The sequence below is a fragment of the Melanaphis sacchari genome, unplaced genomic scaffold (assembly GCF_002803265.2).
Source record: "Melanaphis sacchari strain LSU unplaced genomic scaffold, SCAv2.0 Contig91_pilon_pilon, whole genome shotgun sequence".
Lineage (NCBI taxonomy): Eukaryota > Metazoa > Arthropoda > Insecta > Hemiptera > Aphididae > Melanaphis > Melanaphis sacchari.
Genome location: NW_020271649.1, coordinates 1509869 through 1581957, shown reverse-complemented (window position 1 = coordinate 1581957; position 72089 = coordinate 1509869). Strand labels below are relative to the sequence as shown.

Here is a 72089-nt window from a genome sequence, read left to right as displayed (position 1 = left end):
AAAACGACTATGAATTGGGTTTTAAGAATGGGGGTGAACTTAGAATTTTTATTTAAGAAGGAGGGGAGCTTATAAATTTCCTACTTTCCTTAAATTACCAATAATTTTAAATATTTTTATTCGGAAAAAAAACATCATCATTCATTATTGTAATATATTTGTAATAAAATATTAAACTTTAATAATATATGATAAAATATTAAAAATATTTTTTGTGGTGGATTAAACCTTAAATCCCCCCTTTTCTCGGATGCGCCACTGATCACGGGAGATGGTGTTTTGCACTAATTTAAGTACTTTTAATTTTCACTATCTATAGGTACATTTAAAAGCGTGTTTATGTACTCTGCGCCACACTTTTAATTTTAATTGTTAATTTAAAACCTAATAAATTTACCGAGCTCACATTAATTAAATCATGCATTTATGCTATACTAAATAATACCGACACCTATCTGGTATAGTACTCGTATAGTTGTTTTTTTTAATAAAAGTAAGATAGAAAAATCTAATGTATTTTGTTATTAAATTTATACATTTAAAATATGATTTTTGATTTAAACTAAAATAATACATCTCAAAAAACAAAATTATACTATACATAAAAATCGATTTTACAATTTTTTACAAATATATGAATACTAAAGATCAAAAAAAAAAAAATGACAGAAAATACTTAATTTTTTTGTAAAGTTACATATTATATATAAAAAAAAGTGGGTCATAAATTATAGATTATTACGATTCACTAGTTTTGGTAAGGCAGGTAGGCAATTGGTTACTTATCAGTTATACCTAATCATCGGAGTTTTTGTCATTAACAAACCAGAGACATTTAAAATATACATTGATAATTATAATATAATTTAAATGTTTTCAATAGAAGTTGACTTTAAATGTTAGTATCTAAATAAATATTTTAAATATGAAAGAACTTTGTGTATACATTTTCACACTGATCCTGATATTTTTACTGAATACATTTTAATTTTTCTAGCATACATAAATGTGATAATACTGATAATAGGTATATAATTTTATACTCTTTAAACAAAATCTCTTATAATATATTATAATGCTAATTTATTGTATAATATTCTATAATAAGAACATTTTCTGTTACATTGGTCCGTTTATTTATTATGACTTATATTGCCATGGTTTCAAAATATACTAAAATTGATTGAATGTAAAAATAATTAGCTGACTTAGGTTATATCCTAGATGTATAATTATAATGTTTCCTCTGCATTTAAATATTCTACAATTATTTTGTACATTTATAATATAAATAATTGTATCACTAATTTTCATATGCTAATCGCAATATTTTCGTTAGTAACTTTTGATTATCATAAACAGTTAGCATTTAGAAATAAAAAAAAACAATAAATGGTAATTATTAGATAAAAGGTAAAATGTTTGGTTCATTTCTTCATAATCAAAATTTTAGATGTTAGTAAATAAAAATATTTAAATATCTAATATTCAATGTTTTTTTCTATTTCTGAAATTAAAAATATGCCTATTAATAAGAACAATGTTAGAATTAAATGTAGAAGTAGGTATGTAGTATATTTCAAATTTCAAAAATTTTATACTTTGAATTATTAAGAATTTTTGATGTTAAAAAAAAAAACTGTGAATAACAATATACAAGGATTACATTATTTTTATTTTCTAATTTTTTATTGAACAAAAAAGAATATGTACATAATAGTTTTTAAATATATCATTTTCGAGACACTCAGTATATTTAATAAATCACTAAATTAAAATATTTAGGTATAACACTTATAAATTGTAGTTTTTCGTTAATTAATATAAATTTTAACATACATAATTAATTTAACAGTATGTATAATAGCTTAAATATAACTATTATTCTACTGCTACTTTTAAATTATTTTTTAGTTGTATAGATAAGTTTTTTTTTAGTTAACGTAATTAATAATCTTATTTTATTCACTACACTTATACTGAGCACCATTGGGAATCAAAATTGGTTTTGAATATTACAAATTTTTGAATTTAACATGCATTATCGTAATAAAAATTAAGTAAACAAAAGAATATTAATAATTTTAATAATCGCTATTAAAAAAACTTATAGTCATCAATCATTTGTGAAATTTTAATTAAATGCATTGAACCTATAATTAATATTTAATTTAGTCATTAATCTCTTTCTGTCTCGTTAAGTTATCTTTCTCTTGCTATAATCAGTATAATCTGTATTATTCATCTTCTATTCAACACCCGTTCATCAACACATCATCTACAAAACACCTTCCTTTTATTAACAACGCTAAATTTTCACTAAAAATTTTAAATCTTTAATTTTTTTCTTTTATCTTCTGTATTGTTTTATTAAATAAATAATATATTAATAATTTAAAAATAAAAATCAAAATATATTTTAAAATTTAATGTTTACTTTCAATTGTAAAAGTCTTACCTGTGGCCTCGTGTGGCGCGGTGATTGGCCTCGGCTACTAATATGTTCTGAAGTCAAGCATCGGCCGGCGTCGCTAGCTCTTGGATGGATGACCACCTGAGTTCATGGTGACAAATCCGTAGCACACACACATACATCTACACGTGCTAACCCTACTAACCAAACTTTACACAAAATACCTACTGTTCCTATGCACATCTAATGGCCTTGATTGCCGGGCTTAGATAAGATCAATAAAAAAAAAAAGTCTTATCTTTATAAAATTAATATTAATTGGCCAGGGTTGAGCAGGAAAAGACACGAGTTCGTTAGTCTTATTTCAACATTGCATTGGTGACAATACAAAAATTATTACGATTGTGATATTGAGTAATCGCCTTAGTAGTGAATAGTTATTAATTATTATATTTATTATTATTTAATACAGTATTATTTAGTCGTTTAATTTAAATAGTCTACTGTTTATAACATATAATATAGAGTATTAATTATTAATTACAATAAATCAAATTCAGTTATAAAATTGCTTATAAAGAATTAAGAAAAAAAATGTTGAATCACATTGGATGAATAAAATAAGTTAATTAAAAAAAAAAATTCTGCAGAAAACATGCTGTCTGCATTAATTTCAAATGGTTTCTTAATAGCTTATTTATAAATTATAATAAATATTATTTTACTAGCATTTTAACTTTGTCTGTACTGTTGTGTATTTGAGTTTTAAAGTGAGTTTCCTTGGAACTTCTTGGACATTCATCACTTCTAAGGATTTCCTGGTGTTGTAAGATAACATGCAATAGTAATCTTACGCACCATCTTAATAATAAGACTTGTATTTCTCTTTATTCGACAAATTAAGTTTTTATAGTATTCTATTTATTATTAATTTTATATCTATCAAAAACAATACAAATTAAAATCACAGAAAATAAAAATATGAAAATATGTACCTATTTACTTGCAAATCATATTTTGAACACTTCTAAATTTTATATTATTTATTATTGTTAAAATTGTATTTTAATTACAACCTGATTTCCCCATCTATAATCATTAATCAGTAATGTAGAACTGATATAAAATATAAAATTTAACTGACTTTTTTTTTCTTTGTGCCAGTTTTGAAGTAAATCTATTATTAAGTGAAAACCAATATAATCTATAGTATTAAAACGTCTACTAATTAAAATGGTATAAAAAACAAAAGTATTGTTATTTATTTAACATGATATATCACAATAAACCATGTAGGTATTCAATATAGTTATTTTATTATTCTTTTTTAATTTCAAAAGTCACGTTAACGAATAACGATATACAAAAAGAAATATATTAATTCATACAAATGCATCCATGAATATTGCAATAAATTGGGACTAATTCTTTATTCTACAAGTATACATTTTTATAATTTGATTCCAAACAAAATGTATAAGTTCTATTTTTATGGTTAATAAAAACATAATTTTAAATGTAAATTGTTGTTTACGATTTGAAATAAAATTATTTATACGATTATAAATGTATAGTTTTAAAATAATTTTTATAATGCTAGCTAAATTTCTGATGACTGTATTTTTTAACAATAAAACTTAAAAGTCTGTAAAGTCTGTTAGTAGTATTTGAGAAATATCTCGTTGATGTTGAAGGTATGTATTTATTTCAAATTCTTTTAAAAAGATTATTTTTACTGAACTATTTTATGTTGAATTATATAAAACAATTTACTAACATGATTTACGTGGTTCAAACAAAATGTGTGTGAAAATGATGTATATATTTTAAATACACACGAATGAATAACATTGGCAAGAAAAATATCATATAATTCGACGCAAATTAATTATTTAAGGTTTTTATCGATATTTATAAAAAACAAATCAAAAATTTCTTATGCTTGATAATTAGATCAAAGAAAATCAAAATATTTTAAAAATTATAACATGTTTAAAATATAGTATACATTTTAGTATACAGTTCTAACTATATTAGTAGGTATTCGTAAAAGCTTTAATTTTTAAGTTTTAAAAAAATAGTATAAGAATCTTCTATGAGTTGTTTATACTTTAACCATAAAATCTAATAAAAATATAAAGGAGATTATTTTTTATAAACATTTTAAGTTCAAATTTGGACGAAATTACTAATTTAAAGATAAATAATGATGTGACCAATCCTAACTTATAAAATATGCATACCAATGAGTGGTTTTTACCTTATCTTGTGTGGGATGTTGTATTTTCCCAATAGAATATGGAATTTTTATCTATATCTATTGAATAAAAGAGATCTTTTTAATTTTATTTTTTATCTCTTTTATGACTATAGAATTTGTACTGTACTTCGTGCAAATAAAATTGTTTAACTTTAACTTATGATATAAATATTTAATATAATTTATAAGTCATACACTCATACCATACCTATACAAATATAATATGAACACACGTATGCCACGTGGTTATATTCTTATTAACAAAATAATTATTGAACAATACCCAATTATATAATTGTAGGTATGTATAATATTTAAAATAATAAAAGTATGAAATATTTAAATATTATAAATATGAATAAAATGATAATATAATAAACTTGATTTACATAATTCAATTTCATTCGTATGCTGAATAGTATAATTTGAGTTATGTACCTAATAATTAATTATGATATTTAAATACTTATGTTTAGTAAATACATATACAATTATTTTAATAATGTAAATATGTTTAGATAAATTAAACAATGAAGAAATTCAGAAAGGATTTTTAACAATAATCATGGATTCTCAAACTATTTACAGGTAATTAAATTTGAATTTGACGTAATTTAAAATATTATTCAGTTCGTTGTTGACCTGCAGCGCGGCCGCACGTTTGTACGGTTATTCGCTCTGTTATCGCATTTTATTATGTATTTGGTAAAAGATTCAATAGGAATGATAACTATACCTTTTTTAATTTTGATGGTGAGATTATTTTCATAATATTTTTATTATTATTAAGTTATAATTTATAAGGTTTATAATTTTATTAAATTGTATATCCAAAATTAATTTACTTTTAAAGTGTTAACTTTAATTTATGAATAAATACTAATAATATGTACGATTTTAGTTTTATATGCAAACCAATCAATTTTTAGTTCTAATGTTATGCTTATACGTGAATGCTGTTAGAATTGTTGCATTCCAATTATACACGTACCTACTGTATTTTATTTCAAAATGTAAACGAACGAGTAAAATATAAAAATATTATCACCATGTGGTTCGAACTGGTTGTTTTTTTTATTTGTAGAAAGAAGATATAAATTATAAATTATATAGTTGTAACTGGATATGGATGGATATTGAAATAAAAAATATAATATTGTTGACAATGCAAATGAACGATTCAAATATTTGAAAAATGAATGTAACATTTACAACATTTTTCGATCTGCTTATGTATGCAAGTGTACGTAGAAAATACAAAAAATTATGCTTTAACATAAACTTATTTTATTATTTTTCAAATTTTAAGATCATCTTATAGCGCAACATTTAGCATTTGTTTTAATCAATTCAATGAAATAAATAATTAAATAATATTATCATACGCACGGTTTAAGTATTTTTCAAACCGTAATCTTATAAATATAGACAATATTATTTGTAATACATTTTATCATTTAATATTTTAATAACTAGACAGAATATGTTTATAGTGACTTAAAAATTGAAAATATTTATTCAAGAGATGTCGCTAGTAGCCGGGTATTTCAAAGTAATTGTTATAACGTTGATATTTGTTAATATTACTATATTTTATTCTTAAAGTCTTCAATAAACGACCGAGTACATACTCATAAAGCATATCAACTATATTCATACAGTAGTTGTATTGTATTCATTCAAACTATCTACATAATATAAAAATCTAATACTAATTATTTTTGAAAGGTTTACTGTTAAAACTAGTAGTAAGTAGTAAGTACCATAATAAATCTGAAAACATATTTAAATTAATGATGAAGTTTAAATAACAAATCATCTCACTTTTTCAAATGTTAACTTTTATCTTTTACAATTAAATTTGATTTAAAATGTAATACTTGAAATATTTTTAAACAATTACTCTGTGTCTGCATATAGGTATTTGAAAACAACCTTTAACAAAAATATTATTTTTTAATGATATATTGCTGACATTTGGATACATTTTATACTGATAACTTTTTTTTTTATGTATAGACTATAGAATTATAATGTAATACGCTAAAAACGATCTTATCTCAATAATTAAAAACACACGATAAATTGTATTTAAGTATACTCATTAGGGGGTCCTTATTTTTTCAATATAATTTTTTTTAAACAGTACCCCTTAAATTTATTCAGTTACACGAGTAAATAATTTTGGCGAAATTTGGAAGGTCTCACTTAACCCCTTCTGGTGCCGGGGTTGAATATGATTAAAATTAAAAAATTAAAAGGAGGTAGTTTTCTTATGATTTCATATAATTAAGAAACTATCAAACTTAGCGAAAAAATTTAAGAACCTAAATATATTTTATATTGTCTATAAAAAACCATTTCACAAAACTATTCCACCTATACAAATAGAAACCACCCTAATACCCATAGATTAATTATTATTAGATAATCTATGAGTATATATGTGTATAAACTATAAGTAGATAACAAAAAAAAGAATAATAATAGTTATAGGTATGATAAAAAATAATGATTATTTTTTAAGTTATTGACATACTAAGAAAAAATATCTACTATACAGGGTGTCCACGGAGTTCTGACAAATGAAATAGCTTGAAATCTAATCAATATTTTTTCATTTTTTTTTTTATATATAATTAATAGACGCTTGTACTATACGTATGATATAATTTTTTTTATTCTTATTTTATAGTAGGAAAAATAATAAATTTTAAATTTGATTCAAATTTTTTTGAAAAAATTGAAAATAGCCTATTTAGAAATATATTGAAAAAATATATTTAACGTTTACAGTATTTTATTTGAGTTATCCTTTTGCGACTTATTAACATTTAAATATTTGTTCAATTTTCTGCTACTGGGCAATTTATAAAACCCAACAATAAAAACCAGAAGTCAAAATGAAATTATATCTCAATTTAAGGATACCGATAACGGCGATTATTGATAATAACTAATATGCAAAAACTACAACGGTGAATGGTCATAGGAATTGGACATTGGACCTATATAATCTGACAATCTGTGTATTATCTTAGTTACTTATCTTAGATTAATTTTGACTTTTGGTTTTTATTGTTGGGTTTTATAAATTGCCCAGTAGCAGTAAATTGAACGAATACTTAAATGTTAATGAGTCGCAAACGGATAACTCAAATAAAATACTGTAAACGTTAAATATATTTGTTTCAATATGTTTCTAAATAAGCTATTTAACATTTATTATTTTTCCTACTATAAAATAAAAATAAAAAAAAATTATATCATACGTGTAGTACAAGTGTCTGTGTCTATTAATTACATAAAAAAAAAAAAAAAAAAATGTAAAAATATTGATTAGATTTCAAGTTATTTCATTTGTCAGAACTCCGTGAGACACCCTGTAGAGTCAATATTATAAAAATAATTAGAAAATAATATATTTTAGAATTATATAAAAAGATCTCGCTTTAATTAAAGATCAGTGATTTGTAATGACACAAAGATGAATTTTCTTAACAATTAATATAACATTACCTATGTGGGTAAAAAAATTAACTGAATTAATCATGAAATTTTAGAATGAAATTGATCAGTCAACAAATTAATAAATAAATTGATTTATCATTGAATTCAAATTGAACACTTTATTTGTCAATTCTGAATACTCAATAATGAAGTGCGCTCTAATACTTAGACTAAAATATATAGCAGAGCAAATTTCCCAATTGTTTTTTATATAAAATCCATAATAATTTATAATTTAAGGTCTTTTTAGCATTACGTTTTGTTATCGTGATAACACTTCTAAAGGTATATAATTTATTTTACGGTAGATTTACAAGTTAGAACCATTTAGATTTAGAAAATCCGTAAAAAATATATCATTACATTTATATTGTTTTAATGTGTACACATATTTAAGAATAATATAAATCGTATAATCTATAGATACCCGATGTTGGGTATTGTGTTCAAAAATTAAATATTCGATTAAAAATTGTTTGAAAATGCATTAGTTTGAATGAATTTTCGTTCAAATAAATGTGTGTTTTAAAATTTATATGTATGTTGTTGTTAGACCTACAGTTAAAACATTATAACGAAATATTATATTATATTATGTTATGGAGGCATAGAGTGATAACTTTAATCTATCTATAGTACAGGGGTCGGCAACCCGCGGTCCGCAAAGCAATTTTTAATGGCCCGCACAAAGGTGGTTAATTTTTGTGTTTTACTTTTGTTCAATAACATTTTTCATATAATTTTCAATATTATATAATTCTTTTTCCTGAATAAATAAAATCTAATCTAACCGTTTCATAATAGCAATACAATTATAAGTATTATATCATAATATGTAATTTTTTTTTTTTTAATGTGGCCCTTGATGAACAATTGAAAAAAAAATGGCCCGTGTGGTTAAAAAGGTTGCCGACCCCTGCTATAGTAGGTACTTACTCGTTATTTTCGTAGGTGTTATCATAATATGGGTTTCTGTAACATACCGATTGCGATTTAATATATTTCGACTGCAGTATATTAAAAATTAATATTTACAGTACTTAAATATGTTGCTATTGAAATAAATACTAATCTTGAAATTATTATACTAATTTCAAAAATTCTGTTATGAATGCTTTAATGTTTAATATATGATATTTTTCCATATCCATATAATGCATTCAGCATGCTTTTTTTTCATTTCCCTTAAAATATTTATTATCACGTACAAAAGGAAGAATTAACAACAAATTAAATTAAAAATCAAAACTTTAACTTACTTTATCGACACACCAGTATTACCAGCATTAATTTTCCTTACAATTTCCTTAGTACGTGTACATCAAGAAAATGAATAAATACGTTGATTTTCTTGTACACACACTTACACATTTTGCATATTTTCTTGTTAAATCTACACTTGTGTTATTTATTAATTATTTAGGTTAATAAAAGTTGGAAACAGTTTAAAACTGAATTTTTGAATGTGGAAAGTGAACGAAAATTACTATATTACTTAGAAACAACGTAATAACTGGGAAATCAGCAAAACTCCGTGGAAGAAATTCATAAATAACATACCTATATATTCACCAGAATTATTATCAGCAATTAAACGGTTTAAATATGAATTATCACGCACTTCTAATATCATTGAATCTTTGCATAATTAAAATAGATAATTTTAAAAATAGTTTATACATTTAATATTTAATATTATAATATTGTAATAGGTTGCTATCAAAACTATCAAGTGCATATAAAATCATAACTCTTTTAAAAAAAAAATTCAGATTAAGAACAATACCAAATATTATTTATCGGCTAGTAATCTATCCTTTCCTTAAAACCGTTTTACAACCGTGCGTAACAACGTGTGTACATGAACGCGCTAACAATGATCCTGCACGTAAATAGAAATAAAATTGAAATCGTAAAAAGATAAATTAGATATTGCGTAACAAATAACAATATAAAAATCATAAAATTATTAAATCAATAAATTATTTTAATTTGAAATCAGAAAAGAACTAATTTGAATAAGCTAAAATGAAATTAAAATCGATAAATGTTATTTTGATTTTATATTGTGGAATGGGAAAAGAATATGATTAAATATTGTGAATCGCAAATGTAAAATTCACTAACTAACTATATGGTTATTGATTAAATAACTATAAATATAAATTATAAATCGTATATTAAACTCGTAGTAGGTACATATTATAACATTTTAATATTTTATACATATATAAATCATATATATAGTAGGTCGTAAGTATTTATTACTTAATCGTAATTCGTAAGTAAATAAAAAGATTTTTTAAATATATTTAGGTAATTCTGCAGTTATATTTGTTTTAAATAAGCGGCACTTGTGTAAATAAAATAACTTAATGAACCAAAAATATTTCATTGATTCATACCCTATATTTAAGTATAATATCTAATAACAAAATCAACTGGATAATATGCATTTTTAATCAAAAATCTATAAAAATGAAATAATTTTTAAATCAATTTTTTAAAACTTTAATTTATTTATGATTTAATGATTATATAAATGCATTATATTAATATACATGATTTATACTAAATTTGTTATAATAAAATATATGGATTCACGCCTACACAAAAGATTATTTAACATCTTAAAACTCTAAATAGTTCTTATGTTCTATTAAAAATAACTTAACTAGTGTCATTCAATTGTTTCTGAAATTTTATTATTTATTAAAATTTAGTTTGCATTAATTTTTATTTTCAATTAAGTTATCAGCTGATCAAATATCGCTAACTATTATGGATTGCTCAAATAGCTAAGTATTACACTTTAAAACGACAACGCGCACCAATAATGTATTTTGTTAACGAATGTTTTTTACTTGTTTTTATGACACGTGTCTAATGTCTATTCACGACATTACGACAACCTATTTGCAGACCGTTTATTGACACGTGGCACAGCATTGTTATCATTGAAAATAGTTTTAATTTAACATTGATGGTAGTACTATTTATTAACGTGAATATGGTTTAGCTATCACACAAGTATACAAAATAATGTATTAACTTTCACGTATGAATATATTCTAATATTACGGTTCGGTTCCAATCAATATAATAACAAATCAATACAATCCAATTAAAGGTATCAAGTAATGATTAGTTATATAGATAATTTATTGTTTGGCGTCATCGTATTTATTATATTTTTATAAATATTTTTCCAGGTTATTTAATTCGATAAATAATATAACAATGACAAAAAACATCTTGCATAGGAAAATATTATATTTATACGTATATAGGTATCTATATTTTATAAGTTTGAAAGTCGAAATAAATTTTTGAATGACATAATAAAACAACGTTACTCTTAAAACTAGAATACGTAAACAAGAATAAATTCTAATGATAAATAAGGACTAATTCACAATTTTAATAATAAAAAATAGCTATAATTATTTTTATTATTATTGTTTAAGTAAGCTCTTTGTAACAGTGGCCATTGGTTGATATTAACAAGATAAAACTATATATTATATTGATAATATTTATACGATAATATTCTCAAATAATTAGATTAAAGGCTACTTAAATATTATACACAATTGATATAGTAAGGAGAGATGAGAGTTATATCTTGTCGAATAGATTAGTTGAGTAGATACTGAAATTAATTGAGACGAAAATGTTTGGAGAGTTAGGGTCAATTGTTATTATTGTGGTATAATTACTGATTATATAATTAACTATTAAAAAAATGATTTATTTTTAATTTCCGTAAATTTCACAAGAAATAAATTGTACATTTAGATGGACAGTAGGTATTATATAGCGGTTATTTGATTTTTGTTTTTAAGGATTATATTATGCCAACATTTGGAGCAAAATATTTTTTTAAACATGACAGAAACTACTTTAATCACTTAAAATAGATCATTATATATTTTTTAATTATGATGAACAAATTGGAGCACAGAGCTAAGAATAATCAATAATAAATATCTAATCAATTAGATTAAATTTTCATTTACACACATAAAATAAATAACAATCTACTCGAAAGGGTAACTAACATTTTAAATTAAAATTATAACGAAATAATAGTTTGCAAATTGATTAGTCATTTCCGTGTATCTTCTAAACGCTTAAACCCATCATTGACGCATATTAAGTTCTTTCTATACATTTTTGTTTTTTCCTATTTTCACAGTTTTAACGTTTCATTATTTCAGAGGGTACTCGCCCTTAACCGGTAATGATCTAGCAAAAGTGAAACCACCCTTTTACTAAACCTGACTTGTTTTGCATTTTGGTGAAAGGAAGATAGTAAGTAATAAAACCTAAAGTAACAATAGTGTTTCCTGCTTTTAAAAACATTACACAGTATTAAATATTAATGAAGTGTGATTCATTAACTTCATTCATCAACGTCTTAGTTTTAAAAGACACCTAAATCAAAACAACCATAATAATACCTATTTTAGAGTTATTTTTTCATAGACACTTCTGAAGCCATCAACGCTTGATATCCTTTAAAATACAATATTACAAAGAAAAAAATAATTCAAATTACTTAAACTACATTTATAAATATAAGGAAAATCATAAAAAGGTCTCCTGACTATAATCATCAAGTCCTTTGAATAATATCTAAAATAAATAAAAATATATTTTATGATAAATTGGAATTAGCAAATTAGCATAGACACATGCTCGCTCAAAAATAAACACATTAACATATCACACATTATGTAACTCGTCAGTATTTACCCGGTGACCCAGACCACTGCTGTTTGAGGTAATAGTATATTGTATTACATCACTATGTACCTAGTTAAACTTATACAAATTAAATTCTTTAAGTGTATAATGGGGTGCATAAAATAATTTCAGGAGCATATTATCACTATATATGTTTCTGGCTCGTACATTACGAGTACATCATACGATGATAAGAGCAAATTACCAGTTTGATGATTTAAATAATTAAACTAATTTCTTCTCATATCACATAATATGGTCTATTTATTATCGTTTATCTATTCTATCAAAAATTGATTGTAAAAGATTCGAAGCTACTGATTATACGAGTATAATTTAATTTAATTTTTTTTTATTATAACTGGTTTTAATAGATAGTTTTCAACTCAGATCATATTGTTTTTTGAAATTGAGTATTTATCGTAAAACATGTCTCTTAGAGCTAAAAGCGAAACAAATGCTTTAAATTTGATTAATATATTTTGTCTTGTTTTTTTTTTTAATTTGTTCATCGTAACAATAAAAAAAACACCTTTATGCAATTTTAATTTTAAAATAATTATATTAATAATGTTCAAAATACACAATCTAACAGCTATTCTAAAATTTATAAATTAAATACATAAAAGTATTTTATTTATTATGATTTATAATATTATGTAGATACTTACAAGTTGTTAAAAAATTGTTGTTAACTATGAATATAGGTTTTGTACAACAATAAGTTATAAATTTATAATAATTATTATTGGTGCAGCTACATTCGTATTATCAAATTCCAATTTCATTGTTCTGTAAACAATAATACAACATTTAAACTCCTCTTTTCCACTTATGTTACAGTATTATTATTTATTAATACTTTTATATAATATATATTGGTACATCAAATACGATATATATTTTTATGAGTGGTTTTTTTTATTACTTCCATTATTAAAAATTCCATTCCCGGGCACCGACCAAATATGTGCAACGTACGCTACTCGAAAGTCAAGTGTCAGTATACCTGCAGAAACTATAGCAATACTAATAAACGAGACTTGGAGCATCAAACGGAAAACGTCATTTTAATGTTTCAGGAATTTTTCCAGGGACCAAGAGTGCAGGGAAGGGGCGAGATCTTTTGGCAAAAGCGCAAAGGGTAGGTGTGTGTGTGTGTGTGTGTATATATATATAGAGTCGTTAAGGCCACGTGCCAGTGGCAGGCACGTGTTTCAGGTATAGCGTGTAATTTGATTTGACGTTCCGTTAATTAATGAACACAAAGGAGTTTGTAGGGGAAATGATGGAGGATGAGTCTGGGATTTATTGATCTGCGTGGCCTGTGAAAACTATTAAAAATGAAATATTGATAACAATAAAAACATTTAAATGTTAACAATAACTAAAAAATGTATGAAATAAAACGCATTATTTAGCATGAAAACATTATAGGTGCGTAGGTACCTATTAAAATATACTCTGCTCAGGTTATGCCTAATTAGTAACTACCGGTAACAGATATAATATATACTTTCAAGTATAATAATTAATAACCTATCTGTATAAAATATTTGTGATCGTTTTATTATGTCTGGATAAATCAATATTATATATAAATATTAAAATTTAAACATAACTCGAATGCTTTAGGTAATTGGTATCTATCTGTGTAATATAGTATAAATATAGACAAACATATTAGATATATAATTAAAATGTCAGTAAAAAAAATCAAGTTTTGTAATTTTTAATTAGTACTTAATTAGTAATTACTAATTACCAGGCTATTCCAATATGATATGCACCTATTTTAAATTTATTTAAGCAATATAATTGTATTTAAATTTTAACTACACCCACGTAGGTACTTGATAAAGTATTGTTGCAGTTAATTAAAATCAATTGCATTTTATTCCAATAAAGTCTACATAATATCATGGAAATAATTATCCAGAAATTCCGCTCTAAATTTCACTCAGAAAGGATATACACTTAAATATGCATTGAAACATATAAAAACAAAATAATATAAGCTATTTATGATTTTTTCCAGGTATTTATACTTATATTATTATACACATAGGAGGATATCAATAAATCACACTGTATTGGAAAACTCATGTGAAATATAAAGTAGTTGTATGAATGTATTACAAAGTCTAAATTTTATTATACTTATAAATTTAATATTAGTGCTTCTCACTATGATTACTTTTCCATATGCATATTACAATACTATTGCGTGCTTGCATAAACTTAGGAAAACAATATAAATGATTGTTATTTTTAATATAAATAAAATTTTGTATTTAAATATCAATTTTTATTTATCAAATTTATATGTATTAATAATAATTAGTTAAATATTTATAAAAGGAAATACTACACTATTTATTTTCATAAAATATTTTGAATATTTCAATGACCGTACCTTTGTTGAACTTTTGAAAACTATACTGTTGTATAAAAGATGCTTTGTATTAAAGAACCTACCTAGTTACATTCATTTTAAAATATTGTAGGTACCAACATTTTTAAATTAATATTTAATGAATGACATACAAGCTATATTCGAAGTTATTAAGTAATGAGGTATTTATGAGAATATTAATAAATTTATGCTTAATTAAATAGTGATTACTGATATTTAATATGAACTTTAACAAAATATGAATAACACTTGAATGATTTTTTACATGATAATAATTTTCATGAAATTTGTATTCAAGCACTATTATTGAATTTCGAACGATTAGTTAATTAGTTATAAATATTTAAAGTTTAGTTGAGCAAAGTGGAGTGGCGACTGATAAATCTATTACACACATCTAAACTTTAAATACTTACTTTAAGTTATAAGTTATTACTAATTAATTAATTATTCAAAATTCAATTTTTATACATGAAAATTTAAATTTTCAAAAAAATATTCTGCTTGGAAATACGCAGATAGAAAAAATGTATTTATGATACTTTTTTATGTAAAATAATGGTTAATAGTTAATACTGTTCAAGTAAATGAATGTTTATAAACATAAATGTATTTAAAATTATTATTATTTGTACCTATATAATATATATTAGAGACTAGGTTATTTAGTATCAGGGCTTTACTTAAGGTTTATTAAAAAAAAAAATGTATTTACTTATGTTATATTTGTACAGATAAATTACTTTATAAGATATAAGTGTATATAAAGAGATTTGCGACACTTATTATTTTAAACATTTATCCGGCGACCCACCGAGAATAGAACTTTAAGATAAAGTAGAATAATTATCTGATCGGCCCCTAGAGGAATTCCTTTTTAGTGCGAATCCTTGTAACATCGTTATTCATCATCATCATCACTGTCATCATCATTTGCTGGCCGCACACCAAACAAAAATTTGTCATAGTGAAATTGTCAATAAAGTTATAAACAGTCACTACAAGGATTTAATATATTAAATCATTTGCTTACATAGATTTTAAGAGCAATAATGAATTATGTAGGTATAATACATTATTATACAATAATGTGTGGTTTTTTTGTGTACGCATACTCATATAATATACGATTTATAATAGAAAAAATGATTCGATTTTAAATTTTAATATCTTTTTTGAAAGGAAAGTGAATTTATTTGTTACTTTTATAGAAAGTTAAAATCAAAAATTCCTAATATAAAACCAAATAGTAGGTAGGTACCCATACATTTCATAAAATTTCATCATAAGAATAAAAAATAATGTTAATAAATAAAACTTATACAACAAATGTAGTAGGTACCTTTAAGGCTATAAACAGTATATTCTATACTTTAAAAATCATAAATATTCAGTAACTATCGGAGTTCTGATAAAAGATATACATATTATATATTATTGCAGTTTGGCATACATTGATATATTACTATTGCAATTATCTATATAGGAGAACAATAATGCCCATAATTTTAATAAGTAAAAAACAGAGACATTTCTCTGCTGAATAGTTAATTTCAGGTAATCCTGGCCATTGATTTGTTTACTGTAAAGATGTTTTAAATTTGAATTCAATGATAAATCATCATATATGGTCATTGGTCCATTTTAGGTATGAAAAATGATTCTAACGAAATGTCTTTCTTTATTTCTATATGGATATTTTATAACTTATTTAAATTACTACTCAATATTATGTTAATATATTTGCCTACTATTGAATTATATTTCTATAAAGACTTAAGTAGTACCTACGGGTTGAATTTTTTTTCTTAAAACCTTTGCATTTACTTTATACTAATAAATATAAAATTATATTTCATAAATAGCATTATTCTTATATAAGTCAATACCTACAGCATCTCACGTATACTTCGCGAATGTTATATTGTATAAACAGCGTAAAGTTAATCTAAATATTTTGAAAATTGTATTTCATGTATAAAACAATAATATACGTAAAAATGAAGTTTTATTTTCCTGAGATTGATATTTAAAAAAAAAGTTATTGTTTGTTCCAACAGCCAATGTTATAAAAAATAAAATTTCAAATATCTATAAAAAGACAATTATACATAATATGTATCTATTTTAATTTTAATTTTTTTTGTATAATATGAACTTATTGATTTTAATGTTTTAAATTTAAATAGTATTTAGATTTCTAGATACTGATAGGTATATGTAATCATAAAATCATAAAAATGTTAATTATTTTGCAGTTAAAAATTTAAAGATACTGTATTTTTAATATATAATGCTTGACATTTTAATACAAGATATAATTTTGACGACATAAGACATCAAAATATTTCAAACTCATAAAAATAATAATCTTTAAACAAATTTTGTTATTGTTAAAAAAAAAAATATTAAGTTCAAAAACCCGAAACTTGAAAAATTCAACTATAATAGTATTAGACAGCTTGAATAAATGTATTATAAAACTATCTTTAAAATGATAATCGTTTATATCCTTTTTGAAGTTATTTGCAATGATTTATCTTGGGTCAGGGACCAGGTTCTTGTTCTATGACGTTCAGAAAATTCCAACTTTATTTGTCTCCATTATCAAAAACCTTAATGTATTATAAATTATAATTATGATTCTTTTTTATTTAAGTGTTGTAAATAATAATATAAAATTTAGAGTAATTTCATTCCATATTTTACTATAAATTAAAAATTGAAAAAGTACAAATGCGTATATATATTTTATACCATCGTAAGTAATAATTTTTTTCGTATAATAATTTACCTTGGAACACTTTATTATATTTTTTATTCTTCATTATCAATCAGAGGCTACTAATAACGTGTATTTACAATTTTTTTCCGCTTTTTACATAATTACGATAATACGATATAATAATAATAATTAATAATGTTATATTTACTATAGTAGGATTAAATAAATATATAACATAGAATCGTTAATCCCTAATATACCAATTACCAAAATATATCTTATTAATATTTTATGACAAAGGTTTTAAATTAAAACAACATACAAGTAATGACTATATATAGTATTTTCAGTCAATACAGAAATAAATAATTATTAATTATGATAAAAAATATTTTACAATTGAAATATTAAATGCATTTAATTATTTATTACCGCACGATATACAATATACATATATAGATACTGTACAAATATACATAAAATATGTTTGTTGTATGTATATAAATCCATGTCGCAATTAGATAAATTGTTGGTAGGTACACGTTCACAGTTGGAATTTAAAAATAAATAATAACAAATAAGTTTTGCATGGACAATTTTATCCCATCGGCGAAATACGTTATTATTTTATACAAACTATGTAATATATACACTCGATATAAAATAAAAATACAATCATAGTCAATACATACCACACTTAACATGAGTTATAGATCATTACCTATGTAGTTGGAAAAAATTAGTCTAAAACATACACGATAAATTACTGTGCAGTAGTAAACGTCGGAGTGAAACACAATATACGTCGTCTTCGGGGAAAAATGGTCACATTGAAGTCGGGGCTGCAAAATCTGCAGATATGCCTGCAGTGTATACAGGTAAATAAATATATAATGTGTATATGATAATATATTAATAGATACATCATATATATATTAAAAGTAGAATTCGCAGAGGGAATGTATTTATAATATTATGTTAATATCTACAATATACAAAACCATGTCGTTTCTGATATCTACCCCGCGCGCAATAAATTCATATTGCGAATGTAGCCGCTCGTATGTGCAGCGCATACGTATACAATATACAATATACATATATTATACAAATAGGTATACGTATATGTAGTTCGTTTAATCATACGTTATATCATATATATATATAGAAATATTAGAAATTTATGCACACAACGAAAACAAGTAAACCGTACGATGTCAATAAAAATCAAACAAAATATAAAGAAAAGAAAAAATCGGGACGTATATACGACGCTGAAGATATTATAAAAGCTTGCTCCCTCGGTCGGTGTAAACGCGCGGCACTTGACGTTATATGCTACAGGATACCTACTCTAATCAATATTTCATTAGCCCGTCTGTAAGTATAATATTATATACCTGGGAATTCGGAAGAAATGAAAAAAAAAAAACACGAAAAACGGTGAGCGCTTTCCACCCCCTCGCGCCGGCCCCCGCCAAAGTTATTCACTTCACTCCACTATTCTCGCCACGACTCCGGTTATTTTTACACGTTCTCCATCCAAGTCTCGTTCGCTCGCTCGCTCTCTTTCTCTCTGTCTCTCAAGTCGCTTCTAGGATTCATTCATTTTCAATTCGCATAACTATCATCTACTCGAGTGCCGCGGGCCAGCCGGGCAAGCAACGGCGGTGGCGGCGGCGGGCGCGGCGGCACGGGACGGCGGGCGGACGACGAGTGAACGCGCGGCGTGCAGCGTCGACGGGGCTCCCGGGTCCGACGTCGACCACACCCACGCGGGCCGCCGATTGGTCCAATCGGAGCGGCGGCCGGATGCTGCTGTCGGTGATGCCGACGCCTCTCGGCACGACGCGCGTCGCCGCCGGGGGCCGCGGCCGCGACGTATATAGGTGGTGTGTGTACAGTACCGGCGCGAACCGTAAAAACCGCCGCCGCCGCCGCCGCCCCCCCACTGTGTCGCTGACGTGTTTTCCGAATGCAACACCCGCGCCGTCGTCGTGGTCGCACATCACACGCGCTAGTACTACGCATCGCGTCGCACCGCCGTCGATATATCGCTTGCAGCGCGCAATCATAACACAATATTTTATCGGGTACCCGTGTGTATAAAGTCCTTAGTCCGTTTGTTGTTTTATTGTCTCCGCGGCCCACCATTCGCGCCGGTGCTGCGTGTAAAAGACAACAGTATTGACAGTAAATATAGTTACGCGACAGCGTCCGTTCTCGCCAATTTCAGGAGTCACTATCCTCGTCGCTGTTGTTTCACATCGTTTTCCACTGCCGATCTGTCAGGAAGACCTAACCACCGCGTCTATGACGACCTCGGCCGACCGTCGGCCGTGCCCTCCTCGAGGGACGTCTGCCGCCGGTGGTTCGTTCGACTGTTGCGGGCGGTCAGACGCCGCCACCGTCGCGCGATCCGAAACCGAGAGTGTATAGCGGTTTTTCGCGCTACCATATTCGCCGACCTCATCGCGGTTCCGGATAAGAAAAATTGCCCCCACACGCCGAGAACCAAAAATCCATCACAATTCTGTCGTCGATACCGTTTAGGCCGGGGTTAAGGCCGAACATGCTAAACAACATCAGTATCATCGGCCCGAACAATGTCGGCGGTAAGCATATTACCGTACAATTATTATAGAACACGCGGGCATAACAAATGTAAATTTCTAGTTTAGAGTTCGCGCGCATATTGTTTTAAATATATTATACCTAGAAATATAATTATTATATACTGTTTAAAAAGGGTCGTTATTTAAAAAGAATTACAAACCGGGACACTATAATACTTTCCCTCCTCACTAACACATTATTCGGAATTTTCAATATGATACTTTTTTTGTTCAACGTTATATAATATTTTTAATACTAATAAATTAAAATGTCAACATGTGTACCTATTGTTTATGTATGCATCATCATTTATCATTATACACGTTAATCATTTAATACCTACCAGTTTAAATATATTTATAAAATAAAAATATATAATATATATTTAATGATCTGTAAGTACTCTTCGAAAACAATGTAGATAGGTAGTTAATGAAATTGTAACTGATTCCAAATTTATTTATTGCAATAAATAAACTTGAAATCATTGGTACATCCATAGATGTACCTATCTACTATAAAGCTAATACACAATATACACATAATAATATGTATGATAATAATAATATAATTTACATGTTGAAAAATAACATTAATCGCAATGATAATGTATAATGCCTAAAATCTAATAAGAATAAAATAAAATCTTTAAACAAATTTAAGTGCCACACCAATACATTAAACCCATCTACAAACAGTACAAACTATAAGTTATAAGTTGAATTTTGTGATATAAGTTTATAAAATGTAAAACTATGATTTTCCTTAAATACATTTTTCATGATGTTTAAAATTAATAAATTATATAATTCGCTTTCCATAGAGTGTAAATATAACGAATTATTTACAACAATGATTACTTGATATACATTGAGCATTTTTACTAATTTTAACTATCACATATGTTTATAATTTATAGTATCTATAGTTATATATCATCTATAATCACTATGGTAAATTATAAAATTAACCATTTGTTATATCCAAATATTAATACCATATGATTACTATACGTTATATCTATATTAATAAAATTATTCACATAATATTTTCACACATACAACTTAAATCTAACAAGCAACAATATAAAATAAAAATCCTATAAGTTGATTATGGATAATTAACACGTTGTTATTTTGGCCTAAAAGTTATATTTTTGGATATATAATATTTGTCTAACATTCAATTGCTATTTGGTTAAATGCCGATTTAAAAAAAGACAAAATCAGTATACAAGTGACCATACGATGAAAAAATATGCAGTGTCTTGTCAGTAGGTAGGTATATTGTATTGAATAACTTGGGCATTTCACGAACTATTTATAAAATATTTATATTCATAAATATTCACTTAAATTTTTACGACCATATAATATAACTAATAACTATATACACGTTACAACATGTTTATACTTTATATAGCTTATATACCCATTATTGTTATTTTAAATAGATATATCTCTATACATCATTTATAGTATCTATATAATGTAAAGAAAACAAAATGGTATTTTAAATTATTTAAAATCAGTAAATGTGGTGATAGTAAATATAAAGTTGAGCATGCACGTGAAATCTAACTTTAAAATTTTAAAAAATAATAAAACAAAATGATAATTTTTCACGCATACCCATACTATATATTATAGGTACTAGAACAATAAAAATAACTGACAAAATATAAATATAGATACTCGACACGTAATATAATAGGTACTTGTATAGGTACCCACTACGCATACGTAGTATAATATGTACCTATATTTTAATATATTATACAATTATATTTTGTATAAGTGTCATGTATATTAATAGATTTATTAAAGAAACCATAAACTGTGTTTCATTAGTTACGAGCAAGATCACACCTCCATTTGAAATTTAAAATTTTCACAACTATCGTAGTTTTACATATTTAAAAGGAGCTCACAATTTTTGAATTTGTATCGTACATAGTCTTCAATAAAATTTTAATAGACAAACTAACCTATACACCTAGCTATATAGACAATCAAAGGTGAAAAAATTAGAAGTTATTAAAAACTGCAAATTTAGTCAAATCTTGTAAATATATATTAAAAGAGTAATAACAAATACAAACAATACCTATACCTATTTTTTTTTTCTTAAATTTCACATGGAGCATGAACATTTTTTCTACTACAACATCTTTATACATTTAATTGTTTTTTATATTTAAATGTTGCTCATGATATAAATCCATCAAATTAATTAACACAAACTGAGAATAGATCTTATACATACATAATATACAAAATCATATAAAAAATGCATTTATCCTATAAGTTTACTCTATAAGAGTACGAAGCACTTGCCTAACTTTCCACAGTTTATGTAGGCATATAGTATTATTATAGAATATAGAGACAGACTATTATAATATGTTGTCGATATTAATTGTAAATATTATGTTAATTGAATGTACCTATCACAAACACATAAATAGATATATATGTATATAATACCTACTAGTAAATGTCAAATTATAAGTAACGCGAACCAATATTATCATATGATATAATTGTATTTCGTCTGTGGGTATAAATATAACAGTAATCGAATACCGAATGTAAGAGCTAAAGAACAGGAAGGATATAAGTATAAGCATTAGGGCGCGGGGGACGCGATGAGTTCGTACGGACAACGATGAGTGCACATGTGACATGTCTATCATATCCCGCCTTCTAACCTATACATACCTATGCGCTGTATATATATAAAGATTGTACAGAGTAATTCACCAAGCGCACTCGCTCTTATTTTTGCGTTTAATAATAAATTCGTTCAAATCGCGAAAAATGTCAAGTGTTTGAAAATATGGTCATCAGGTAGGTAAATTTAAAATTTTCAAAAATCAAACTTTGAACAGCTATCTTGTTGGAGAAAAAAAAATAGTATGAGCATGCTAAATGAATCACCCTGTGTATGTGTGTTTGTGGATGTATTATACTCATTAACCTATAACTTGACCCGAACATTATATTATTTATATTATAATAAAAGTTTGTTGTTATTATCGTGCGCGTTTGCACCTCGTCCCGTCATTCATATACGCGTTCTGCACACCGGCGTCGGTTGATTTTATTGAGAAACTCGGGTTTTGATTGGACGGTCGGTTAAATTTAATTTACGACGCCAAATTAGCCCCGTAACAATCGCACCGTTATCGTACGCGCCCTCGCTCGCGCAATACTCGTATAATCGCGTTGCCCTGCACCGGCGGCGCGTCGTCGTCGTCATTCTTTCTAACACCCGTTCAGTCTTCGGTCAAGCCACAAATAATATCGACGTCCTATACATACACGCAAACATACTTGCATATACACACACACACACATTTTCACGGGTATTTATAATAATTATAGGCTGCCGTTGTATTTACACCTACCAACTGTATCCGATTTCGATATAATATTCCTTGATCGTTATAAACTTCTGCAGTGTCGACATGATAGTAATAATAATACACCTCACAAATGTTTACATCCGTCTTCATATTATACAGCTGGTGTGCTTTGCCGAAGTTTGACAATAACTATTGCGCACGTCGAATCTTCGTCATGGAACTTTTTTACGTACATACAGCAATAATTTTTATACGGTGTGATATTATAATTTAATATATTATGTTGTATTAGTTCTAATATGCAACACATTTGTATGCTATTAATATGTGTTGTATAATATTGTAAATTTAAAATTTAATATGTTGCGCTCTCGCATCGTGTAAAATGTATTAATGTGTTTTTTTATTATTATTGATGTCGTTTGCGCACTGCAGGCCATAAGGACTTCGATGGTCTCAAACACCGATCGCTACACCAGTTACAGACCGGCGGCGGCGGGGGAAGTGTGCACGACGTCGGAGCCGGTCACGGACTCGGCACAGGCAACGGTCACCTGCAGCAAGGCAACGGCCCGTCGCCGCCGCATCAGTTGTCCACCGGTACCGGAGGCGCTGGCGGCGGCGGTGGTGGACCGTTTCGGTTGTCGTGCGGCGGTTTCGACCTGTCTACCGCGGCCGGTCACGGGCTGGCCGCTGCCGCCGCTGTGGCCGCCGCCGGTAGTGGTGGTGGGCTCAACGGCGACGACGCCGGAAAGCCGAACAAGCAAAAGAGACATCGGACCCGGTTCACGCCGGCACAACTCAACGAGCTGGAGCGATGCTTCAGCAAGACCCACTATCCGGACATTTTCATGCGCGAGGAGATCGCCATGCGGATCGGTCTCACCGAGTCCCGAGTACAGGTAATGTATAATATTTATTTTTTTTATTCGTCGTAAAGAACGTATTGTGTATGTGCGATATCCGTCGGGTGATCAGCTGCAGGTTACCTAAAGCTAGCTGCGTTTTGTACGGCGAAAGTACAAAACCCGTTTGGCGATTAAAGCCTGTTGGCACTCCAGTCTCCAAGTTCGACCGTATAATCGAAAAGATTCAAATTTCTAAATCAATTATTTAGAGAGGGGGAGGCTCGTTTAGATTAAACAATATTACTGGTGACGTTTCCCTTGTTGTACAATCGAACTTGAGCATAAATGAATTATAATTCTTCCGACCACGTTGACGGGTATAATGTCTCATTGTTATAGGACATATTAGGTAATAGGTATAACTATATTATTTGGAAATTTTTAATTCGACTGAAATATAGTTTATTATTCTAAACAATCTAAACCATAGATACATATTATTATGTAATATTTTAAATAAAATTTTGTTTTTCACGTATTACATACTTATATAATCGTACCGTATTTTGTATTTAGTTAATAAATAACTATTTATACAACATTTTATGTGTTAATCATGTTTGTATGATAACCGGCGTAAGTATATTTACAAAAATTGTACCCAGACATCTTTTGATGTTCGTTTGAATACCAATAATGTTCGAGTTAGTATTAAAATTAGACACATTTGAATGTTACATATTACATCAAAATACGAGCACATTACCAATTTTTTAAACAAACTGACCAACGATAATGCTCAATAATATAGGTATAAGTACTCGATATGCATGTGTTTCTCTAAGATTTACAATATATGATTTTTCAAAGGTTTTTCGTGAATTTTCCAAACGTATATCTATGTATAGTATAATACATAAATACAATAAATTCAAATTCCTGAATAACGATTGTGGATGCATACAAGATAACTATATATTCCTAAACAAATCCGTGATTACAAGTATAAGCGACTTTGTGTAATGTATTTGATGTACCTACCGGTCATAGATGGGCGGAACGTTTCGAGACCATCAACTCTATAGTCTATATAGTTTTGTTTTATGACTACAACATTATGTAATCGCTGTAAACAGTGTAAACGATGATGCAAAAAATGTCGACTATAGTAGAAACAATATTATACAGCACACATGGCATACGTATTACATACTGATATTGGTATATATATTGATGTGGGCGAACCATTCTTTTCATTGCCCCGCGTGATTTATTTTACTTATTAGCAGTATGACTATATTAAGTTTTCAACGTCTATATGAAAAAGTGCAGAACGTTATGCTTATCATTTGTACCCAATTTGTTTAAATAATTAGATACTTGTTTTAATCTTTTGAAAATGTGTGAAATGAAATCTTAGAAGGGGACGTTATACTACAGTCATTACTCATTATAGTTGAAATCGCACAAACATATTTTTATGTCATTGTTACTGTAAATTATGTACTATATATATTATATATATATAGTAATATATTAACATTTATTTCTTAATATTAGGTAAGCCGAAATTACGAGTTATATAAAAAATGTTGTGATTCAAATAATACAAATATAATAAAATATGAAGTACATCATAAATGTAAACAATAATAATTATCAATAACTTCATAATCATTTTATTTATGATAAAAATTGATAACAGGCAATGTACTTACTATAGAAATAATTAATAATCAAAAATGGGAATTTTCATGTGACTAAAGAGTAAATACATGCAAATCAAATCTTGGTGAAAGATCGCTGTTTTAGTACACACTATCCTATATGTTATCGTTAGTTGTATTTGGTTATAGTTTTATAGATCAATATTCACAAACGGAATTTCGTCAAACTATATAACACTTTATGTACATAATCCCGAATTCAATAAATGAAATACAAAACTTTTTTTAAACACAATAATATAATAATATCGCATACCTAGTAAAGTATATAGATAAATAAAGTCTATAATTTTATGATTCATAAGAAATGGGGTGCATGTAAATTCCACCGATATATAGGTAATCGAATCTAGGGTAAGATTTATAACTTGTAAATTTCATTTCGCGAGTATTTCGCGCTGTAAAAAAAAAAATGTCAACTCCATTGATACTAAATTAATGTAAAATTAAAATAATATTAATAAAATTAAAAACCATAGGTATACATTTACAAATTTGTATATTACGAAAAAAAATATTAAAACTATAAATTTAGTGTGTATATTTCTAACTTTGACCTAACCTAACCTAACCTTGTTAGATAAAGCATAAAATTAGTATATACGGTTAATACGCTTAACCAGACTATCACGGGAAACACATTAACTTTACAATTTGTATTACTTTATTATATCCACAACAACAATCAAACATTTAAGCAACAAAGATAATAATCTGTGACATTGAATGCAATGTGTTAATAATGTTGACTTTAAAGTAATGAAGAAAGTGTGAGTATTATACTCAATATATAAACATATTTATGTTTAACTTAAAATTTAAAAATTTAAATTAAATTAATCAAAAATAATTTCCGAAAAATGTATACGTTTATTTTTACACATCATAAATTAGTACCTGATATATTATATATACCTACATGTTTTTTTTTTAAATATATATCAGTGGAATTTACATAAAAAAGGTGCAATCAGTAGAAAGTATAATCGTTTAATAACTATTTTCAGTTTATTTTTTGAAATTCAAGGGTATAGCAATGTAAAGATGCTAAGATTCATGCCAATTGACCTGTTTTAATACAGTTAACTTTTGATTAATACTCTTTTATACAAGACAAATATATTTTTACCGTTAGATACGTACATCTAAATAATCCAGTAATATTTGTATAGTATAATAACTATAAATTTTCAACCTGCCATTTTAATTTTAATATTTTAATATATATTTTCAGTTTGAACTTTTGTATGATACCAACTTCAAAAACAATAAATTTCGTTAAATCTCTAAAACGAAAAAAAATAAATATTTTAAAAGCCAAGATATTATTTAAATCTATACCTACGCATATTATATAGTATTCCAATTTGGCCATGTGTGTACACGCGAATTCAGTTTGAAACTTTTACAGTTTTAGTGTCTAAAATTTATTATAATATATTAGATTTGCAATATTACGATTACAACATTTATTGTAATATTTTACTTATTGAACAAAAAAAAAAAAGAATTATCACAACGTACCTATAATAATACAATAGGAAGTAAAGTTTAACTTTTTTTTGACCATTGTTAGCACTATATATTATAATAAAATAAATACCAATTACAAAATTTATCACAGCTAATGGTACTTAATACTTATATAATCACTATACTTAAAATCAAAATTTTAAAACTAAAGAGACAAAATAAACTGTATTATACATATAAGTTTCTAAATTGGACATGTAGTATTCAAATCATATCTACATTTTAATAACGAACAAACTAAAACCAAAACTGCATGTTGTGAAATCCGCTATCTATCATCAAACTAAATTTTTATGAGATTTGATTTATAGGTACATAGAAAAAATCAAAAATAAATAATTAAGGATAGTACTTACTATAATGTCTAGTAAAAGTCTTATTTATTTTATTAAACGATCTAACTAGTATATTAAAAGGTACACGATATACTCTACTTATAATTAATAATTTAAGCACTAAATCATTATAAAAACTACGGTAACAGGTATTATCCTGTATAATTATATATACGTAAAAATAAATACATGTCTTCAACATCGATATTATTTTCATTCAACTATACGGCAATTCCTATAGACCATAGCGGATATTTTTCATAATGTGCTCCATTTCTAAATGGGAAAATTTATACTTATATCGTTTATAAGTCGTGAGTAAGACATTTCAAATTCCTTTTTAACTAACGATAACGTCTAATTTATTTAACACATTGTGTTTAGCATTCAAATATTTGTTAAAATTAACTTTGATAATTTATGATATTTTATTTTTTACTAAAAATGTCTAGTTTAAAAATAATATTTTTTTGAGAAACATGAGATACATTAATGATTGACTCATAAAATCTATAATACAATAATTATTTTCCCGGCTTGGTGATGATAAATATTAGATTCTCTGCGGTGTAATGAATATGTATGGATTTTACAGTGATATATGTTTTTTTATGTCTGTATACTCAACAAATAGTCGATAAAATGCTTTAATTTTCACTTAATTTCTAGTTTATTCTATAAGAAGACAAAATTAAGAATTCCCTGTACTTTAATTCACAATATCGGAAAAAACAAACAAAAATTTTAAAAAAACGGGAATTTTTACACAAATCAAATATCACTATCAAAATAATTATTTGATAACCAGGCTTACCAAAATTTAAACAGTTTTCGCTTAGAATCGTTTTTCATTATAAATAATTTTATACAAGGTTATTATCATTAAATTCAAATTTAACAAAATCCAAAAATAATTCACTCAATTATGAGTTCCACTCAACAACTAAGGTACAGCAGAGCACTACCTTGTTTTTTTAATACATTTTCCCGTTTGCTTATGACAATATTGTTTTTCTCATTTATCGCTAATTGATAATAGTTTGTCGGTTACTTTCAATTTTTAACACAAGAATAGTTTTACTTTATAAACGTAAGTATACTGTGAAGAGTGATGATAATTATTGTGTATTTGTATGTGACGCGTTACAAAAATATAAGACATGTTAAAACTTAAAATACTTTAAACTATGGTAATTGACCGAGGAGAAGTGATAATTTTTCTCATACAAATTCTACAAAAAAAAAATGTCAACTTAACCTATCACCTAACTTTATAGTGAAAAAAATAAGTGACAGCCTAATAAACAATGTAAAAAGCTGTTATGCACACAAAATTCATTTGCGGAAATAGAATTGATGATGACATTATAAATTTATAACATTTACCACATACTGTTATGTGCATAACGCGAACACTATTATTATTTGGGAAACAGATATGACAAGTGTCGCGCGGATGCAATAAGTAATAACAACAATAATAATAGCAACAATAATAATATTTATATTTTATACTATTTACGATTATCTGGCGCGTGCCGTCCGATTGCTTTTGTCGATCGCAGAAGTGTCTGTTTTTGAACGGCAGCGGCTCGAATAAAACCTAACCTAAAAGTTGTGCATGATGTCGTTTCAGAGCGACTTTGGTTGAGCGGTGCGTTGTATACGATATTAACGCAATACGCCCGCCCGACGCCGACCGAACGGGAGGCGTGTAGCGCACCAAGCCCGTCCTCCGTCGTTGTCACCTTTTCGCCACAGCCACGGCCTCCCACCGGCTCCCTCCGGCGGCGCAAATAACACCCACTGATCCCCTCGCTACAGTCTCCACTCTTCACCTATAAACCCACACACACCGCTCTCATCCGACAACCGTACAACTATCTCCTCCTCTCACCCCCTCAACCCATCCAGGACCAGGACGGCTCCGAGTTTCGCAATTTTAACGGACCCTATTTTCTCCCCCGCCCGTGCAGCAGCGCCTATACCTAATAAACAGTGATCAACCCAAATCCTCACGACTGTTTATCAAACGCGCAGATTGCTTTCCCCGCGCCGCATACGCCACTGTTTCAACGGTTCGCTTCCCCACGTGTAAACGCCACATAAAATAATACCTATATTATTATGTTAAAGCATTTTTTTTTGCCGCACCTCCCATTCACCAATGCCGCCAAACCTTCGAGACCGCGCCGTTTTACGTTTTTCAGGAAACTCGTGGAAAACGGTTTTTAATCAAATAAACTCGCGTCGTGCTCAAGTTTTTAAAACTTTTTTCGTGTGCATAGTTTATGTATAATATAAGTTATATATTACTGTATATATTATGAATGTGTATGTATTACGTACACAAAAATTGCTATGTATACATTTTATACATATACATACCCACGACCTGTACACTTTATTACAATATTATATATTTATAGCGACGAACATATTATATATATTACAATAAGTATATTATGTAGTGATGTGACTATAGGTATACTTTGTAAACCGGCCTTTGGTTTACGATTTTAATAAACAATAATATATATATATATAATGTGATACAGTTGTGGGTGTAATACGTATAGTGTATAATGTACAACCCGTATACCGTGCGACTGCTATACTATATTTCATATAGCCACATGGGTATATACTATAAAATATACTAAATACTTTCTTTTTTCCAACAACTCTATATTATATTTGTTATTTATTTTTCGAGAAGTTTTAACTATTTAAACCTGAGTACAATGTATTGTATAAATTATAATGGTAAGACGTTATAAAATATATAAGATTCTAAGCGGAACAATGAATTTATTGATTTTGATGGGTGTTTTTTTCTTTTTTTTTGTGTATACACGACAAGTAATCGAAAAAGTGCTTCAAATTTAACTTTGAAGATAGTTTTAGATAGTTTATACTTTGAAAAGATCAAAATTAAAAATTCCCCGTTCGTTTTTTACAATCAAGAAAAACAAACAAAAATTTAAGAAAAACGGGAATTTTTACGCAAATTTAATATTATTATCAAAATAATTATTTTATAACCACGGTTACCAAAACTTAGACAGTCTTCACTTAGAATCGTTTTTCATCATATACAATGATTAAATTCAAATTTAACAATAGTGATTTGTTCAATAACGAGTTCAACTGGATTTCTAATGCACAATGTAGCGACACCCATTTTTAATGTATATATATTTCATTTATTGCCTCTAATATATTATTATATTTTTTTATCGAGAATTTCGTCTAGTACACTTATAACAAATACTTATTTATTTGTTTATATGTATATAAATAATAAGAGATTATATAACAACTTTTAAACCTTGAACGAACTGTAAAGAATTTGTACTTAAAGGTATATTTATATTATTTTGTACGTATTATAATTTCTTGAAGTCATTATTAAATAGGTTTATGTTATTTTTACTGATTTTGAAAAATATTTTCAAAAGTGACCTTTTTATATCTATCTATATCAGAGATGGGCAACTCAAAGTAACTAGCGGGCCACTTTTAAATACTTTAAAATCTAGCAGGCCGCAGTGTATAGGAGAAAGCAAAAAAAAAAAGGTCCTTCAAATTTACTAACATTTATTTTTTATCTTTATTTATTTATATTTACAATTATTATTTTATGTGATACTTGAGGATGAGGTATTTCAATAGAAAATTTAGTAAAATCCACTTCTATCCACATTATCCACATTTTATCGAAAAATAATAAAATAAAATAAAATACAGATAAGCGCTAAAGTTATATAAAGTAATTTGAAAATGTAGCGCGGGCTAAATAAAAAAGGTATGCGGGCCGCAAGCCTAATATAGATTCTATATAGCAGGGATGGGCTACTCTATAGCGCCAATTTTTAGAAATTTAAAATTTGTATATAATGAAATAGGACATAGGTGTTAAAATTCTATACCTATACCTGCAATTTGAAAATTTAGTGCGGGCCAGATAAAAAAGGCTCGCGGGCCGCAAGTTGCCCACCCCTGCTATATAGTAATTACGTATATTAAGTAAAGTGCATATAATAGTACTTTACTGTTAAGAGTAAATAATAAATTGTTTTGCAACTATTGTGTGACAGAGTGTTGTTTTTGACAAAACAAAGTGATAACTCGACATGTTAGTGTTGTGGACTTAAATATACACACAATGTTTACTTATACATATAATATAATTATACTCGAAAAGTGTTAAACAGTGAATTAACCTTTTATAGCTAATGCAATATATAAGTCCAGTAAAATAAAGTGATAAGTACGTAAACAAAAAAAAAAAATTTTAAATAATATAGTAATGATTTGTTTTTTTTTCTCATACATATAGGTACCTACTTATTTATGTGCAAACTTCAATATTCCATTATATGTATATAAATATTTAACCTATATATATTTGGTGCATTATGAATTGTATAGAAAATAGCAAAATGTCTGTGAAATTACGTATTATATAATATTTTTACTATAAGTATTAATGATAAATTGTTGTGTTCTGTGTATATAAGATTAACATTAAACCGAATTCTCAATTTTTAACATCAAATAATTTTATAAAACCGTATGAAAATAAAACAAAGTAATAATAAAAATAAAAATACAAAGTATAGTTAATGATTTCTGGACATAATTAAATGTAAATAGATGTAACTTGTATAATTCTAAAATTGACATTTTATTAACAAATATATTCGTATTATTTAATTACAAATTAGAAATTAAATATATTTTAATTTCATATAACAGATAAAAGTTATATAAAATATAAATATTGATACTGAAATTAAAAATATTTTAAGATTGCATATTAGCGAAATTCTCACCTTTTTACTAGTGTAATATATTATTTATCAATTTTTTCATATGATGAAAAATGTCATTAGTCTTAATACCAATATTTTAGAAACCTATAAGGCTATCGCTTTATATATTATGTACCTATTAACGGTAGCTTCAAAATTTAAAGTCACAGAGTATATATACTAGAGTTGATTATATTTGTAAATAAAGTATGAAATAATAATATAAAACTTAAATGTATCGCAATTTTCCTTTAATTATAACTTAATTGGCACCTGATATTTAATTAAACTTATAATTACCATTACCAATTACCAAGCCCTGTATAGTTAACTATGTTCCATTTAATAAATATTAAATGCTGTTTACATTTCAAAATTCCATAAAATTAATATTACTATGCTCGATATTTTGATAGTTTGCAATGATTAATTTATTTAATACGAAAATAAATTATACATTTAAAATTCAAGTATCACATTCATATCAATACTTCAAAATTTTTCACAGGACATTATAATTTATTATTCTATAGATTTTAATAATAATAATAATTAAATAATAAAAAATAAGCAATGTGTAGATCTACCGATATAATTTTTAATGACTTTAAAAAAACATCTTTACTATAAATTTGATATTTATATAGATTATAGACTATGTAGAAGATGTAATAAGTAAGTGCAATTATTTTCAATAGAATGGCAAAACTACAACATATTAGTCCATTTAGTCAGCAATCAGTATTAAATATACTCGTAACAAAATTCGCACTTTATAACTATACACAAGCTTAAATACTGATTAAAATCTATTTTTGGTATAGTAAAAAAAGCTTGACAATTTTTTTATAGCACATTTGTATTGATTAGAAATTTAACAAATAAAAATAATAGTTTTTCTAATTTACCAGATAAAATATTCCTAATAATGTATATACTATACAGTATACACATAATATAGAATCTACTAAGAACTGTTTTATTATTTTGTCGTTTGAAAATTTAAAAATAATCATACACCAGTTTTTTATATTATATCCGCACTACCCTGAACAAGGATATATAATAAGAAAAGCTAATATTGATTATATAAATGTATAATGTATATTCAGTATTCATTTAGCCACTTAAGTACTTTCAGTTCATCGCCTCTCGTTGCTAAAATTAAAACCATAAAACAATGGTTCTAAATGCAGTTATTAAAATAATGTCATCTGCGAATACCGTTCTTTATTTCCTGTCCACCAAACTTAGTCCCGTAGGGAAAACACTATATTCATTTTTATATTGATATAACGGAACTGTATAAATGACAACGCGCGTCACCCTATTTCTCAGTTATATCATATGGCACTTCCTGCACAATTTGACTTTGATTGATTTCACATTGATTTAATTTATCAATATAATGTCATGTAATAATAAAAGTTACGTACACGGTAAACTGTTGCGACACTATGTGGGTATGTATATTATCAGCTACTACGGGTCACTGACGAATTGATAACAACTTTTTACCAAGGCTGTTAAAAATATAATTTATTGGAAACATTTAATTAAATAATTTCACAATTAATTGATGAAAGATTTTAACGTAGACTATTAAATAAACAATTGTTTAAAAATAATTAATTAGTCTTTTCAATATTATGTTTATATTACATCAATTGGAATAATATTAATATAATATAATTCATTATTTAAAATCTCTAGAAAAAATTTTCTCGGTTAATTAAAAAACTTCCAAGGTACTATTCTCTTAAAACAACATAATTTATTAAACTCATCTTAAACAATAATTAATTCATTAAAATTTTAAAAGGATAATAAGATCAAAAGTCAAAATAAAGTCCTCGGAGAATTTATTTATATAATTATTTTTCTAAAAACTATTCAATCTACTACTTAACTATAAACTTAAAAGTAAAAATATTTGACACGAAGTTGTGATTATATCAAACAATATTTTGAACGTTTAGATTTAGTTAATTAGAGCATTAAAACCAATATTAAATAATTTTGTATTGTCATGATAATATTGTTAATAGCACTGATTTTATTCATTGATTGCAAATATATCATAAGTATAATGTATTTATACTGGACTGTTAATTTAATAAACTTTGCGATAATATCAGCAAATATAAGGAATAGGTACTCAAAAGATATTAACGTTTAAGGAGGACGTATTTTTTTCATTTTTCTATAATTTGTTTTCACTATAGCGGTATTCGTTACTAAGAACAAAAAATAAATAATTACAGATGATATAGTTTAATTTTGAGTAAAATTTTCTGATGTCTGCTTTGATATAAGAAAAAAAATCACCGCGAGCACATAAATATCGAAATAAACTGTCGCAGTCCGTTGCGGACGTATGTCATGATTTTCTATAGCCCACAACTCCCTAGAGAGTGGGTGAGAGATGAAATAGGATATAAAATAAAAGATTTTATAGACAAAAAAAAATCGAGATGGAATTGATCGAAACTCGTCGATACTCGCGTCGTCAGTTTATAATTGATAAAACGCGTTGGACTTGACAAAAAAATAAAATAAAAACAAAAAACCTCGTTTATATATATACACTATACATAACATGACGGGTTCGGGGGAAAAAAATGTGTATTATATATAAAGCGCGGGGAGGGGGAAAGTTTTTACTTTTTAAAAGCAAATACTTGTCGCGCGCTCCGCTCCGCAAAGAAAACGAAAGAATTCAGCGGCCGCGATGACGTGACGTCACAAACAGATATAAACACAGTACGTACACACACAAGCGCGCGCCCGCAAAGCACAGGACCGATGACGACGAGGTGGCAAAGGCGGTCCGCGGCGGCTGAGTTATAACGTCCCAGGAGAGGAGATCAACACTAGTTATCCATTGTGGTCGGCGGCTGCATGCCCTTCATATATATATATATGTAATACGCGCTCCTCTCGCAGTCACCGACGCATCGCTACTGACGCACCACACCCGCGCGCCGCCACCGCCACCGACGTTGATGGTAAATTATAAATACGCCATTAAACCCTGTCGCGCGCGCGTCTCTCGTCCTCGCCGACGGCGTATCCCTTGCGCGCGCCATACCGGCACATGATATGTGTCCCTGCGCCGTCGTCGTTCGTTGCCGGCGCTCAAATCCCGCGGGTGTGATGTGCGCCGGTATACTATAGTATATAATACTACCGCCGCCGACGACGACTATAACACTATACTATTGCTATATATATATGTATATATATATATCATATACTATTATACGTACACTATAATGATAATAATAATAATAATAATATAGTCGCTCGCACGTATAAAGCGCTGCACGCTGCACCGCCGCCGTATGATGTTTAAACGCGCGCGCGCGACATATTGCATTCGCCGCCGCCCGACCGATATGTGTGACAGTGGTTTTATTTATTCCTGTATAATAATATGTACAGCGCGTATAATAATATAATATGCATTAGCCGCTCGCTCCGTCGCCCCGTCAAAAAGGATAGTTTTTGTCGTTCTCCTCCTCGTCAGCCGTTTCCCGCGCCGTTGTACAAGTCACGCTTTCCATTATTTTCGCGCACCCGCATTTTTGTAGCCACCGACGCACCCTCCTCGCCGGCCGTCGCAACCCCGTCATCCTCGCGCGTACATTCGTTTTTTTTTCTCCACATAATCATAACATCGTGTATCCGATTTATTGTCGAAACGCCGTGCACATCGCAATGCCACATTTGGCTTTTTGTGTGCATGCAACTTATTACTGTAACTATACGCGAGTACGATATCGTACAACATTGGACGCATAAAGAAGAAGAATATTATCGTCGTTGATAAAAATTGTACTTTACCTACTCAACGTTGAGATCAATAATTGTTATATTCGGACCGCCGCTACAGCTACAAATGTAAACTTTAACGCTACGCGCCGACTATTAATTTTAGCGAATGAAAACGATTTTGAATTGCTCTCGTCAGGGCCTAAAGTGGAAAAAAGTTTCAGGGGAGGACTAATGTCTCCAAATAATTTTAAACGTTCCGTATATAATTTTATGTTTAAAGTCTAATAAATAATAATACATATAGTGTAGATATGTAATGTATGAATAGTGATTGTGTAACATATTCATACCAAAGTAGTGGTTGTCTCTTAAGAAAACTAAAGAAATAAGCCAGACAAAAAATATTTATATAGTATTTTTAGTGCTAGTGCTTAACTCTGTAGGATGAATATGCTTAAAAAATCACACACTCACACTATACCTGTATAAATAAAGCTCAATTGTACATAATATAATTATTAATTATGTTATCGCTTCTAATCGAATACTTATTAATCACAGTAATCAATTTATATAAATAAATAAAATCAATCATATTTACACATTTATTAGATAATCCGTTATTTGTATCAAGTACATTTGATAAAACTAAAGTAAAAATTTATAAAAAAAAAAAAAAAAATGAATAAAATCTAAGATGTAATCTCAACAAATTCTGAATTATATTGACTAATGTTTGGTTATAATTGGGGCATTTTGGCGTACCTTACGAATAATTGTTAAAGGGGACGTTTTATATCCATCATTAGAGATAAGGAGACCTAGTACCCCTGTGTCCCACCACCACTTTAACCCCTGGCTCTCATACAAGAGCAAAACTTACACGATGAATGAGCCTAATGTGTTAAGTATTCAATATTTTTTACATCTAATTAACATAACGCTAAAGATAATCGAAAATTTCAAATGTATTAAGGTTTAAAAGAACCAAAATATTTTTAAGCAACACGGAGATAATGCTAATATTATAAACATTTGGTACACATTTTAAATACTCATTGTATACTTGTATGTATACATTTTAGATAATGTACGGTTATTAATTTTAGAATCACAAAAAAAAAAATCGATTTTATGCTGAAAACTGACGTGTTTTATAAATATTCACGTTGTTTTTTTTTTAATTTTCCTGATTATTTTGAAAAGTTCTAGTTCCTGTATAAACTCCCACTCCCATAATACAAACTAGATCTAATTTTCAATTCGAAAACACTCTCAATATTAAAGCATTTTTCTGGTATATTCTACAGACACACGCACATTACTGTAAAATCAATATATTTATCGCTCTATTTAGAATTTAAAAGTATTTTAAAAATATATAAATATATTAAACGCTTTTGATTCGACTATACGTATTGTTTTTTTGAAATTTTTGTTAAAAAAAATTATTATCTTATCTTATTATCACTAATTATATTAACATTTCGATTAAAATTTATACTGTATTAAGAATGTTATTTGAGATATACTGCAGATATTTTTGACCCATTCAAGATTTTTATGGACTAGTTAAATTTTAAGTGCCAACCAATTTTAGAACGGCTAAAATTGCAGCATAAGAGTCATAATCATAAATTATTGTCACCACCGCAGCAAAAACAAACTTTAATAATTGATTAATATGTTTTACGGTTGCAATTTACGAATATTTATTCTTTACTTATTTTTACTAATATGAACAATTAAAATATCTTTAAAGTTATCAAAGTTCAAGTATAGATAATGCTCTAAGCTTATTTAAAACCATTTTAAGATTACTTCATTTTAATATTAAAAATAACAATACAAAATTGGTGCTGCTAAACGAAAATTGTCTGTGTTTCATAATATAATAGGTCAGAATAAGGAAACAAATAATGTATTAAGTGTTGACATCCTCTGTCAAACTAACATGAAAAAAACTTAACGTAGTAACTGCGAATAGCAAACTCTTTTTTAGTTACTTAACAAATAATATTATATTATTAACAATAAAATTATTGTATTATATCACAAAATATTACTAATGACTAAATTATAAAATATATCTAATATAGGTATATTGTAATGCTCGGTGTTTCTGACTTTTCAGAGTTTATTGTATAAAATAAACTGTATCAGTGTTATATTACTATTATTATTTATGCTTAAAGTGAATTATAAGTTATAACTACTAACAATATGACTGATTAACAAAATATAATGACAAAACATTCAAAACATCTACGGTTATATTAACTAAATATTTATATTGAAGTATAATATTTTTTTCATTATCACTAAAATATAATTATCAGCATTTAAACCAATCACAGCATATGACGCAAAAGTAATTAGATACGTATCGGTCATTGGAATAGTTACTTCCAAAATAAATATCTAATTGAACACCTAACATCATAGTGAGTTATAAAATTAATATTACTATAGGTCTATATTTATGTAAACATCGTTAACAGAAAACACGATTGTCGATTAATGACCGTATAAAAAATGTCGAACATTATAATTTATATTATAAGAAAACTATATTAATTAATTATTTTAATACCTAACCTACTTATATAATGTTTTACGGATTATAAAAAAAAAATTCTTATTTCATTTAATCAGGATAAATGTTTGTAAGAGTTAATTTAAAATTGTTATGTACTATATATATGTAACTTTTATCTAATGTATTTTATTTAAAACAAGTACAATGATCAAATGAATGATTTAAATAATTAAATAATAGTGTATCAATATTTTTTGTCTTGATATGTTTATGCAATTAACTAATAAACAGGTTCATAAATGGGCGTCTCCAAAAAATTTTCAGGGGGGGGGGGGCAAAATTAATTTAAAAATAAATGAAGATTTTTTTATACATTTTATTTATAGTAAATTTTTATGTTTCGTCATTACTACATTCAATAATAATTTATAACAATTAGGTAACAAATTTTAAATTCTAAGAAGGAGGAAAGGGCCCCATCATGCCAACCTCCCCCTTATGGGTTCATATAAAAATATTCTAAAATAAAATACTATATTTTCATTACATCAGACTTGTACAGTTGTGCCACGCCCGGTGAATATGTAGTTACATCAGTACACATCCGTTTCTCTTTAAATATGTATAAGCTGTCAGTTAAAATAATTCATACGTATAACTAGATTCATAAGTTTTGACTTATAGAATTGATAGTAAATATCAATTCATAATATACAAAATACGAACACCACACACAACCCACACATAATATATTAAAATTGCATAGTAAAGCTTCATAAAAAAAACCTAATACGTAAATTTTATAGTATTTTCACAAAAAAAATAATTATTTAAATGAGAAAATATTATATCGCCAATAACTAAAAAACTTTTTTTAAATAACAGTATGATAATAAATTTTTCGAAGAACGAAGTAAAAATCTATTTATTCTACAGTAACCAAAAGTTATACCTAAATATAAGTAAAAAAAATGTATAGCAAATTGTTGATGGAAAAATAATCTGAATTTCAATATAATATAGGTAATTATTATTTAGCATAATTATATAATTTATTCATTCATAACAATTAACAAATACAATTTTGAATATTTTACATTACCTATACTTAACGTAAGAATGTATTATTTATTAGAAAATTGACAAAAAAATAGAAGGGCTATGATTTATCAGAATTACACAATATAGTATAAATTGTAATAAAATTGTATTTTAATATTATATAGTATTACTATTCATTATAAATAGTAATACTATTTATTATAAATTATATTACGTACAAGTGCACCTATAACTATACAAGCGGTATCCATGGAATGAATAGTACATTTATTCACATATGACACCTTATTACACCAACCAGTTGTCTAGAGTCTAAACGGAATACGGACTGCTCATAACCTTACAATATATTATATAATTTGTATACGATACACAATATACATACATGTATATATATTGTTAAGGTATAACTTTTCAATCGCACAAGAACGCGAAATGAGTTTTTTCGTCATGTGCCATACCGGAAGAGAGATCATTTATTAAACTCGGGCTTCCATTAGAGTCTATCTGTCATCCCCTCCTCGGGATGCCGGGGTAGTCTACACGCAGTTAATGCGCAAACCTTGTCCGGGAACCTCATGCTATATTGATTCGGCGGGGTCTACGGGGCGGATTTAGCGCACTCGCCAAGCTTGCCGTGTTCTGGGACTTGCGCAAAACCCGGAAATATAAAAACAAATGGGAAACGCTTAAACTTGCAGCCCGCGCCAAACATTTTATTTATTTTTATTCGCTCTTTTTGACTCTCTATCTCTCTTTGTCTAACTTTTTATTTTTTATGTTTTATTCTTTATTTCAAATCGGAAATGACAGTACGTTTTTCTTTTTTTCAATTATATCCTTATAAAAACCGCTAAAATTGAAATGTATAGGATTATGGCGCAGGTGCAACTTTTGATCACTCCTTTTAAATCCTGTTAAGACCCAGGCTTTAAACTGAGAAAGTTTAACAGAACACCAACTTTACGGTTATATTTGTGTTCTGAATATTAATAATATTATAAGTAAATGATTTAAACTTAGTAACGTCTTGCATGTGAAAATAATAATAACAATCATAGTTCTGCGGAGCTACGTTTTCAAATATTTGAAAATAAAATTAATTATTTTACAGTTTATAATAATTTTATAATTTAGGCTCTCAGCTTTTTCTTTAAAAATAATTACACCTTTAAATCTCATGTATTTTATTGTTTCGCTTGAAGCACATATTACATTTGAGCGCGGCTATAGTGGAAAACTCGAAACCTAAATATTTTTATCATTTACAATAAATAATATTTTCATGGACAAAAACTAAATAATTCTTTTTGGAATTTGGGTAAAAATGATATCAGAATAAAAAAATCCACACGAGAAAGGAACGTCTATGGACTCTATGGTGAATGTATTTCAATGATTCAATTTAAAATTTTTCTTTTATGGCTAGAAGATTATTCCCAGACCAATTTATTTTAAGATGTCTAGATAGATTGTCTTACAATGTGTATAAAAATTAAAAATTAAAAGATTTAAGTTCTTTATAGACGATAATATATTCTAATGGAATATCGGATAATGTAATGTTTGCCGTTAGGACGTTGAGGTTGTGGTGTAAACTTTACACTGTAAGTTGCTATATCGTACCAATGAGCGGTGTTAACTATTAATCAGAGATTTATAAATTAAATAACTTTAAGTTAAATGTTTATTTTTTTTTTTTTAAGTTATATTTTTTATCTTAATGGTTAAATTATTAGTTATTATAAAACATTATTAAAAAACATAAATACATACGAATAAAGTATTTTGCATAAAACATTCAATTTTAAATAATATGAAACAATTTTATAATCTGTTTCAATGGAATATTATAACTATTATATCAGGATTTTACTACAAAAAAATTAATTTATTATAAAATTATTTAATTAATAGCATTTTTTTAAATGAACTTATATAATTAACAATAATACAAAATAATAAATTTGAATCAATTTTCTTCTGCTTATCTTGAAAAGTTAAAAGTTAATTTTGTTTCAAATATTAACTATAAAATATAAAATACTAATGCGTATACAACAATATAAGTCTTATTATTAAATTTTAAATCGTAACTAAAAATTTTAGATCCATATTTAAAATAAAACTATTCTGATTATTGCACGTTTTGATAATATTGTACATGCCATAAATATTTACCTTTTATTACTTGGTTAGTTATTTTGATTACGATATTTTATACTGCGATACATGATATTAATTGTATTGTGATAATATATTATATAAATAACTATTGAAAAATACCTACCTAATAATATTGTGTAGGTACACAATATTATATCCTATGATAATACTATTTAGATTAATAGTGATATAATATTATAATTCTATAAAATATATTCTAGCTAAGGTAAATAATATACTATACCTAAAGCTATCCTATTACTTATACAGTAATTTATTTCAATACATGTTTAGCGGATGGATGATAGAAAAAGTATGTGAACAATTTATATTGTGCACTACTATACATCACTCGACGAAGGATTTTAAAACTATGTCTTTAGACTTAGACTTTTGTAAATCCATTTAGTATGTGTCACAATATGTCACAGCATAATGATCTTGCCGTTATTGATTTATAATGGCCTGGTACTTAATAGCTTAACTAAACTTGGGTACCTACCAATACAACTTTTTTTTTACACTAAACGTATTCTAAGAAAATATTAAATCTAAGTATTAAAATGTATTTACTATGGTTAATTACACTAAACTTAAAGGAAAAAAATTAAATTATTATCAGCTAAACTGATTTTATAACTTCGAAAATACAATAAAATACATAAATATAACACCCGTATAATTTCTATATCATATTTTAATATGTAATATAATAGATATTAGACAATTATACTGATACCACATGTTTTAAACTACAATATTAAGTCACACTTTTTGATTAAGTAGTTCTTCTTTGCAAAACTGAGCTATTCTAACCTAATCTTAAAAGTTATAAAAAATACATAAATAATTTAATAAAAATAAAAATTAATCTATTTTTGTACATGTAGGGTCTCTATACTCTTTTCTATGGTTATAGATATAATCTTGAAAATTTTAGAAAAATATTTTAATCAAATTTTAACAATCAATTTTTTTATTTTGTTTTTTTTTTTTTTGAGTTTATAAATACAAACAATAGTTTACAATTAAATATTTTGTGTACCAAGAATAAATTATTCTGAATTCGGTAGGTAATAATCGTTTAAAAATATATTTATAATTAAAATGTATACCTAATAATTCTTTAAAAAACAATTTATGTAATGATTAAAAAGCAATTTTCTGTCAAATATTAAATTCATATAATCTATAAAGATACTAAATTATTTTATAGTTCTAAAGTTGTAACTAATTCAAAATATTCATTCAATATATTAATTCCATAAACTAAATTAATTAAATAAATTTGAGTATTAAATTAAAAAAAATTCTATTCCTAAATATAATCAAATAACAAAATAAAATTTATTTTAGTAAAATCGTTTATTTTATTGTGTGATAAATGTTTAAAAATTAAAACATATAACTGTTGTATTAATTACTAACTAATATAATTAAGATAAAAAAGGTTAATACTTCTCATATCTCGCATAGGATTGCATAAAGATTTAGATTTACAATTTATATTTAAAAATTTTTTTAAACTATTTTTACAATTACCTATAAAATGTAAAACATGTATTTAAACATAATTTCTAAATTTTGTGATTTTGTTAATATCAATTACAATAATTACCTACAACAAAATATCATGTTGAACATTTATATTAATTAATCATAATATTTTGAAATTTTCTGTCCAAAAATAGGCTTATATCGTTGCCTTAAATAGTGATGCTATCTAATAGTAATAACTAATAATAGTAGATGAAAATATCTTTAAATATATATTTTTTTTAAATGTTTTAAAATACATATTTTAAGCTAATAATTACTAATCGATACATACAATCATTAATCATTATTGCTGATCTTATAAAAATAAAAAGTTTTAAAATAAATAATTATAAGTTTACAAATTTTTGTAGTTAAATCAGATTTAGTATGAAGTATAAATTACAAACCAATGAAGTTTAGACTGTGTAAGCATTGATATTTTGAAATAAATTTATAATAATAATAAACATTAACTTGCTATTCAGTATGCAATTCACATAGATGCAATAAATTCAATTAAAAACTATTTCAATATGACTTATACACTCATAATAATTACCAATTGGTAGATTTTTTAATATTCATAAATTAAAACGACAATAAGAATAACAGTTATTTTGTAAAATTATATTTACATATAAAAATACATTAAATATATTTTATTTTTATTTTATAAAGTAGGTAATAATTTTTAGATATTTACGCAAAAATAATTTTACGAATTTACTTCTTCGTATATATTGTGTATATATAAATATATGTATATACTATCATAAAAATTTAAATAATTTATAAACATACCACATTGTTTGGTAAATGTTTATAGCAGCGGTTTTCATTATAAATATAAAATATAATATATATAGCTTATAAATCAGCTAATACTAAAACATAATATCATTATCATAACAGTAGTATAACCCCTTGTTCCGGTCATCATCCCTCTACATGTTTTACTCTACCGCATGTGTTTTCATTTCGGATGAATGTTGATTTATGACTGGTAATATTATGTGCACGCTGGGATAGCGTAGCGTTAATTAGACAACTCCGAGGTCAGAGTAAGGGGTCGACCCCAAACCGACTAAACCCTTTACATTTTTCCTAACCTAAGCCGAATGAAGTTTTATCATATTATAAAAAATTCAAAAATCAAAATCCAATCATTAAATATCAGCTGCTCAATAATATGAGTCATAAACACCTGACAACAAGATAATTACCGCATCTATAATCATAAATTTCATTTTACCTATTGACTATTATGTATAATTTATATTGTTAAAATATGGTTTTAATAATAGTAATTTTATACATGTTTGCTATTAATGTTTTTTCAGTGATAATTGCAAAACGTAGACATTGAAGGGGTTAAATGTTACTTATTTCATGGGTCATTCTTAACCATATATAACTATGTGACTCTTTTTTGCCCCCTTGGGGAAATTCCCGTAATGTCTATATAATATAACGGTGCAGTATCACATATATATAGTATATATGAGAAGTTTGCAACCCTTGTGTAAATCCCAAAATAATTCTGAGTATTATGTGGCCACTAAGCTATCCAATGGTATGGAAAGAGGGTTCAATTTTGGACTTCTTTTTTTTGTTATTGCTGTGGACTTGTGGTCAATTTGTACAGAAAAAACAAAAACCCGGCTATAAATCTATTGGTCGGCAAATCCCAGTTGTGTACGTTGTGTTATGGAGTTACGTGTGCAAGACCACGAAACAGAGGAAAAACCAACTAAAGCATTTTGTTTGGATTACTGAACAAAAAAAAAAAGATCTTTAAGAAAAAAATACACATTCGTTTCTCGTCCTTTTGGTCAGATTTTTATAGTGTAGTGCACCCCACTATGTATCCAAGTTGTATATTACAAGCAAATCATTAAACTCGCTATGTTACTCGCTATTATTTATATAGTTATTTATAACTAGTATATATATAATAGTATGTGAAACACAAATATTTACCTATACTGATATAATTTTCTGTCATATTTCCTAACAGTAAATGGTTGTCATTTCTAGTTAACAAAATTTTGCCTACTTACCAAATAAACTGTACCTATATCACGCTTATAATTGTTTAATTATTAACATTTGAATATTATTATCATAAATAATAAATAATAGAAAAAAAAAATTGAATATTACAAAACTCACTCTACTGTAGGGTATAGTATTTTAGGTATGTATAGGTAGGTCGTCATTGAGTAGGTTATTGTAACAGATGTGTTAAATTTAAATTAAATGAAAAATCATTGTATACGAAAAACGACTCTAAACCAAAGAAACACATGGATCAGCATCTATTTCTAAAAATAGTTTATGTTATATTATATTTATATTATTATCAATATTTTCTTAATTTGGTTGAAATAATATAATAGAATGATGTAAATAGGCCTAATCTCAACGGTTAATACTTTTTAAATTACAAAAAAATAATTATCTATTTTTGTATAACTATCTCATTTTGTCAACATGTAAACTTAAAAGTTCAAATGCTTTTAAATAAAATTATGACTTATTTCTAGCTATTGTTATGAAAACTAATTATTAGAAATTTACCTAACCAAATATTTTACCAACATAAATCAAAAGCAAATAAAAAATATCAAACTGACCTACCTACATAATCGTATCTCGTACATAGACAACTCACTAAGTTCCAATATATTTTGAATTTTTGTTAATTAATATAAATAATAATATTACAAATACCTGTTAAAAATTTCAAGTGATCTATATTCCTTTATGAATTACGAAAAAACAAAATTTATTTTTGTCAATAACTATTGTTGAGTAAAAATATCCATATTTTTGCTGTAACTAGTTAATTATTTGTTTTTCTCATTAATTAAATGAATCAATGAAATATAGTAAAAACGTTTCCACATCTTACTCATCCTGATTATAATAATATTATCTATTAAAATTAATACATTAATGATACTTTTTGAAATACAATAACATTTTTAAAATAAACTATGGAAAAAATCAGTAGCAATTTTTCAAAATTTAAACTTCAAACGTAAATAAAAAAATTGTTAAAATGATTACTGTTGTTTAATTTTGTATATATAAGAACAACTTATGATAAACGTTGAACTAATTTTTAAAAATTAACGTTTTGACTTATAAACAAAAATGTTATTGTTCATGTATCAGAAAAATGTAATAAAGTGAAAAATATCAAATGTCTATAAAGTATAAGTAACACTATCAAAACCAAAATATTTTTAAATTATATTAAATTATCTATAAATTGATAAAAAGTAAGTAAAAATATTTGTTAAAACTTTAAAGTCTCAACAGTTATTTATTTTTAAAATGCCACTAAAAATTAAAAACAATTTTAATAATATAGGTACTGGTTTTGCGCAAATATAACAATTTTTTTTTTTTTTTATTTCTCCCCTTCCCCCGATTATTTTGTCAAGTACAGGAAATTATTAAATAAATACCCAAAATACCTACCAAATCTAATTTTCTACCAGAAATCACTATAAAAGTCAAACCTAATTATAATTTATAAACTTATTAATTATTAATACATTTTGTGTAAAACACCCACTCCTCTTCCTACACAAAAAAAATCTCAATAGTATCAAAGTTCAAGTATATTATATTTCCAAAAACTAAAAAAAAAATTTTATTTATGCATAATCAACATTTAACATGTATAATTTTCATTTTCATATCACGCAAAGAATCGAAAAATATTATTAAACACGAATAAAATAATACTGATAATTGTACTTTCATTACTTTGATCATTTATTTATAAGTAACAGTATAGTCTGTATGTGTAATATTGTTTACCCTACAGTTGGGAGGAAATTTTAATTGATTGCCAATCATCACGCTAAACGCTTTACAGATGCATTTCAATAATTGCAGTAAAAACTTTTACCACTTTAACTGCAGTTGTCCGATTGTTTTAAAAGTAACGGGACTATAGTAATGATTACAAGTGAGAAATAATCGCTAGTGGAAAAATCAACACATATAATGAAAGTTGTAACACTTACGACGTTTTACGTGCTATGACTGACTCTAAATGTTATATCTATAGATGAATAGAAATGTAGACAATCGACTACAAGTTAACGGAGTAAACCACTGTAGCAGATATAAATAACATACCTACCTAAATAGCCGTAATATGGCCGATAAAATAACTGTGGCACAGATTGCAGAATACTGTGTTAAAAAAAAAAAAAAAAAAAACCATAAATAAACCGCTTAAAAATTGACACTGATTGAAATGTAAAAACATAAAAACGAATAAACAAACTGCTCGTCGTCTACACGGGGCATAAATAACCTACATATATACAAATACGTAAAGAATGATAATACCTGAGCACACTTTGACACGTGTATTATTTTCGTATATAAATATTACGGCTACTACACGCACTATACTATGCTTATACAATGTATATATATAAGTGTATGTGTGCGTGCGTGCGTGTATGTACGTGTTTTTACATTTCACAGCACCGGGACGTTGGAATTTGTGTGGTAGAGTTTTTGGGGAAAAAAAGACGAAAATTTACAGCCGGCAATAACTGACTTTTTGTTTTTTTGTTTATTACTATTAACGTAACATATACACACGCGTGACGATGAAACAGGGCGTACAAATATATGGCATCGCACGTACAAATAAAATAAAACGAGAGAAAGAAAAGTCAATAAAAAAAAGCTTTGAGATTCCATTTGTCACCCCCCCGGCGGCCACGAATAATATGTGTATACAGCTAGGGGTTTGCGCGCGCAAACGGATTTTACGAGCCGTGAAAAGACGGGTGTCGACAAGGCGGCGGCAGTGATTGAAGTCTGGCGGTCGGCGGTGGTGGCGGACTGCGGAGAGTTTATTGGTTTATGAATATTTCGTATTCCGATGTGTATTATTGTGTGCAGTGTACGGGAGTCCAACAAGTCGGCGAGCAAAGAACGAACAAGAGAGAGTAGACCAGAGCGGACTTTCGTTCCTTTTGCTTATATAATGTGCGCGCGTGTGTATGTGTGTGTGTATGTTTAAACGCGCGTGCGTGCGTTTTACGGCCTTCTCTGACACGAAACGAAACGGTATGATTTCACCATTAGCGGATTAATGGACACACACACCGTCGACGGGTACCGACCGATTTATTATACCTCCTCCTGCTCATCTAACCCCCACACGCATGTATACCGCACGAGCACACCCTATTTCAAACACACAACACACGACTGCAGTATTCGTAAATGCGTGTTTGTGTGCGTGCGCGTATCCTCCCTATACCCTCGGAGTCCATCGGGCTTATGCCACGGGGTTAGAGTAAATTGAACGCTAAATCGTATATTATATATACATGAACATTATAGCTGTAGCCGCTGAGCAAAAAGCGCGTGATTTGCCGTCTCCGCACAAAATACATCAAGCACGTGCATATTATATAGTGCGCCGTGCGCATGTACGCTATAGTGGCGGTGGTACAATCATACGCCAAAACGTAATTTTTTTGTCGTTTTTTTCACCCGTCATCTCCCAATCCAAAACAATGGCCTTTTTCTATGTAAAGCGCTTTATATATATATATATATATGTATGTGTGTATACATAATATTAAATTACACGCTTTCATATAAAATCAAACTACCAAATACCGCGAATTCTGCTGCAAAACAGTATATTCAAAAATACGCATAATAGGAGTATCTCCGGTGTACCTATACTAATGTTATGTATACTTAAAATGCTTTTTATATATTACAATATCATATTGAGTATCATGATATAGAGCGACCTATATACTCTATAGTCCATATTAAATTAAAATTCAACAATAAGACTGACAAATTACTTGTAACTCCTAACACGCTAAACTAGATGAAATAAAATAAAACGTTACATAATAACAGACAAATTCCTAGAAATTTTCAAGAAAACTTTATCAAAAATAATCTCATAATTAGTGTGAAAAAGTTTACAGTAAGACACATTATTATCAATGTACTAAAACTGATCTTCATAATAGTAATAATTTAAAAAAAAATATATTGTTTGGTAGGCAATGATGCAATTCCAATTGTACCTATTGTGTAATACAAATTTAAAAAGTAGCAATGAATGCGTTCGAATTTATCAAAAAGTATTTATAAATAATTTTTTCTTTTAAGTTATAAGTTTTAACTAACGTTATTAATTAAATAATAAATATACCCAGTCTGCATTTACGATACACCAAGGTACAATAATAAAATAAGATTATACAAAAGGGTTAAACAATTAAGGGAGCGTTAAGAAAAGGACTTGAAACGTACTAAAGTCCCTTGCCTCTAATATTCCATTGCACTTACTATTAGGTACACATTAGCTCGAGTTCTGCCACCTTTTGACCTCATTATTAACACCACCGTTAATGAATATAAATCTTGTGTAGGTAAATAGTAAATCTCTACTCGAAGTAATAGTAACATAATATAATACTATAATATGTACATTATAGTACATAGATAATGATTTTGTGCATTAAACTAGTTTAAGAGTTAGTGATACGTCATAAGGTTAGGTTAACCTAACCTAACCTAATGCTTAGTGAAATTAATCGAATAAATATACACTCATGAAATAACTCTATTTGCTTACTTTGTTGGTACTATTATTTATGCAGACATTACACAGTTCTTTCAAGACCAATACATTTTCAACAATATCATATTTGCATATTATATCAGTTACCACTTATTCTTATCGACAATGTACATTCATCGTTTGATTGTAACAATTTAAATATTAAGATATTTCATGTTGTACTCATAATACCTAATCGCAAGGAAGGGCGAAAAAATGAACTCTTCTGACATCAGAAGGCATGAATAAATTGGTTTTCATTCAGTAATCCCTAGGTCAACGGGATTACAGGATTATTAGATACAACCCCTCTACTTTTATTACTTTTCACGTACCGAACATACGGGATAGGGAGTTCACGTCATTTGATAAATTATAGTACAAAATTATAACTCCCGAAAGCCCAGATATTGTACATTTTATTACTTACAAAATAAATTAGTATACCGACAGTATAAGCACTTTATTGCATTTCTTTTGTTCCGACTATGTGTAGACATAAAACTTTTGCGTTTTTTTTTCTGCCCCGCGGCTTAGGTATATAAACCAACCGTTATCATTACATATATATACATATTAAACGCAAACATCCAACATAAAACATATAAGCAAGCACGCTTTAATCATTTAAAATATAATATATTAAACAATATATTTATTTAAATATGTAAATAATTTGAGATTTAAACCAAGATAAATCAATTTTTAGAATTAATATTTTTAATAAATATAGGTTTGGTTCCAAAACCGAAGAGCAAAATGGAAAAAACGCAAGAAATCAACAAACGTGTTCAGGAGCCCTGGTGCCCTATTACCGTCCCATGGACTACCACCTTTTGGGTCCATGTCCGACAGTATGTGTCCCACATCAATGTTCAGCTCTCCAGACACCAGATGGGGTGTGACGAGCATGGCCACGGGTATAGTATATATATTTACTACGCTTGTATGATGCATTTTATACATTACCATATTTGAATTTATTATATAGTTAATATTCCTACTTGTAAGATATATTATAAGTTATAACATATACTTAGTTACCTAATAGTTATAAAGGTACAGTATCTTGTACATGAGTTCAAATAGTTCCTCAGTAAAAGTCTCGACTTAATTTAACTAGACTAACTATATGATAAAAAAATGTTCATTGCAATTAAAAAAAAATAAATAAATAAATTCAAAACATTCTTAGACTAAAATGTGTATTAAACACAAAATATGCATATTTCGTTTATTATCGAATATACCGGATTCATATAATAAATAGTAATTTCACAAATGTACACTGAACACATGTTATCTTGAACTTAAGCCCAGCTAAATCATGTATCATAAGAGCAACTAGACGATAACTAGGTGCATCATCACCCGAATATGTATATAACTTCAGAAAATAATCTCAAACATTTCATATTTCAGGAAATTTAATTTTAATACAATTCAAAATATAAATTTATTACAAAATCTATTTTTTGGATTTAATTAGGAAGTTATACAGATTACAAAATACTGTACATGCATTATAATTAAATATACAAATAAATAATAATAATTAATATTATTATATTTTAATTCATATGATTAGAATTTTATATATTTTCCATGTCAACCTTAAAACAATTTAAAGTTAAAATACGAAACATTCTTAGGACTCAGTCAACTGGCTGGCGGTACAGTTACCATGAGCGGATACAACCATCAGAACTCGTCACTCAGCTCTGTGCCGATCACGACGATGGCAACCAACGCTCAGAACATGTATCAAGCGCATTATGGTCTCAACTCATTAGGCAAGTAAACACATGCAAATTAAATCGTTGTTTCGTATAAAAAGTAGTAGGTAATTAGATTTTTTTTTATAAATATTTTAAAGTTTTCAAGAGTAAAAGTGGTAAAAATAAAAACTACCATTGAACTTTTTGACATGTATGTATGAAAATGTATAACTTTAACCCACTCCTCTCAAATAAAAATAATATTTTTTAAGTATGCGCCTGATTATAACAATATGATATCCGAAATTCAAAATAACATATATGATATACCTAGGTACCTAATAATAGAACCTATAGTCTATATTACAGGGTTGGCCACAACGAGGCTCGCAAGCCGCATGCAGCTCTTAAATTAGTTTCGTGCGGCTCTTGAACTAAATTTAGACTAAAATTAATAAATATAAAATTTGTTTGAATCGTTAGAAACGTTAGATAGCATTTTTATTACCATCGATTTTGTTATCATTACAGTCGTTATTAGGTATAGATTGGCACGGCGGCGGTGCTCTTAGTATGTGTAGCCAAAAATGTGTCTTCATTTCATAAATATCGCTTTACAATGCGGCTCGCATCAAATTAGCTTTATAAATTTGCGGCTCCCAAAGTTAAGGTTAGTGGTCACCCCTGGTCTATAATCACAAAATATATTCTTTTCATTTATTTTATACATTCAATAACATAATTTAAATCAAAACTCTTCGTATGCTTATATTATATTAGGTGCATTAATTATAACTAAGAGAGATTTTTATTTCACTATTATGGTTGTCAGTTTTATAGTTTATACTATTTTTTTTTTTTTTTTTTAATTAATTGTCGTGTATATCTACTGCGATATTATTAAGTCTTATTTTTATATGTAATAATAAATAATTTGTGTCCAGTAATAAATCATAAAATTTTATGACACGCTTCTGTGTTTAAACTAGCTTAAATAGCAGTGTAGCAAGAACCACCTGAGGTGAAACAAGGCGACGCCCTGCCAAATAGGCTTAATAAAATACATTTAAGGGCCTTGCTAACCAAACTTTCTTGATTTAAGGACTTCAATCGCTTTTAATCTGTACCCAAAACTCAGCTATGGCCTATGCAAATAGTTGCATCATAATTACCTACTTATAATAGAAATTTAAAATATTAATTGTTTTTGTTATGGTTTATGTGTTACCTTAATGCTTAAATTTGAATTTTTCCTACACATTAATCAATGGCGTTTTAAAGTCTAACCTCCCCCTATCCAAAAAAAAAAAAAAAAATTAATTAATAAAAAAGCCAAACTTAGGGAGCCACAGCACTTTTACCGTGACGAAAAAAACTACTAGTTATTTTTTTTTATTCAAACCAGAGCTCGAAAAGTTTATTTTTAAGTAAACAACGTTATTGTTTTAAATAAATTTTTAAATAATAAAACGATAATATTATTGTCATAATAGACTTTTTTAGTATCACTATTTAATAACTTAATTTCTATGTTTAAGCGGTATTTCGCCTCCTGTAAGTCCTCATTAACAACTAACGATAAGACGTATTCGCAATCGTTTATTTTTATGACATGAAAATAATCTAAATAGATAGTTATAGCCTATAGATATAGCATTAATATTGTTATATCATAATTCATTCATAAAATAGAATTTTCGTTCTGGCCATCATATGTCACATCAAACGAATAATACATAAACAGCAGAATTACCTTTTAGTCACATTTTACAATTACCTTTTGTTTATATACCTACTATTTAGATAATTTTTAAAAAATAAAAAGGTTGTTTAATGTATAAACTGTTTATATTTAATTCATTTAAAGTTAAAAATTCACGTATCTATACGACAAAACACACCATACTAATTAAAAACAAAAATAATGTATAGGTAAAGCTATATATGTCGTCCGACCAAAATAAGATTAGATAGTAAATTTACGACAATTCGACAAATAATCCAAAAATGAAAGGCGTTAAATGAATAAATATCGTTTAAAATTCTCAATTCATAACATTCCTAAAAATCTAAGAATGTAATTATATGCATTATTATCAAAATATGCAACAAAAAAATTATTTTATCATTTAATCAAGAATACGACAAATCGTGGACATATCTAATAATCAATAAATTTAAATTAAAGATTAAAAACATACAACTCTATAGAATATTAGAAATCAAAACCCTATACATCAATAACATTTGGTGCTCTATTCTAATTGTTAAATATTGTTCGTACAATAAGGTAATATAAATATATTGTGATGATATTTACAGATAATGTTACGTTGTGCGAGTTATATGGGTAGTCAGTGACCAGGACACCACGCGCGTTGCATTAATGTCATTAAACGCAATTAATATGTAGGAAGGTAATAAAATGTGCATTTTCATTCACTGGATATACCTAAACTTTTATAGGTATATAATATGTTATGTAAACATATAATACTACATTATAACCACTACAGCCTACAGACCATCAGACCATATTTTACATTAATATACTGTTTTTCGTATATATTATACGCCTAATCTAACTTCTATACACGTTAAATCATCTATGTATCTTACATTGTGTAAAATATTTTAACATGAAAGTGTGAAAAATAAGTAAACATATCATTGATATAAGTATATAACACTACCTATACGTTATATTATATGCTTCTCGGCTCGGACACAAATAATTTTTAATATACACATTATGTTAATGTTATTTGTTTTTAGACTAAAATTATTTTATACCTAAAAATTATAACTGTGGTGTTTTTTACGTTAGATAAAAATAATTCTTTAAAGAATTACTTACACATATGAATGTAAATAATTTAAAAATTCAAGCTAAAATACAAAAATTTGGTTCGTTTACATACCTTTACTTAGTAGTCAGGATTGATGACATTTCTTTAAATATATTCAACGGCTGTCAATAATTTACCAGACAAAGCTTCATTCAGAATCTAAAATAAAATTGCCAAAATATAATATTTGAATGTTTTACACTTTTAATACATTAATGACGTACGATTCTGTTTTTAATTTATTTATATCTTTCAAAATACTATATTATGTGTATACATAATTTATTTATAATTTAATAAATATATAAATATTTATTTTATGTGACTGATAAGTTATTAATTATAATAATATTACAAAATAACGTTAAAAAAAAATAATGTATGTACATGTGAAACAAATACACAAATACTACCTAACAATTATATCAAAGATCTTTATTCAATTCCACAATATAAAATAGATATTAATAAATTATCTATTATTTATTTAGTATTGAATTATCGAACCATCGGGATAAATCATACGAGGATGAGGGTATATATTGTAAATAAAACAAAATTAAGTAATTCAACAAAATATATTTATTTAATATTTATTAAAAAAAAATTTCAACTCGTTGTAGTCGGTTGATAGATCGGTGTGGCGACGACATTGACAGTTGGCCCATGACTCGCGCATTATATTTTCCGATTACCCATATTAAATACGATCAATCGTTATCAATTTATCATCATCATCATAATAATAATAATAACAATAATAACAATCAACATATGAGTAATGATTGTTTTAGACTAAGTATAAAATATGAATTAATGGTAGAATCAATGTTTGTATTAATTATAGGCGATTCAAACAAATGGCGATTTTCCAAAGACCAATTCAAACCTTATCCAGCTGATTCTCAGTTATTTTGAGAATTAATGTAATGTGCTTCGTTGTGTCTCGTAAGTAAAATCGCATGAAAAATGAACAACTGTATTGTTTGTGTGTACTAGATAGTTTAAACAAAACCTATTATTAGGTTACTATCTGCATATAATCTTAGGAATATTTTCGTTACATATCTATTTCAGATTACGAGCAAGTACCAAGTGTACTTACTAAGTATTGGTTTCTATACTTGTTACGTTTCAAATTTGCATTTCATTAACATCAAAATATTATTATTTTTCCACTCAGCTTTCTCAAAACATATTTGTAAATCGTAATAGTGAAACTACTTTGTGTTTTAGATACCGTAATTTACACGCAAGACAACGGAATGGACAACTCTGTTCAAATGCACACGAGGCGGAGCCAATTAACTGAACAATTTTTTTCTTCCAAATTATTATAATTAATATTAATTAGTGTTTGGTGATGAGTTCTTAAAACTAAGAATATTTTTTAAACTATTCATTAAAAATAATTATTGTAAATCTATAGCGGCAATAACGTTTATTTTAACTATACACTTACTCGTGTATATAAGTCAAATGTATCCATCTATTACGGGAAATTTTAAATAAAAATGTTGATATACCAACTAATGTAAACAGTGCTCGGATTATATTAGCAATGATACTTCCAACGGTAACTGACAATGTGATACATTAATCACTAGTAAAAATGTTTACTATAATAATTATATATAACACCGTAGGCAATATATATGTGCCTACTTTATGATACAAAGCTAGGTTACATATCTACCTAATTAGTAATAATAAACAATTATAGGTGAAATTACACAAGGTATATCTACTATATTTTAATATTAATATATCAATGGCCGCAATTTACATCACTAACATACCAATATACTTTACAGCCTAGGCAATATATGTTAGGTTTGTCTAATATCTACACAATAAACATATGATTAGGATTTAATATTTTTTTTTATTGTTTTTTTTTTTTTTTGTTAATTTTAATATTATAAGTTAAAGAAAAAATATTTCTTCAACTTTTACTCTGATAAAATTCATAAAAAAAAACATTTTTTAAAATATTCCTTTAATCAAAGTATATTTAAACTGCTTCTGAGTCATTTCCAGGCACTAGTGCATCACACTAATTATTTTTAAATTACACTATAATGAACCATCTAGGCACCTAAAATAACTTATAATTTATGAAATTTAATTTCCCTAAAAATGATACTTGACTATAATAATTATGTTTAATCACGTAACTATTCATATATCGCTATAAATAAAATGTTAAATGTGTAGCTAATGCCTCATACAAAGACAATTTAGTAGCTACTAGTATAAAAATATCTATAAAAAAGTTAAACTACAGTACGCGAGTATAATCTTAAATTTTACTCCATTTTATTTATTTATTCAGCAAAATATATATATTTGAATTATAAAATAACTTTTTTTTCTGTGCAGTTATTAATTTTCAATATAATTTAATAAAAATAAAACAATTTAAAAATGAAATATTTTATGATTAAACATTTAGAAATGTTATGAAACAACAACTCTATGATAATCTATACGAAGCTTAAATCTAAACTTATTTAGATTACCAATCTATGTATTGTTATTATGTTTTACATATTATAAAGTATCATTTATTGGATATAATATTTTAGCAACTGGGCACTGGTTACTAGGTCTGTATAGATATCTAATGCTATTTAATCTATCAAATAACCCGGTGACGTATTTAGAGAATTTCCTGGGGATTAAAAACTGTTCCCTCCAAGACCAAAACAAAATAGATGCCAACATTGTGGTATACATTTTTATAAACCTATGTACAATCTTTAAGTCAAACAACTGATGAATGCAAATAATTTTATCTGATTAAAGACTTGCTTAAATTAAGTAAAATAGAATCCAATGATTAAATATTTTAAGAAAAATTTAGTTATCAAATATTATTAGGTTAACTCATATGGAAAAAAATCCTAAAATATGTTATTGGTGTGCCCATAAATATGGATAGTATTGAATGTTAAACACAAAAATAAATCAATAGACATTAATTTCAGTTCATTCGTTATCTGTGTGATTATATTTTATTTATAGTAATTTTAAAGTAGTGTGATATACTTATATCGCATTTGAATTTTGTACCTACCAGAAATGTATAAAATTGCGAACACATTTGAATTTATCTACAAAGTATACGTTTGTATAGCCGTATAAGTAACTGTTAGTGATATTATAGTCAATATTCTAAAATATAAAATCTGTATTTGTGTTGTAAATTTGTAATATTAGGTACTAGTTTTATAATATTTTATCTAAAGTACATAACTTAAAATTTTAAATGTGAAAAATTGATCGTTTTAATTAAATCTATTGGATTTTCAAAAAAACCACCTCTATATCTTAACAATCATTCCTCTTTCAATTCTTAAGGTACCTAATAAAAAATTTTTTTAGAAAAAAACTACCTTCTATATAATAAATGTGATTTTGTCTCATAAATACATAACATTTTAAAATAATAATAATACGTAATGTGCGTAGATCTTATCTATTTTTATAATTTAATACAATACACATTTTAGAGTTCCCTTCAACGAAATACCTGACAGGTGTTTTAGTTTAAAACATTTGATAAATTTAATGTATAATGTATACATACTTGTTTAAATTTTCTGACTTTTGTGAGGTGAACTTACAATTATCACTATTATACCATTTATATCTAAATACCTTAGTAAGGAAATATATTTTAGGTAGTAGGATTCATACCACGTAAGTCAGTATAAATATAGAATATAAATTTTAAAAATATTATACTTTACTATAATTTCAAACATATTATAAAAATAGCAACAAAGGGTGAATACAATTACATTGTGGATTCTTTTTATTTTGAAAATCTACATTGAAATATTCAAAATTATTATTTATAAAATACTAGCTTGCAGCATTATTGTGTACATTTTAATTTATAATCATTAATATAAAACGTTATTTAACTATTAATATTCAATTCTACCCATCACATTTATGTATGATCCGGATTTTAATGTGTCTATACAAAAAAAAAAAAAAAATGTTATCTATAAAAATAAATTTTCTAGAAGTAAATAATCATCTAGTCACAGCCCCCCTTTTACCAAATAAACCTTTAAAACTGTAAACCCAAATGTATTTCCAATATTTTTCTCATTTATACTAATTATTTATTAAAAAAAAAAGGTTTTATAGTTTTTTTAAGACTCTAACAAATACCTACCTTCAATATTATAAATATTTATAGTTAATCACTAGGTATTTACAGTTACAAATATTTAATTTAAATGTACATTAAAAACTTATATAGGTGAATACTTCATGTCTATCACGTCATTCATTTTTCATTCCTTATCCACCCTTGGTAGTCTTATAGGTAAATACATACACACGATTGCGTTATAATTTTGGGAAAACTCGAGTTGGGTCCTGAGATATTTGACCGCTTAAATTAAACATAAGTTGAATTCGCAGTGTTATTTGATCATAATCGAATATTTGTTGATTATAATTTATAACGTTTAGATGTAGGTACTCGGAAAAGATTCTTTGATTTATCAGTTGAGAATAATTAACCCAGTTGAGTTTTATGAAAGATGTGTATTTTAAATTTCTCCCCTAATAAAGGCTTGATAAATAAAATAAACTTAGATTTTTTTGAAAAAAAAATGATAACAATTATAATTGTTTTAATTATTTTATACATTATAGTAAAGTAACAAAACAATTTTAGGAGACTTCCTAGCCAACCTTCATAATATATCACATGGTGTTTCCTGATTAACGCTAATAGGCTGGACTAATCCAACTTAAGTTTACTCAAAATAAATATGCCGGGGACGCCGGGACTCAACTCATGTACTCAATAAAATACGCCGAAATTCAGTTCATGCCGTCTTTAAAATTTGGGATTCAACTCGAAGTTATCCAAAGTTAAAACTTGATTATAAATTCAGAAAGAACATAACTATTGATATTATTGCCTTTTGTTTACTGATTATCTACTACCTACCCGATAATTTAACCAAGCAAGATATTTAATTTGACACTTGGGCGTTAAACTATTCTCTCTGACACAACTATAACTGCACACGTGAAGTACAGGATCCTACCTACCTAATAGCTAATACATTCCAAATAAAATGGTTACAATTATAACAAGGCCTCTAATAATTAACTACATTATTATTTACATTCAAATATATATATATATATTTGTTTTCTTGTATGATCTTCAGGTATGCTATTATAAACATATTAATTATTATAAGTACAATTCGTTTTATTTAGTATTTAAAATGAGTACTTTATTTTGTCTTTCTAATATTATGAATTATTATATGCATAATAAGATACCTATTTAATTCTAAACACATATGTAGGTAAACTAATGTATTCTTATAACATTATATGACACCTACCTCGCATGTTTTACACTAACCCGAAAGTGTATCTATAGGTATTTTTAACTGTGTAATATAATGTAGATATAGGTATCTACATATACCATACACGTTAATACATTATTTTAATACTAACGGTATATAGAATGTAGATATTGTTCAATTCATCTTGGTATACGATTTAATTAATATAATAATAACTCTAAAATAATATTCTTCAAATCATTGCGCTACCTTTTTTTATATAATTATACTCATTTTGTACCTATCTACCTTATATTTTACGTATAGCATACTGCATTTATTTTATATTACACGGTTATAAAAATATTTATAGAAAAATAATTATTTATTTTTATAGATCTATCAACCAACCATAATTATTATATTAAGTTTATAGTAATAGTATATTATAGTACCTAGGTAGATAAATGTATATTTTTATCTACCAACAGTACCAACATAGTATTTTAAGCTCCAGATCATTTATGACTATAAAATCTGGATAAAATTATTATAATTACCTAATAATAAATAAACATGTACATTTTGTAAAATATATTATATATTTAAGTTAATTTAATTTAATTTAGGAAATTCTACTGGGTACAGTTCTAATAACCAGAACACGAACCTAGATTTTGTATATTGTAAATTATATAAAAACCAAAGAAAAATAAATTTTTGTGTATCTTAAAAACTTTGTTTTATATCAAAATAAATCAGATTTATCTTCAAAAACAGCAATAAAGTGTAAGATAAAATTCGAACAAATAAATAGTATATTTCAATTGCATAATTATTCTCAAATCAAGAATAGTATAAATATTTAACCAACTAATTTTATTGAATTTTTGCTCGTGTAATTTCACATGATTATCTTTACTGCAATTAACTTTTCTTTTTTTTAACTTGAACTTAATATTATATCTAAACAGTTTATATTCTTAATTTTAGATTATGAGCGGAGCAATAAAATGTAAGGGTTTTACAAAAATCAAAAAAAAACTTAAATTTTTACTCAAAACCAGTTCTTGATTTTGTTGAAACCCAAAAATATAATAGGTAATAAATAGAGCACGAATTTTTATGCACTAAAAAGTATCGAAATATGCCATATAATATGTAGTACAAATTATAAAAATATGCAACAAATATGCAAGAATTTTTTTTTATTCATATAAAATTTATAAATTAAACAACTTACGATAATTAATTACTTAAATAAACTAAGTATATAAAAAATTTTCGTTTTAATATGCAATATACTTCAAATTTTGTAAAAATATACAGAAATTTACAAATAAAATTTCACCATTAAATTCAAATTGTTATGATTCATGAAGATAACTGACAAAAATCCAAAAAAGTAAAAGGGAAAAAAATATGCAATTATTGCATAGAAATCTAGGCTCTAGTAATAAACATTTGAAATTTTAACAGAATATTCATATTAACTTTTACTAGATATGAAATAATTTTCAAAATATTTTGACACTTTTTATGCTGATCATAACGTAAGTATTTTAAATGTTCAACTTTGTTTAGTGTTTTATTCAATTTATGTATGATACCTAGTTTCGTTTTGAAATAAAAAAATTGACAATTATAGAAGGTTCCTCATATTATGTCATTACTCAATACTTATTACTCATTAGTAGAGAGCGGATTTTTAGGTTTTTAAATATTTTTATTGGTTTTATGCAGCTTTATGAGAGTGAAAAATGTAGACGATTTATCCATCACAGAGTTCGTAGGAAAAATTTATTTAGTATATTAAAGCATATTTTGGACTTAAGAGAATATTTAGCCTATTTTTCATGTTTTAGAATATATTATATTATTGTTCATAAAAAATCATAAATTAATTTATCGATTTGTGATATTTTCCAGCAACAATTTTTTCTAGGAAAAAAAATTATTTTATGTTAGAATGATAAAAATAAAAATCATTCAATTATCTACTTGTTTGTAATCAAATTGGTAATATTGGTCATTCTGTTACACTTAATCCATGATTGTACTTACGGTCCTATAATAACGTGATAAGAATGATTTCTAATAATAAATCTATTTTATTTTTACTTTTATATTGTTTATTATTTTAACTTTAATGTCTGACGATTTAGTTAAATTTGTAATATTCATTTTTATTTTTTAAAATGCCGAAAATTAACAAAAGTTTGAAATATTCATATACCTATGAACTGTTTTGTATTTTTCTTAATTAAATATTTTATATGTTATCAAAAAGAAATGGTACATAAGTTATTGTTTTTATTGAATTATTTTGGAAAAAAACAAATCATATTATCTGCATATTTACAAGTTTAAGGAATATTTAGAAAATATTTTAGGATTTTTTTAGAACATATTAGCATCATATTTTAAGCTTTTAAGAACCTAAAAATCCGCTCTTTACTCATTAGTAATGCATAAGCTAATTATTATAAAAATATTGAAAATACGTAGATATAATATTACTTTGTAAGTGTTTAAATTTAAAATTTTCATGAATTTCATCCAAATCTACAAATTATTTTGTACTTAAAAATGAATAAAATTTTTAATTTTTTTTAACTAAGACTTGAAAATCTAACAGTACCTAATTGGTTTCACATAATGATTTTTACTGAAAAAATCCAAAACTGTATGATTTTATTTTGTACAATTTTAGTTATTGTACTGTACTTCAAAAATATTCGCGGGAATATGAAACACAATGACATTTTAAAAAATATTAAGATTAAGCTATTGCCTATTGACTATTTATAATACGACTATATAATTATACAATCCTATACTATTCTACCTTTTTTCGACAGTAAGTAGTACCTATTAGTAGTAAGTACGTGTTGATTCAAAAGTTACCTAATAACAATGATATTATATACATGATATGAATATATTGTACCTACCTACACTTTAATAGGTATAAATAATATACCTAATATTAATAATAAAATAAATACAATGTTTTCGGCAAAAATTAATTTAACTTGCGTATTACTAATAGCAAAATAAATATATTATAAAATATTCTTACTAATATAGGTTAGCAGTTGACAGATGATCTCCCTTAAGAATAGTTTTCATACACAAGTAATAATATTTTTAAATTTATTATTTAAAAAAAATTAACCACATTCATTAGTGATATTCTTAGACTCTTAGTTCTTATTGAAGTACATTCAAAATTCACTGTACAACAGAGTGGTACCAACTTGCACAATATTATTTTAGTAGTTAGGAAAAGCAAGGAATGTATTATTTTATAAAGGTGTTTATTTTAAATATTTTTTTGTAAACACTTCATGGGATATGATTTAATAGAACTGCAAAAAGGTCTGAAACTTTAAAGTATTAAAAATCAAGGATTTCTACACATATTATACATCAGAATATATATAATATAATAGTTTATTCAGGGGTTAAAGTGAAGAGACGCGGGAAAACTCCCCATACCTTTAATAGTGATTAAAAAGCATTCACTTTAACAAATTATTCATAAGACACACCAGAATGCTCAGATTATAACAAAACATCAGTCAATATAATTCAGAATTCCGTTGAAATTAAATCTTGGTTTGTTTTTTTTTTCATCAATTATTACTTTAATCAAATGTATTTGATACAAAAGATGGACTATCTATTGTCTAATATTTGTGTAAAAATAATTTATTTTATTAATTATTGTAAATGGCTATACTGTGATTAATAGGAATTTGAAATGCCAATAACAATTATATTATGTAAAATTGAGCATATGTAATCTTTATGTGTAGGTAAAGCGTGAATGTGATTTTCTAAGCATGCTCACCCTCACCATGTGTAGAATTCAAATTTTTTCTTCTAGAATTTAAAGCACTAAAAACACTATATTTATATGATATAAATATTTTTTTTGTCTAGCTTATTTATTTAATTTCCTTAAAAGACAACTACTACTTACAACTTAATACTATCAGAAAAACTAATTTTCTTTTAAAATATTAAATTTTTGTAAAATATTAGCTAGGTATTCTAAAAAAAGTATTATTTGTGATCTAAATTTTTCATGAAGTGAATTATAAATTTAAACATTATTCAGTGTTAAATGTAGGATGAATGTGTTACACTATCAATGCTTATGCATCATATATTTACATAATACTATATGCATAGACATTATGCATAAAATGATATACCTATGGAACATTTAAATCTATATTGAGACATTAGTTCTCTCCTGAAGTTTTTTCCCGCTTAAAACTCTTAGTATAGTACTTTTAAATAGACATTTTTGATTTGATTTTATAGTAGTCAAAAACTAATCCATAGAAATTCATAAAAATAAATTATTTTAGTACAATTAAATAAGAAATAAATATATTTGTTTGATATTACATAATAAATAAATATTTTTAATATTTAACAAGCATTTATGAAAATGTGTAATACAATTTAATAGTATAACTAAGCCCCAATTGCAAAAATAATCAATAATTATTTTAAAGAATAGTAATACATTTTATAAAAATTTTAAACATGATCACAATTTAATTAAACTAAATATTGTATAATTAGACAAAGAATAAAAATAATTTTTATTGTTTATATATTAATATGAAATAAAAAATATAAAATCAATTATTTAAATGTTTTAAAATTATAATTACCTATATTGTACAAAATAAAATTTATAATATATTCAACATATATTATCATACAATAATAAATATTGTCTTGGCAATCTAAATAATATGCCAAAGTTAACATTTATAAAAATAATTATTAAAAATATATATTTTAGTATAAAGATTGCCAATATTAGAGGAAATAAATGGACTATCAAAAACATATTATTTACTTTAAGACTGATTTTTTTTCATTATGTCTAAACTCTGTTCACAAAAAGAAAGAACCTAAGTTTTCATCAGCGGCGGCCTTATATACCAATATTTGATCCCTGTATTAGCATATTAAAAAATAATTATTTGAAAAAACATCTGGGGCTTTGTGTAACATTAACAAAATTATTAGCTTAATAAAAAGCAAAAGCTTATCACAAATTTTAACATAAAAATAATTCATTATTATATATTATCCCTATCAATATAAAAAGGTTAATTTAATAAAATACAATAAAAATATTATAAGTTATAACTTTATAAGTGTTTAAAAATAAATTCAATTATTAAGTAGGTATATTTTATATAAAAATTAAAAATGTTAGCAAGATAAAATAGTTTAAAATTTGTATAAATATAATATAAATTTAACTTTTTAATCAATATAAAAGTTCCATATTCTTTAATTATATCAAATTAATAGTATTGCGCAATTTTATTAAAAATTTTGATAAAAACAAGATACATAGCACCAATAAAAAGAAAAGAAAAAAATTGATTTAAAGCTGCTTAAATTTAATTAATTCATTGAATTTTTAAATTCTCAATCTCAGGTGTTGTGGTTTGAGATGCTCTTTTTTTAGGCACAATGCCATTTATTTTCATATAGTCCATAAATTGTTTAGGTACTTCGGCCAATACATCTTTTGCTAAATGTAAATTAGCAACACTTAGGTCAAGATTATGATATTTGTTAAATGGTACAAATTGTACAATGTCCCTTGCTGCTTTAACTCCGTTCATCTTTAGTCCTCCTTTATCAGCATCCAATTCTTCCATTGCGTCAAATTCTGCATTACCGATACCCACAATAATAATAGAAATTGGTAATGAAGATGCTTTAATAATAGCCTGAAAAATAAAGGGATAGTAATACACAAATAATATATTTTTAATAGTTTAATTATTAGATAGTTATAAATTAAAATTAAAATAATATGGACAAAGTGCAATTTATAAATATTATTACTATTTTAAAAGCATAAGCTATGTATTATTTAATATAACTACATTAAATGTTATAAAAATTTTAAATATTAATAAAAATTATTTTTAATACTAATTTCAAGATTTTATAAAAATATTGAATACGTTTATATTGTTACCATAGTAGACTTAAGTTTTATAATATCATACTTGAAAATATTGATGTTAATATTAGAGACAAATATATTATACATCATTAAAATATAAATTAAATTAACCCAACAAATAATAATACCTGAATGGTATCTGGCATGTCAGTAATAACTCCATCAGTCAATATAAGTAAAATAAAATAACCACTTCCATTTTGGTTATTTTGAGCTATTTTAGCTACATGATTGATAATAGGTGCAAAATTTGTAGGTCCATACAATTGCACTTGATTAATACAACTGCGATATGCATCTAACACACCTAAAAATAGTATAATTTAAAATTATAAATATTATAAATTTAAGAAAATTGTAAATAATTAATTTAGTTTTAGGATATTTACCTCTTACGCCAAAACAATGTGGATTTTGAGGATTCATATTGACAAAAAATTCATGTGACACTTGTCCAGAAGGAGGAATTTTAGCTCCAAAACCCAAAACAGGGAATTGTTTATCAGAATCATAGTCTTCAATTATAGATACAACACTCCATATTGCTTGTTCATAACTATTCATACTTGCGTTATTGATGAAATGTAAAGATGATGGATTTGATGGACTACCATTTGAAGCTAAAAAATAAAATAATATTGTTAACATAAATTACATTGAGTACAGCACTCTCTAGCCATGCGATAATCCAGTACATCTAGTAATACAGTTATATTTCATTTTTTAATCCATTATTTTTGTTTTAACTATAAGAAAGTCTAAGACATAATTTTAAACAAAAAATAATTATTTAACATTAATTCTGCCATTTTTATTAATCCAACATTTCTCTGGTCTGATATCTGACGGATTACCAAGAATCTACTGTACTAAATATTGGTGGCAAAGGATGGATTTTAAGATTAATAAGATACTGAAAAAAATTTAAATTAGCCATAAAAACAATATTATTAATACTCATATTTTAAACGGTACTCGTCTAATATGCTACCTACCGTTACTTGATACTTCATTGGTTTAGTATGCTACCTACCGTAAAATGATATTTACCAAAAAATGTTTACTAATTAATAACAAATTAACAACAATATTAACAACAATTTATTACTAAATAATTTATTAATATGTAAAAAAAGGATTTTCTTAAAGAGTGATAAGTTTGGCAACTTTTTTTTTTTGACATCGTAAATAAGTTATTTTTAATAAATCACCATTTGAGTCCCTTTTACGATTATTTTTTTGATATTCTTTCAACGTAACTCCACAATAACACAATCTTTTAATTTGGAACAACTACCAAGTTCTAGGAGCAAGTTTCTCTCTTGAAGATAATTAACACATGTTTCTTCATTACATATTATATGCCTGTACAAATAGTGCATTGATTTGTTAATTTTTATTTATTTTAATATAAAGGAATAAAAAGTAAAACTTGCAACAATTAGGACACATACACAACATGGACTAAAATGATATATCTAAAAGACAGTTTTTATGGGTCTTAGTAGATCAGATATCATAATGGCTATTAAGCTATAAATTTGTACAACTGTTATAATATGTTTTTCATCCTAATAACTCAAATATACTTCCCCACAATAAAATGAAATAAAATAAAAATAACTACGGTACATAGCATACTACACGCATACAAACTGTATGCCAAAAAACTTTTGGTAGATACCATTTTATGGTTGGTAGAATATTAGACAAGTACCTTTTAAACAATATCAATCCAAAAATAAACAAAGAAAAACTGAAATCTCACTTTAAAAACAAGTTAGTGATGGTTGACATTGAATATTGAGTTAATAACAATTTCTTAGTAACAAAATAAAATAAAAATTTGAAAAGTTACTCATTGCATGATAATATCCATTTTTTTTTTCAATTTCCTATGCATTCAATGATTGATAGAATAAAACAAATTTGATATTGTCTTATATTTATTTTTATACTGTATTTTGATAGGTAATGAATAAACCGCCATTATAAGCACTACCAGCTCATGAAAGAATTTCAACTAAAATTAACTAAAAATAATGAAAATAATAGAAGAAAATAAATATCATTGTAGTATTACGCTCAAATTTTTAAATATAATTAAACCAAATTTTTAATCCGTATTTTAATGGGTAGATATTGTCTACCAACTCACTCCTATATGAAGCTTCTTCACGGCAAAGTAATAACTCATTATTTTCAGGTTTTTAAATAATTCAATCAAATACAGTTAATCATGAAAAATAAGCTTCATGTCAATATCTAATTCTTTTAGAACATTTTATAAAGAAAATATTAATTTATTTTACCAGTAAAGTCAATAGCCACAGTACAAAACATCTCTGTTCCTCCTTGGACATAATCTAAAAATGAATAAGTTGATTGTATTTTTATGTATTCTACACGTATTTCACCAGAATCTTTGTAATCCTTTTTTTTTTCCTGAAAATAATTATCAATAAATTAAGCAATATACATAGAAAATTGAACAAAATAATATTGAGAATAAATAGAATATAATAACTTACTTTTTTTTTCCCATTAATGCATTTAAAAGTAGCATTAGGATTTGATAGACCTTTTAGAGTGGTATGAAATTCACCAATTAAACTATGATCACCACTTGAATTCCAATCAAAACAAATAATTTTTAAATCCCGTTCATAATCTCCATTACAAAATGATCGAACAGGAATATTAAATTTTTTCCATCGAGGATTTAACGTATCCTTAATGACCTATTCAAAAGTATTTAATAGAATATTTTATAGAACTATTAAGTTATTTATTGTCAATATACTGAAACTTTTTACTTACATCAGTTTTATAAACTAATGTATAATTTCCAGTATCCGTAAGTTTATAGATTTCCAAAAATGGATCAGATTTACCAAAAAAGTCTTTTTTTTCCAATTTAAATCCACTCATTTCTAATATCACTTCATCTCTATCCATACCCAATTCTTCTGCAGTTATAACTAAATAACTACTTTTCAAATTACCATCACGATCTGTTAGTTGTAACTTATTCTAAACACAACAAAAACAATTATATATCATGAACAGATTAGATACTTATAGTTTAGTATAGATTATCTTACACGTTTATTAGCAACAAGTTGTCCTAAAGAAATTGTTACAGTTCCAAGAAAATCATGTACTGTTAAATCTTTATCTTTTGAATCAGTATCATATATTTCAAACAACAGAGGCTGTTTTTCTTCAAATCTAAAGCTTATCAATACTTTAGAAACAAAATTTGGATCCTGATTATTTTTAACAGTTTCAGTTCGATGAAACTCAATCCATTTATTTTGGCCAAATGGTTGTATATATGTTACACACATTGGGTCAGATTTTGACAAAACATCTGTACCAGACAGACTCCTAAAAATAATACAGGTAAAATACATTTTTAAATAATAATATATATAATAATTATATTGTATAAAAGAAAAAAAATTAGTGTTTTTTGTCATACTATAGTTTTAATTGAAATTTTTATTTTAATATACTTATTATTTAATTTTAATATTAAATTATTTAAATACAATTCATAATTAAAAGTACCCCAAAGATGATTAATTGTTATTAAAAAAAAATAATTTTAAATAGTACTTTTATAATTTACAAATATATTTTTTAAACTAGCTTATTATAATTTTAATCCAAACATATGTACATAGTATATATTTTTTTTAACTATAATTATAAAAATATACAAATCATTAATTAATTTCTTTTTTACTATAAAAATGTTTTAATGTAAAATACTTATATATTAACATATGATATTATAACGTATTATAAGCTATATAATATATTCAATATTGCATATATAATTAGTGTTATCATTATGTCTTAAAAATTCAATAATTTGTACTCAGATTCAACTGGAATTCAATGCAAAATGCATTATTCTTTGGTACTCTAAAACAATGGATTTCAGGTAAATAATTTGTCTCATAAAATATTTAATTCTTTAGAGAAATTTGGATTTTTAAAATTTTCAGGTAATTTTATCAACTATTATCACATAAATTAAAATATTGTACCAACTTTTAGTATAAATAATAATATTAGTTTAATAGTTTTTAGAAACTTTTAATAGTTTGGTATTTATTTTGTTTTTGTAATATTTCAATAAAAGACCTAACCTATAAATAAAATAAAAGTTAGTTAAAATAAAGAAATGTTAAAAATTATGAAATTTAATCCATTGATTTCTAATCGCTTGAGTAGTTTAAAGTCTAGAAAAATAATGTTTATCATTTTTAAAGGCATTATTGCATTGAAAATATATTTCTAAGGAGATTTTTAGTTATTTTTTAGAATATTTTTTGAAAAAATGTAGAGACTTTAAATTCAAGTCCTAACCATAATTATTAAAGTATATTTAACAATGTTATTGTCATTAGATATTTATTTAAAAATTAAATTAAATATATTATATAATTACAATATTATTTGACTATTAGCACAAGTTTGACAGAAAAAAACACAGTTGAATTTAACTAGTTTAACAAAATATTCTTATTAGGAAAGTATTATTATTCTAAAATTACTGCATTTACCTGCATGCCAAAGATAACTCAATGTCAGCAGACGGAGAAACGGCTGATCCTGGAGTAAATGCCATTATATAGTTTTGATTTAGAATTTTTAATTAATTAAAACAATTTGTAAATTATAGATAACTATTACAACTATTATTTATTCATAAGCGTACACAAAATCAAATATGAAAATATTATGAATATTGAATTGTTAATTTTTATCCATCAAAAATTAAACGTCACCGCATCAGTCAATATTATACTTAGCATACTAACAAATAACAATAAATAAATGAGTAGATATTTACTATTTAATAAAAATTAAATATAAAATATTTATTTTATAGACTCATAGACAGTATCATTAATATCATATATACAAATGTATGAACTACAGTAATAGAACAAATTCAGTTATTTAATAATACTCATAATATAGGTAGTCTACGGAGTACAAACAATAAAATTAGCGTCCAGTAAGTAATGAACTAATGAGTAATGACTAACTAACGAGTAATGGCTGACGAGTGAAGACTGAAGAGTGTTACACTGTTACGAGTCCAGTAATTATT

The 72089-nt window shown here is 26.2% G+C and overlaps 2 protein-coding genes across 2 annotated transcripts; one reads left to right on the top strand and one right to left on the bottom strand.

Moving 5' to 3' along the window:
* Positions 1 to 20048: 20048 nt before the first annotated feature.
* On the top strand, positions 20049 to 57468 carry LOC112602870 (homeobox protein orthopedia). The gene is made up of 6 exons (XM_025351211.1): positions 20049 to 20688; positions 24492 to 24958; positions 51770 to 51956; positions 52689 to 52829; positions 56451 to 56551; positions 56840 to 57468. The coding sequence occupies exons 1-5, from the start codon at positions 20646 to 20648 to the stop codon at positions 56519 to 56521; spliced, it is 909 nt and encodes a 302-aa protein (XP_025206996.1). The 5' UTR covers positions 20049 to 20645; the 3' UTR covers positions 56522 to 56551; positions 56840 to 57468.
* Positions 57469 to 66335: 8867 nt separating this feature from the next.
* Positions 66336 to 71675, bottom strand: LOC112602896 (copine-8-like). The gene is made up of 8 exons (XM_025351246.1): positions 71536 to 71675; positions 70063 to 70348; positions 69779 to 69991; positions 69490 to 69699; positions 69271 to 69403; positions 67348 to 67578; positions 67087 to 67265; positions 66336 to 66716 (listed from the first exon to the last, which is right to left on the bottom strand). Exons 1-8 carry the CDS (start codon positions 71598 to 71600, stop codon positions 66390 to 66392), a joined length of 1644 nt encoding a protein of 547 aa, XP_025207031.1. The 5' UTR covers positions 71601 to 71675; the 3' UTR covers positions 66336 to 66389.
* Positions 71676 to 72089: the final 414 nt, after the last annotated feature.

What these genes read in the sequence shown, in the direction of transcription:
- LOC112602870 (XM_025351211.1), top strand. Translation starts at nt 20,646, where the DNA reads ATGCTAAACAACATCAGTATCATCGGCCCGAACAATGTCGGCG. An exon ending in TCACCGAGTCCCGAGTACAG is followed by an intron (nt 24,959 to 51,769) that starts GTAATGTATAAT and finishes TAATAAATATAG; the next exon opens with GTTTGGTTCCAAAACCGAAG. An exon ending in TTATGGTCTCAACTCATTAG is followed by an intron (nt 52,830 to 56,450) that starts GCAAGTAAACAC and finishes TATTAATTATAG; the next exon opens with GCGATTCAAACAAATGGCGA.
- LOC112602896 (XM_025351246.1), bottom strand. Translation starts at nt 71,600, where the DNA reads ATGGCATTTACTCCAGGATCAGCCGTTTCTCCGTCTGCTGACATTGAG. An exon ending in GCATTAATGGGAAAAAAAAA is followed by an intron (nt 69,404 to 69,489) that starts GTAAGTTATTAT and finishes AATTATTTTCAG; the next exon opens with GAAAAAAAAAAGGATTACAA. An exon ending in ACATGCCAGATACCATTCAG is followed by an intron (nt 66,717 to 67,086) that starts GTATTATTATTT and finishes TTTATTTTTCAG; the next exon opens with GCTATTATTAAAGCATCTTC.